Source organism: Tenrec ecaudatus, chromosome X (assembly GCF_050624435.1).
Source record: "Tenrec ecaudatus isolate mTenEca1 chromosome X, mTenEca1.hap1, whole genome shotgun sequence".
In the NCBI taxonomy this organism is placed as follows: domain Eukaryota; kingdom Metazoa; phylum Chordata; class Mammalia; order Afrosoricida; family Tenrecidae; genus Tenrec; species Tenrec ecaudatus.
The window spans coordinates 101,464,757-101,536,845 of NC_134548.1; the positions used below are offsets into that span (position 1 = coordinate 101,464,757).

The 72,089-nt window shown below is 36.5% G+C and overlaps 1 pseudogene; it reads left to right on the top strand.

Annotated features, from left to right (window-relative positions):
• Nucleotides 1–70,385: 70,385 nt before the first annotated feature.
• The window catches only part of LOC142433592 (ankyrin repeat and SOCS box protein 13-like), a 14,826-nt pseudogene continuing 13,122 nt past the window's right edge, over nucleotides 70,386–72,089 (top strand).

Genomic DNA, 72,089 nt, shown 5'->3' on the forward strand with positions numbered 1-72,089 from the left:
AGTGTTTAACAAAGCATAGCCCAACTGTCTATAGTTGTTTGTAAAAAACCAAGTTGAAATATAGAACAGACTCACATAAAATTCTATATTTATGTTCATTGCACATTTATTCAGAAAGCCACAAATGTAGAATAACCACGTTTTTCCCCCAAGGGTGAATGCATACAAATATGGTATATTCATATAATAGAATACTATTAAACAATATAAAATAACAAGGTACTAATAAACTCAAGAACATAGATTAATTTTACATGCATTTTTGTAGGTGTAAGAAGATAAAAAACTTAGACGTAATGTGATTCAATTCATTTTACTTTCTTAAAAGGCAAAATCATAACAATAGAAATTATCCAATTTCTATGAGTTGTTGAGAAAGGAGACCTTGAACATAAAGGACTTATTGGTATTTCTCAGTTGAGAAGAATTTTCTGTTTAAAACTCTGATGGAGAACATATGGCACTATGCATGTGGTTTCTAGATCGAATCCAAATCCAAAAAACTATGTCAACAAAATATGACCTTAATTTTTTAAAAGCATGTAGGTAAATGTTAGCATATATAAAAATGAAATGCAGATTGAAAAAAATAATATATCAACTTTATAATTGTATTAAATGAACTCACAAAGAATGGAAAGGAAAGGCATATCCCTAAATAATTGGAAAAATGATGTTTTCATATTAAAAAGCTGTCTTAGGCTATGCTTCTTAGAGAAGCAAATGCTTATATATGTGTGTAGCAAGTTCAAATCCAGGTATGTTCCAAGTTCATGGGACAGGTGTCAGATTGGAGGCTACTCCTGACTTGCATAGCTATTGGAGTTGGTGATTGGAAGACCACATATTGATGACTGTAGAGGTGAATGAATTCAAGTTCAGCAGGAAAGGCTTCTGACTGAAAAGGGAATGAATCCAAGGTCTGCAGGACAGATAGTAGATCCCTGATGACTCCTGGGATGGCAGACAATAGTAAGGTGAGGGGGATCGGACACAGTCTCAAGTCTAAAGAACCACAAGTCAATGAGCCAGATACAGGTTCCAGACCCAATCAAATCAAACAAGCTTTTCCAAAGCATTAATTATATAAGAAGCAGGCCACATTGCTAAGGGAAATTATTTTCAATTGATTGCATCAGGACTCTGACCTGAGTAAGGGTCTTTGCATCTCACTCTAATTTTATTGGAATGATTACATTGTGTCAGGTCACATCATACATAGGGTATTACTAGCTGTTAAGTGCCAAACCACTTAAAATACTTGCCCAGATAAGTTGACACAAAACCTGGCCATTTTAATGCCATTGAGTTTATTCCAATTTATAACGACCTTGTAGGATCGAGTAAAACTGTCTCTGTGCGTTTCTGAGACTGCAACTTTTTATAGGAGCAGAAAACCTCATTTTCCTCCTGGGGAGTGGCTGGGATCTCTAACTGCTGACCTTGCTGTTAGTAGCCCAGCAGGTAACTATTACGTCCACAGGGCTCAGGCTAAAAGCAAAAGAACTTACACAACACTGTCCTCAAATCAGCAATGCCTTCGCACAGCGTATAAGCTAACAACTCTGCAATTGATTCGCATGTATACTGCTGCTGGTAGGTGCCATTGAGTTGGTTTTGAGATTATGTGCCACAGAAGAAAACACTGCCTGATCCAGTAACATCCTCACGATTTTTACTGCTTGAACCCACTGTTGCAGCCACTGTATCAATCCATCTTGTTGAGTCACTTCCTCTTTTTTTCATGATCGTCTATCAAGCATGAAGTCATTTCCCAGGGACTAGTGTTTTCTGAAAATATGCCCAAATATCTGAAACCAAGTCTCACTCCCCTTGCTTCTAAGTAACCTATTAGTTGCACTTCCTCCAAGACAAATTTACTTGTTTGTTTTTTTTAGGCAGTCCATTTTACTTTCAATATTCCTCACCAACACAGCAATTCAAACGGATCAGTTCATGTTCAATCTTCAGTATTCATTGTCCAGCTTTCACATCCACATAAGGACATTTTAAACAGCGTAGCTTGGATCTGTTCCACGTTAGTCCTCAACAACTTTCCTATTAAATGCTTTAAAAAGGTCTTGTGCAGCAGATTTGTCCAATGCAATCCGCTTGATTTCTTGACGTCTGCTTCCATGAGTGCTGATTGTGGATCCAAGTATTCTCTTGATACTGGGGTTAAACAAATAAATGTGTTTTAGAGGAGGAAAACTTGCCTGCACTCTTTCAGAGATGAAAATTACAAATAAACACTGGAAAACTGTTAGAATGAGTCCTATTTTAGAGTTGAAGGTGTCAATATTAATACTTGTAGTCATGTTTACTTTATATATACAAAAATATATCCAGAAGTAAATATAGATACACGTATAAATATATTACTATATACACCATGTTATTATGCAAATAGAACACAATGTGTGCTTCATTACCAACCACACCCCAGGGCATTTTTGTAAGCATTCTATTCTGATTTTTGTACTGCAATGTGCTTTGAAAAATAACATGGCATGCTTACAAAAATATCTTTCAGAAGGGCAAAAATATCATTGTAATTTGCACAAAATAATGGCACATATATTTCTTAACACTGCTTTTTGATAGTTCCTATAAACAGTGGCACCCTAGTAGAAATCAGCACCCCTAGCATACAGAGCTTGGTTGCTAACACTATGATCAAATAAAACTAACCAAAGTGCCTTGGAGAAATGTCTGATTCCTGGCCTAAAATGGTGAAAAGGTTCCAAGATGAATACTAGTATCAGAAAGTAAACAATTATTTTAAAAACCTAAAAGATAGGACACAATAAATGGACAGATGAGCCAGCTTAAAGATTTACCAGTGGTCTAACTTAGAACAACTTGAACAACAACAAAAAAGTGATAGTCCTGTATTATAATCAAAAGAATGAAATGAATGACCATTATTTAATAATTATTAAATAAATGATAGAATAGATAATTAAGTGGAGAAAAGTGAGTCTTCCCTAGTGAATTTCTATTAGTACATGTGAACGGAGTGGGAGACATATGCCACACAATATGCCATTTTGTTTCTTGTTCTAGGCAGATCTGCCTAATGCAACATGACATTTGATTTCTTGACTGTTGCTTCCATAAGCATTGATTGTGGATTCAATAACAATGAAAGGTTTGACAAAATGTTCACCATTGGACCAATAGACAATATCATTAGAATTCCACAGGAATGATGCTGCAAGAATGAGCCATAGTTGTCCACTAAAAATAGTAGTTCAGAATTAAATGAGAACCTGCTACATTGCATAGCCTTAAGCAACTCCTCCAAAAACATTCTCGAATTGCTGTGGTAATTTCAAACAAGTATCCACAGGTTCTTTTATAGTTCTTATCCAGGGGGTAGAGCTTAATTCTCTTCTTAATTGTAGGCTGGATTTAATCACTTTCTTATGAAAAACAAAGCATGTGAACCATAGTAACTTTACAATGGAGAAACCTTGAATTCTGTCTTAAACAAGTGATTAAGATTAACATCACCAGTAAGAAGTCGTTTTTATAAGCTCTACCCTCGATATGATCCAATGAGGCAGATACAACACCTCTGTGGCATTATATGAAAAGCGATGTATCACCTGCTTAACCATGAGAAATCTTCAGACCAATATTGAGGGTTATACCTCAAAACACTTACTTGTACTCTTCAAAACTGAGGCGGCCATTAAAGACAAGGAAGGATCTAGAGACTGTCTTATATTAGAAGAGATGAAGAAGATGTATTGATTAATTACAATGTAACATCCTAGATTAGATCTTAGTGGAAAAACTAGGCAATTATGAAAAAAATCTGTAATGATGAGAATAGCTTTGTACAGTGTACCAAAGTTAATTTTATGAGTTTTGATAAATTTATCATTGCTATTTAAAATGTGAGTTTTAGGAGAAGTTGGGCAAATCATTTCCAAGAACTCTGCACTACTTTTGTGATACTTCTGTATATTTAAAATAATTTCAAAATGAAAAATTTATAACTGTTAAAATAACACTTTAAAAACAAACAATTTGTACCAGCATGAATAGATCTTTGGACTCTAGTACTGATTGAAAGAAAGTGAGGAACAATATTAATTATATAAAACACATTTTAATACACATATAATTATAAATTAGTGCAATCACTTTAGACAACAATTTAACAGTACCATGTTATGTTGAAAATTCATAAAGTCTATGATCCAGCACTCACACTCGAGTATACCTTATAAAAGTTCCTACATGTGTGTACTACAAGATATAAAAATATTCACAGTGGCATTGTAAATTATAAAGAAAAAGGTTAAATAACAGAAATAACAGCCAGAACTGTTCATTGATGGAAAAGTAGGTAAATAAAATATAAATATACCATGGTAAACTCAAACCATTTAATTATGTAGAGCAGCGAAAACATACTAAAACCATACAACCACACACATACACACAGCTTAATTTTTGAAATCTAATATTTGAAGCAAGGCAATTCCTAGAAGATTACGTATAGAATATAAGGTTTATGCTGCCCAAAACAAACATAGCTAGATGCTATATTATTTGCATATATAGACGCATGATAAAACTATCAAAAAGTCAAAAAATGAAAAAGAAATTTGAAAAGCATACAATGAAGACCAGTGTCTACCGCTGAGAGAAATGGGAAGAGAAGTGGTGATATAGTGAAGGTAAATAGAGGCAGCTATCCAGATATCAGGAGTCCTGGCGGCAGTTTTTATGCGTCGTGCTACCGCAACGTCCGCAGTTGGAAACTATTAGCAGCTCCATGGCAGAAAGATGGGCTTTGTACTCCCTTAAGGAGTTAGTCTCAGAAACTCACAGGGCAGTTCTATCCAGTTCTATAGGGTCACTATGAGTCGGCATCGATTCAATGGCAATGAATATCAAGATATTAGCCATGTCCTGGTTTTAAGCTTGGGGATCAATAAATATATGTTCATTCTCTAATTATGTTTTATAAATTATATATTATTTTGTATATACTTACATTTATTATCTACTATTATAGTTATTATTAACTCTGTACATATTAATATATTTGTATTATTATTTCTACATTGTTTAATAGGCATCAATGTAAAATTAAAAGAAAAATACATATACTCACAAAAAGTGACCATGTATTAAAGAACAAATGTATATTACATTATTATAGTCAAGTACTGGGGCAAATGGGAATATTTAAAAAGAATAGGATACATTCGTAGGTATGTATATGATTAGATATACATGATAGTTAGATATATAGATAGATGATAGATAGTTATAGATAGACAGAATGAGGCAGGAAGATAGATGTGTGGGTTAGCTAGTGCATTTTATATGAATGAGTACAAACATATAACATCACGTTTTATAGCGTGATCCACATTAAGTATGTCAAGACTGAGTTGTATGAATAATCAACAGTCTGACTCTGATATTTCATATTATAAAGTTATATTACTGATTTTTTTAATTAATATATTTCTGCCTTTCTTTCTTAAAGCAAAGTTACTATGTACAATATTCTGCTATATTTTCCTTTTGGGAATTCATGGAAGCTTTCTTTTTCTGGAAAGGCAAAATGACTGGAGACCAATTACCTTTTTTTCAATGAGGAAAACTACTTGAGAAAGCATGAGTGTTGAATAGTTCAAGATTGTGCTTTGGAAATTGTATTGTATTTACTTTGAAATTGTACTGAATAACAGCCATTGGAGATAGGGAAAGCAGACGAAGGAGCTGCATAGAAGTAACAGTACACTTCAAATTAAAACCACTTTAATGCCTACAAAATGCATGCGATGCTTCAATTAGGATTAATGGAAGAGGAAAGAATAATGTAATCTTGCTTCCCTTAGCCCTATTTTTTAAAGGGTTTTGGATACTTTCGCCAAAATTATATCCTTTACTTTAAGATGTTCTTCATAGTATATATTGTCACTGCATCATATCAAATTAAGAAGAAAACCCACTTTGCAAACATAGACTAATTCATTTTCTTACATGTATAATTTCTTTTCTTTCTCTTTCCTTCCTTTTCCGTCTCTCTATCCCTTCTACTTTCATTTTGTTATCCTTTGAGCTCTCGTAGAAATGCAAACATTGAGGTGAGGATTAATATAATTACATAGAACTGCATGTATCTATTTTTCAACAAAGGCTAGAGGTAGTTTCTCTGAGATTATAGATTTCAAGAATCACAGCAGTCCCTGAAAATGAGATGGCTTGGGTTCAGTCTAGCATGATTTGTATTTCTAGCTTCCACAACTGTGATCCAATAAATATACATTTTTTATAGTCACTTACCCTATGTTATTAGACACAAGTAACTTTTTAATGAATAAAAAATTCTTGCTGATTTTTGTGGAGGTTATATACTAATGGAAGAAACAGAACTGAAACCAGACAGGTATTTAAAGACGGAACTTTGAGAGTTGGGACTTCTCAGGTCTGGGAGCACGGATGGCCCTGTCAGGAAAGCACAGGATTGCTAAATACAAGACTGATGATTCAGAACCACCGCCACCCCCAGCCAGAAAGATGAGGCTGTTTGCTTTCCTAAAGATTTACAAAGCCTCATAAATACTATAAAGAGTTGCTATGAGTCAGAATCTACTCAGTGGCAGTCACTTGGATTTGGGTTTTAGAGTGTTGAGTAAGAATTGTCCGTGCAGAGGAAGGAACAACCATTAATACATAAGTAGATAACATGGGGGGGTCTAAATTACTGTCTGTGGCAATGAAAACATAGTATATGTGAGGAAAGATGAGGTATATATAGAAAGAGGCAAGCTAAATATCTAGGTTGGAGCTTGATAGATAACTTTTACAAGGTTTCTAAGACTATAATCTTTATGGATGTACACTGCACCATCTTGCTCCTGATGGGTGACTGATGAATTCCACGCCCTAAACTTTCACTCAGCAGCTGAGCAATTAACCATCACATCGCCGGGGCTCCTGTACAGTTGACAATAGATTAATCAATTCCAAAGAGGATATCCTAAAACCTTTATTGCATGCTTCTGTATTAACGTAAAGCACACAAAGTGCCACGATGCCCGGTTTAGCACCAGGAGAAGGTGTTCTGTATTCTGGCAAGTGAAAGATGGAATTAAATCCTTCATAATATGGAGTAGCCTCCTTCCCACTGTGATATCTCCCCAGCCACCAAGTCATAACATCTTTACTGACATCTGCATTTGTCCGTATTCTACTTAATCTCAGCTACCAAAAATGGCAATGCATATCCTGACAAGTGACAAAGTCACTTGCAACAAACTTTTGGCCACAATTTCATTTTAAAATCAATGTGGTGCTTTTGAAATTGCAGCACTTTAGTATTTTCTATTATACGATGACTTTATATGCATGAGTTTCAACGAAGCCATTTTAGAAATGTCACCGAATTGAATCTAGTGAAGGTTGAGAGGTAAAAAGAGTCATGAAGGATTCAAATGAATAGTAAAATTATAAGCACTTCTTTGTTTTACAATATTATCCCTAAAGAGTCACATTTTTCTCCTAGAATAAATTCAACTATAGTTTATTGACAGTTTTCCAAATGCCAATAACATTTATAATGAGTATCCTATTCCAAGGTGTCAGTGCATCCTTCCTGTTCCTATCCAGTGCCTCTCACCATGCACCTTGTAAAATAGGCAATGACTTCTTAACTCCATCTCTAATGCAACATCATTTGAAAATAGTGGGCGAAGTATAAGGTGAGAATCTCCCTCAATCATTCACTATTTATTCTAGAAATTACCAATAAAGTATGATAAATTGCCAGATTAACCTCATATCTGTATATGAGGGGGGTTTGAAAACTTTGTGAGAAAAATACATTTATCTTTTAATTCTATTTTTTACGAACTATTCAAAATGTTTTCATATGTGCATATATGTTTTCTCTAAGTTTACATTGTCAGTTTCATAATATTTACAAGTATTTTATTCACCTTTGTCTAGTGGATTTGCATATTCATCACTATTCACTACACTGAAAATAAATAATGTGGAAACAGGCATATTGTGCTAAGACTGTGGGAGAACTGGTCTTACATGGTTGCAGGAGCCTTGGTGGCATAGTGGGCTACCCATTGAGCTGCTAACCACAGCCAGAGATTGGAACCCACCAGCAGCTCTGCCGAAGAAAGGTGAGGCTGCCTACTATACCTGTAAAGGTTTAATGTCTCAGAAACCCACAGCGGCGGTTCTGAGCTATCCTACAAGGTCCCTATTGCTTGGAATCAACTTAGTGAAAGTGAGTTTGGTTGGTTGTTGGGTAATGGAATAGTTAAAGATTCAGAAAGGCAGCTTCAAAAAGTTTGTGTACAAATTCCATTACTTTTAAATTCAAATTTTCCACGGGCTTTTTGGAGTCTCCTCATTTGTGTGTTTCCTGGTAGCCCTTATTTTGAGTTTTTAACTGAAAATACAGTACAAATTAAACCCATCTTTTGCTTAATCAAAAACAGGTCTCATAATTTTATTACAAACTATCTTTGATACTTCATATTACAAAGCTTTTCTAGTTGTAAACTATTTTTATATAGCCATTTATAAGTATAAACTATTCTGATTGTATTAAAATATATAACTTGCTCATCAATCCTAACTAATCAAGCAGTGAACACATTTATTCAAAAAGGTGCTTGCTTTTCTCGTCATTAAAATTTTACCTCAACCTTTTTTACATGTAAAGAGAATGTAAAATTTTATAGTTCATTTTTTTGTTGTTGTTGTTGAGAATATATATAGCAGAGCATGTAACACTACAACAACTTCTACATTTATAATCCAGTGATATTTATCTCATTCTACTAGGCATGTAATCAATCCCCCCCTCCTTTTCTGACTTGTTCCTCCAACACAAACACAAATTCATTGCCCCTAAGTTATATATATATAATATTTGTTTTTATTAATTTGGTCTCATATATATAAATCTAAAAATAGCATAATGCCCAAGACAATGTTTACTAGTTATGCTAAAGTATTTTTTTTAGACCCCAGTCACTACTCACCCTAATAGTAAGTGCATTGCATCCAAAGCCCCAAGATCAGAAAATCCAAATGGGGCCGGATTACATTAAAAGGTCTTGGATAAATTGGGAGAAAATTTTAAAAAAATTAAAAAATTGGGAGAAAATCTGTAACAGAACTCAAACTCATAAAAGGAACCAGGATTACTGGTAGGAAAGAGACTGGTAGGACACAGTCTTCAGTTTTCACAAACAGTTTTCAGGTTGTATTTATAGTGATATTGCAGTCCTCCCTTAGAGAATATATTTTATTTATTAAATGTTTGTGCCACACTTGATTTGATCATTCCCCTTTGTACATATCACTATGTACATGTGCGAACATTACTGCAGAATAAGATCCTGGATGTCTAATTGCTAAACTATCAAGTATGCATATTTTAAATTTTAGTAGATTCTGAAAAAGTGTCTTACTAAAGAACTCTTTAACAATTTATATTCCCACTAAAGAACATACAGGTCTTGGTATGTGCCACACACTCAGTTTTTGAATCAAATGGAGGAGGAAAAACCTTCATTTCACTACTAGGCTATCATATTTTCAAATACTTTATGGCCTTTTATATTTATTCTATGAACGCCCTGTCCATATCCTATCCTTTTTCCGGCTTTTAACTGAGCTCTAAGTAGGTAAGAGATCTTTGCGTACTATGGCTATTCACCTTGTGGCATGTGCAGAATGACAAATTTCTTCCCAGTCTATCTCTTGTCTTTTGTTTTTAAACAGATTTATTGGCATGTAGTTTATATACCACATATTTCAATAGTCTAAATATATTAGAAAGAGTTGTGGAATCATCAACACAATAAATTTTAGAAAATTTTCTTCATTCTTGTACCTATTATTATCAGCCACTAACAACCCAGTTCACAATCTCTCCTGTCACAATCCTATGAAACTATTAATCTAGTCTCTACGGATTACTATCCTGGATTACATAGAAAAAAAATCATAAAAGAAATACCACCATTAACAACAAAATAAAACACAGAAAATACTCATTCCAAGAGATAACAGAAGATAATAGAAGCTAGAGCAAATTACAAATGTTATCAATTTATTCTAAATTTTAAAATTGGTTACTTTCTCCTAGAATGGTGTCTTTCACTGTTTTATACAGTAATAGTTGCTTGTCTCTTTGTCTCTCTCTCTATCTTTCTTATGTCATATGTTTTTTCAGTATAGAGAAGTCAGGATTTATGAAGACTGTAATTGAAATAATATATACCAAATTCCATGTGTTTCCCACGTGAAAAGCTCATTAATTAGCCCCATTCCTGAATCTCCAAAAGTTTCTGCCCATTCCAACATCAACCAAAAGTCCAAATGCCATCTTCTAAAATCATCTGAATCTGGTATGGGTGAGAACTGTAAAACTTACCACACAAGTTATTTCCAAAGTATGATGGTTGAGCAAGAACAAGATAGACATTTGCATTTTAAAAGGGAGACATTTGAGGGAAAGGGGAATTCACAATCTCAAGTATGTCCCAAAACTAACATGGCGAATTTCAATAGATTCTAAGGCTTAAAAATAGCCCTCTTTACCAGGATATATATAGTCATTCAGGACCACAGAGGGGTTGATAATGCACTCTAGGTGCTAAAAGCGTATGCTCCAACCCCTCTTACATCTTTGGAGTAGAGAAGTTGTGTCCCCTCCCACTACCCAGCCCAGTGAGTTGGCAAGCTCATCCCCCAAGCTAACCTGAGTGGATGCCCAGTCCCCTGCAACCAAGAAGTTGCCTCTTCCCTGAAAATCCATGGATACAGGCTGATTTTCAGTACTATGTCTGTGGCCCTGCCTCCAAGCACTGGAGGTGGTGCTACTTTGTGGACCCCAGGAAGCAGTGGACCAACCGTCCAGGCATGTGGCCATAATGACATTCTTGTTTCACCCTCCCCCCCATCTCTGTTCCCTGATAGCATTTCTGTGGAAATGACTCAAACTCAAAGCTGTCAAGTTGATGCTGATTCATGTTGTTGATAAGTGGCATTCAGTTGGTTCCGACTCGAAGCTCTGCTATGTACAGCAGAAAGAAACTCTGCCTGGACCTGCACCATTCTACAATGGTTCCTATACCTGAACACATTGTTGCAGCCACTGTGTCAATCTAGCTCACTGAGGGCCTTCCTCATTTTGGTTGCCCCTCCATTTTACCAAGCAGGGACTGGTCTCTCCTGACACTATGTACAAAGTATGTAAGATACAGTCTTGCCATCCTTGCCTCTAAGGAGTATTCTGGCCCATCTTCTTCCTAGACAGACCTGTTTGTCCCTTTAGCAATCCATGGTACTTCCTGTATTCTTCACCAGCACCACAATTCTGGATTCATAGGAACCCTCTGAGACAGGGTAGACTGCCTCTGTGAACTTCCAAGACTGTCAGTAACACTTTACAGGAAGTGAAGACTTAGAGTAGAAGCCCCATCTTTCTCCTGCAAATAGGCTTCCTTTCAAACTGCTGACTTTGCAGTTAGCAGGAAAATGCATAACCGCTACACCACCAGGGCTCCTATAAATGGCTGAAAGATTCATAAACCACATACATAATCTTTGTAGCGAATGACGGTGCAGTCAGACTATGGTGTTCTCTCCAAAGGAGGAAAGCTGTTTTCTCATTTTTCACTATATGACTAGCTGAGAAATTTCTCAATATTTAAATTCTGTCTCTATTGTGCTTATTAGGTGCCATTGAGTCCATTCTGATTCATAGTGATCTGATTACAATGGAGCACACCATTGCTCGGTCTTGTACCACCTTTCCACATGTGCAAGTGTTTGAGCACATTGTTGCAGGAACGGTGTCAATCAATCTCACCATTACAACATCATGCAGGCCTCCACAGTACAAAAGATGGAATGAAAAGATACTCGAAATTTTCCATTATATTTTGGAAGTCGCTTTGTGTGTGTACACACTTATATATATTATATATACACACATTATATATATGAAGGGGGTACCCCCAAAAAAACAGAAAAAATTTGAGAGCTGTGTATTTAAATTGTTTTATAAAACAACCTTATTACCTTCAAAGTGCTCCCCATTACACTTGATAAATTTGTCAAATATGCGATTCCATTCTTGGAAACATTTTTCAAATTTGTATGTTTGGATGGTTGACAGCACTTACCTTGATTTTTACTTCACCTCTTCTGCATCTCAAATCTCTGTCCTTCCATGTCCCTCTTCATTAAAAGAAACAAAGAGAAGTCTCATGGAGTGAGGTCAGGTGAGTAAGGTGAGTTAGCCAAGAGAGACAAACTATATTTTGTCAAAAATAAAAAGCCTCACTGAGATGGCTGTGTGAGCAAGTGCATTGTCATAGTAGCAAAAATCAGCTCCCTGTCTGCCACAAATCAGGCTTTTTGGGGGACACACTGTTACACTATTTTTTCAGAGTTTTTAAATAGAAAGCTTGATTAAGAGCCTGAGATGATGGCATAAACTCCAAATGTACTATGAATAAACATTTTCATCCATTTGGGAAGTTAATGGACGTCCAGAATGAGGTTTGTCATCAATTGACATTGGACCTTTTTTGAAATGAGAAAACCACTTCTACACTTGGGTTGTTCTGTAGCACTGTCACTGTAAGCTGTGTTCACCATTACAAAAGTTTCGGTACCATTTTACCCTGAGCAGGAAACAAAAGTTTACAACCCCATGCTGTTCTCTTAAATCGGCCATCACCCCCCCAAAAATTGGTTGAGTGAAATAGCTATTACAAAAAAAATTCACTGTGACCAGAGAGAACCTTCCTAGGTGACACCACAGGGTGCACTCACACAGAGGGAGATGCTGGATGCTCACCTAATAGGAAAAATGCATACGATGAAACCATTTTACTTTCTACATACTATGGAGATTTTTTCCATTTTTTTGGTATACCTCATATACACATTATATATATAATATATACATATATGTATCATATATGCCAATTCTTCAGTTATTGATTATCTTATCGATAACATTTCACATTTATGACAGTAGTAAAATAATGTACTATCCGACTAGCTTTGAACTAAATCTGTATGCCTGGCAGTCACACACACTGAGGTGCTCAGTGCGAATAAAGATTGCTTTGACGCTAAGTTCACAGGAATGGACCACAAGCCTCAGTGAGCTGACAGTTACATGATTAACTTTGCTAGATAAGTAACGATAAAATAATCCTTAACTTTGTGCTCTAATGTGGTTATCCTCAATTTTTATAGAACACTTATTGTCACTTAGCAACCTGGTCTTCATAACCTAATCAAGTTCATAAGTTTGAAGTGAATACTTTTAATCTCTTCAGCATCTGTATTGTATACGTTTTTTTTTCACATCGTTGGCTACATGTTTTTGTAAGTGTATTCATTTTCTTATATTTTATTGTGAATGGAATCATTGCGATAATTATCTTTTTGGAATTTTCATTGTTAGTTGTTTATGATATGGGATGCCATCCACAAGGGCCAAAGTATGAAACTACTAGCCACTCCGCAGGAAAAGACTGGCCTTTCAACTCCTGTAACCAGTTAAAGTCACAGAATCTCACAGGGACATTTGTACCCTGTCCTATAATGTCACTATGAATCTGAATCCACTAGATAGCAGTGAGATGGTCAGGGTTCAGTATATCAAAGACAGAACACACGAACCCCCTCTATTTCTTCAATATTTCTTTTCCCCTTCCCCAACTATCATGACCCCAATTCTTTCTTACAAATCTGGATAGACCAGAGCATGTTTATTGGTACAGATAAGAGTTCTCAACACAGGGGATCCAGGAGAGATAAACCCCTCAGGACCATAAGGGGTGCAGAGATACTAGGAGGGTAAGGAAAGTGCGGGGAGTAAGGGGGAACTGATCACAATAATTGATATATGCCCCCTTCCCACAGGGACTCATAGCAGAAAAATTGGTGAAGGGAGACAATGCTCAATGTAAGACATGGAAAAAATAATTTATAGATTATTGAGGGGACATGGTGAGGGAGGGTGGGGAGAGGAAGGAAAAAAAATAAGGAGTTGGTACCAAGGGCTCAAATAGAAAGAAAATGTTTTGAAAAAGAGGATGAGAACCTATGTACAGATGTGTTTGACACAATGGGTATATATATGGATTGTGATAAGAGCTGTAAGAGCCCCAAATAAAATATAATTAAAAAACAACCTTTTACTATAACCATCCCACCAAACTATAAACAATTATGTGCTCAATTAATCCTTATATAACTAAAAATGGGTATGAAGTATTATATCATTGTATCATTAATTTGTATTTTTACAATGGCTACTAATGTTGAGCACCATTTCATGTGCTTATTGGTTGTTTGTATATCTTTGGAGAACTGACTACTCTAAGTATTATAAAATAGGGTTCTTTGTCTTTATATTATTGAGTTGTCATGTTTCATCTTATATTAGAGTTACAATTCCATTATCAGATACAGTCAAAACTGTAAAACCCGTAACCTGTGTAAGATAGAAACCTATCAGAGAAAGAAAACTCAAATATTTCCCACTAAATAAAGAGAAAAATAAAAGTGGTGACTACACTGTGTCAAAGACACAAAATTTGTGATACCAGAAAAATAAGGCAGTTTCATTGAATTCAGATTCTCACGGTTTTTACTGTATGTTTTTAATTATAATATTCTCTCATGTGGTATGATAACTTTTTTAATTGTACCCTTGAAGCACATAAATATTTTTCTTTTTTCTGACATAATTCCCATATTGTAAAATTCAATATTTCAATCATATTAAGAAGAGTTGTGCAATCATCACCACAATCAATCATACTCATTCCTGTTAGCTCTTTATTTCTCCCACCCTCTTCTGACATGTCCCTAGGTAATTTCAATCCAGTTATTGTCTCCATAGATTTGCCTAAATTGGATTTCATATATAGGAAAACATTCAAAATAAAGAAAAAAATACAAAATGATGACAAATAGAATAGAGAAAAACCTCAATCAGAAAGAAACTAGCAAATATTAACAATTGCAACAAATTTTATATGGCTAAAATGGAGATGACAAGACAAGATGTTACTTTCTAATCTAGGTGCATCTTCCATGTTCGACTTTACTATGGTCTCTATTTGATAGCAAGGTTCCTGGTCCAAGGGGATTCACTGGAAGCTAAATCCACGTGGGAACCATGCAAAAGGATTTGATGCTTCAAGTATCACCCATAATCATCTGCAGGTGTTTAGAATTTAAGCTCCGATACCATTTCCTCCTTTGAATTTCGGTTTTATTATTTAAAATCTTAAAGGCTTGAAGGCAAATAAGCGGCCATCTAGCTCAGAAGCAACAAAGCCCACAGAGAAGAAGCACACGGCCTAAGCGAACACAAGGTGTTGAATGGACCATGTAGCAGATACAAAGGAACAAAAACAATCATTGTGTGATCACCTTCCTCACATAATGGCTGAAGATGAAAGTGTGCATAAGCAAGTGTGGTGAAGAAGGCGGATGGTGCCCGGCTACTGAGAGATATAGCGTCTGGGGACTTAAAGGCTTGAAAGCAAACAAGCGGCCATCTAGCCCAGAAGCAACCGAGCCCACACGGAAGCAGCACACCAACATAGGTGACCATGAAGGACAGAGGAGACCAGGTCTCCAACATCAAAGATGGGGTGGTGGTGCGAATCACATCACCGCGAAAGAGGGGGAGTGCATGATGGGGACCCAATGCCCACCTGTAGAGAGCTGAACACCCCTTCCAGAGGGGTAGTGAGGAGGAGATGGGCCACACAGGGTTCAGTGTAACAACAATGAAACTCAAAACCTTCCTCTAGTTCCTGAACGCTTCCTTCCCTCCCAACCATCATGACCCCAATCCTACCTTGCCTTGCGGACCTGGTTGCACCAGAGGATGTACAGCGGTGCAGTGGGGATCTGGAGGCACAGGGAATCTAGGACAGAGGAACCCTTCAACACCAGCGGTGGGAGTGGCGACACCAGGAGGGAAGGGCATGTAGAAAGGGAGAACCGATCTCGGAGATCTATGTGTAACCTCCTCTCTGGGAGATTGTCAAGGGGGACGTGGGTGAGGGGAGACGCCGGGGAGTGTAAGATAAGATATAATAATTATTTATAAACTATCAAGGGACCAGGGGTGGTATCGGGGAGGGAGGGGGATAGGGGGAAAAAAAAGGGAAACCGAGCTGATTCCAGGAACCCAAGTGGAAGGTGAATTATGAGAGTAACGAGTGCAACGAATGTATAAGGGTGCTTTGCTCATGTGATGTATGTACAGATTGTGATAAGAGCCTTATGAGCCCCAATAAAAAGATTTTAAAAAAAAGAAAGAAAATGATTAGGGCAAAGCAGGTATGGATGTGCTTTATACAATTGATGTATGTATATGTATATGTATGGATTGTGATAAGAGTTGTATGAACCCCTAATAAAATGTAAATTAAAAAAAAATCCCTGGATCACAAGCTAGTGCACTTCTTCCATGTGGACTCAGTTGATGCCTCACTTAGATGACTGCTTGTTTTAAGACAATCTTTTAATACCCTAGACACTATTTTTTCTGATAGCCAGGCACCACATTACTTTCTTCACTCCACTTCCCTATAGCACCCTTATATTCAATTATTTCTTAATGTTCATGAGTATCGAGTAAGGCCATGTCATAAGGACTTAGCTGAGGGCTAGAATTAAGTGCAAGTCCAAAACCCATTCATGTATTTGTAGTTCACATATGATCCTAGTTCACTTTAGAGACATCATTATCATGTTATTGGGGAACATTATGAATTATCCCCATGGGGCAAAAATTAATTTTATTGCTAGCATCATTAATTTAGCCAATGGTATAGAATTTAACACAGAATTGAGGAAAGGAAATTATACAAGTCAGATTTCTAGAATGTATTACATGAATTGTTAACTTGCACAGATTAAAAGCTTAAGTGATTGGACACTATTTACACAAACAGTATTGGGGGTAGGGCAAAACATTCAATAGCACTTCATTCACAAAAGCATAACCATGGCTACTGAACTAACACATGTCATACAAATGCAAAGAGAGCATGAAAATAGTAAATATATGTTCATCTCAAGCCACTGTACATTGGGCACCCTCAACGGAAGAGATAAAAACCAAAGTCCAATGACCACCAATTTCATAACCTGGTTTGGCTTCTAACACTAGAGTGTTTCAGCGTTAAGTTCAAATGAGTATTTCATCTCCTTAACTCTGCTACAGGTGACTTGATGGAAAAATCCAGTCACTTACTAGAATTTCTAATAATATCCTTCTGGTATGACCTGTGAAGAATGTTTTGTACCTCAAAAGGACACAGTCTAAAGTCCTAGTTGTCTACAGTACTCAGCCTAGGTCACCAAGATCTGGATAGAAACTGTGTGAAAATATCTAATTAAGAAAATGAAATCATGTGTATTCCTCCCTTTATATACATAAGTAAGGTTAAGGATTTTTCTAATGGCAGTTTTCCCCACCTGATTTGTTCACCTACAGAAGTGTAATCACCTTCTCTGACACAGCAATTTTCCCTCACCCATGACACTGCCTCTTGACTTGAATTTCTAGTAAGTTTCACCAATCACCCTTGTAGCAGTGGCTGTTGATTTATAAGAATGGCTGTTAGATAATTTATAAAAGTTACATTGTAATGAAAATATACACAAAATGTATACCATCTTGATAAATTTTACGTATTAAATTCAGCAAATTGTGCAATCATCTTCACAAAATTTTTCCAAATCATCTCACCACTGCAAACATAAACTCAATACTCTCTTAAGCAAAAATTTCGTTTCTCCCCTTTCTCTCTACTCTGGTAGTCACTCTGATAATATGTTTTCTTTATAATTGTTATGTCACATAAGTATGAAGATACAATAGTTATCCTTTTGTTATTGACTTATTTCATTCAATGTGATGTTTTCAAGGTTCACCAATTTGTGAAATACATTAAGATTTCATTTTTACTTAAATCAGCAATATTCCATTGTATGTAGTCAGATATGGCATATTTTGTCTATTATCTATTGATGGGCATTTCTGTTGTTTCCACATTTGGCTATTGTAAAATATGCTTAATGATCATTGATGTCAAGGTTTCTGTTCTCATCCCAACCTACGTTTCTTTGGGATTTATACCTGAGTAGATGCCTAAAAGGTGTATTGATTACAAGTTGGCTGTTTGAAACAACCAGCGTCTCTGCAGGAGAAAGATTGGGTTTTCTACTCATGTAGACAGTTCCAGTGTTAGAAACACACAGGAGTCTCAAAAACTTAAAGGGTTTGCTATGACGGAGCACGGACTCAAGGGCAGGGAGTTTCGGGTTATTTTTTGGCTTATACCTAGAACTAGGAATGGTGGGTCACTTCAGTAACAGACATGCCCAGATGAATAATCAGAGGCCAAGAGATTGGGGAAAAATTATTCCAAGGACACATCAGACAAGGGTTTTGCTACCAAAATATAAAAATGTCTACAACAGCTCAATAAGAAGAGAACAAGCAACCCCATTAAGAAGTGGGAAGTAGACATGAACCCATCACAAGGTTGGTTATAGAGTGCCCCCCCACCTCACCACCAAGGGGACGAATGACAGAAATGTGGGTGAAGGGCATAAGATACGAAATAATAATAACAACATGTAATTTATCAAGGATTCATAAGGGTGGGAGGGGAAAAAGAGGAGTTTATATCAAGGGCTCAAGTAGAAAATGTTTGGAAATGGTGATGGTAACATATGTACAAATATGATCGATACTATTGATGTACGGAATGTTATAAGAGCTGTAAGAGGCCCCAATAAAATGATTTTAAAAAAGAAAAGAATACATTTTCAATTCAAGAATAGAGATGTAAAAATGGCCAATAAACCTATGAAAAATGCTCACGACCACTAGCCATCAGGAAGATGCAAATTTAAAACATAATGAGATACCAATTTACACCCACAATGCTCACCCAATTCTACAGAACAGAAAACAGCAAATGCAGCAGATGCTGTGGCCAGATTGGAATTCATATGCTCTGTTGGTGTACGTAGATATAATAGAATACCACGTATATATCCCTAAAAACAGAGATGAAAGCATGAAAAACCACATGAGGGGTAGTGCAAATTGAGGAACCAAAGCCCATCTGTAGGCAACTGGACATCCCCTTACAGAAGGGTTGCGGGGAGAGACGAGCCTGTCAGGGTGCAGTGTAGCAACAATGAAACATACAAATTTCCTCGAATTCTTAAATTCTTCCTCTCCCAGCACCCTCCCTACTATCATGATCCCAATTCTACCTTACAAATCTGTATGGACTGGAGGATGTACACTGGACACAGATAGGAACTGGAAATACAGGGAATCCAGGACAGATGAACCTCTCAGGTCCAGTGGTGAGAGTGTGATACTCGGAGGGTGCAAGGAAGGTGGGGTAGAAAAGGGGAGCCGATTACAAGGATCAACATATAACCTCCTCTCTGGGGGACAGACAACTGAAAAGTGGGTAAAGGGAGATGTCAGACAGTGTAAGATATGACAAAATAATAATAATTTATAAATTATCAAGGGTTCATGAGGGAGGAGGGAGCGGGTAGAGAGGGAGAAAATGAGGAGCTGATACCAAGGGCTCAAACAAAAAACAAATGTTTTGTGAATGATAATGGCAACAAAGGTACAAATGTGCTTGACACAATGGCTGGATGTATGGATTGTGATGAGTTATATGAAACCCGAATAAAATGATTAAAATACAAACAAACAAAAAACCCCACATGAGGATGAATGCCAAACAAAAGTGTAGAAAGGCTACCTTCTAGCCATGAAGCATTCATCACTCCACTTATGTGTACTATATAAGAATCACCTTGAAAGAGGAAACCTCACATTGGTTGGGGTCACTCCATCAACAAGGGGGAAAAGGAGATTACCATCCACTTGATGCTCTACTACATTGAGCCAAGGTTGTGACAAATAAACAGACCTTCCAATGGAATGAGAGGAGAATCTTACTGGAAAATCCAGTTAAGACTAGGGGAGGGGAGCATCCACATTTTAGAGAAAGCATTGATATTTCGGTTGCTGGGTATGGTGGGAAAATGGGGATGAGCAACCTCACATCTGGAAGAGATGCTAAACAAAAATTGTAGGGAACCTCTTGTGTTCCTGGATAAACACTACAAATTTATTTCTACCCAATCGTTTGTGAACCAAATCATGAACCAAGCACCATGATGACCTTAGACACTGGACTTACAGGCAACATAGCACCCCCCAAGGGCTACACCAGAAGGATTCAACATTGAAGTTTAACTGAATGAAATGGACCCTAAGTCAAAACTATCTGTGTCCTTGGATTTAGGGCTGAAATATCTGGTGGGAGTGGAAGAAAAGGGTGGCCACCCTAAGACTGTGGGCATGGCTATCATTGGACCATGGATGGGACCCCTTAATTTTGTGGATGTCCAATGAAAGAGGATTGAGACCCATCATATATTTAATACCTCAGTGCTCCACTTGCATTAATATGACAGGTTTTAATCTGTTAGGCAAGGATCTGTGCCTGTAAGAATTGATACAGGAAAAATTCCCCTAGCATCAATCCTCATGTTCAGTGAAAGCAGATTTCAATCAATTAAGGAATCAAGCTTTACAAAGCAACAACTCATGAATTGCAGTTGAATTATACTCACGTAAACTCTTCAAGAGTATCTTAATATCTATGTTGTTGGAAAATTATTGATGTTATCAATTTAATTGATTTGTATCCCTGGGGTATGATTGACTATGTTTTCCTTTTAGTTTCTTTTGTTTTTCAATTTTTCTTCCTTTTGTTTTTTGCATTTTGTTGTTATTGTTGTGTGTTTCTGTTTTTGTCATAATACATCTGCCAAAGTAAACCAGAGTTGTTCATAACTACTGGACAAGCAGATGGATTATGGGGTTCCACTTAACCCTAGCCCCAACAGTTAGTTCTTATAACATGGCCCTGCAAGACAATCACCTTCATGAAATGATCACTGAAGATAACAGCAAAGTGTAGTGAAGAGACTAAGTGGTGCCCTACCATCACTCCGAATAGTGTCTGAAATCTTAAAGGCTTGCATTCAAACAAGTAGCCATCTAAGTGAAGAATCAGCAAATCAGCTAACTCCACATGGAAGAAGCACACCAGCTTGTGTGATCCAAAAATGACAATAGCAAAATCCAAATATGATGAAGGGAAAAGTATCAGAGCTTAAATTGTTAACACCCAATCTGTAGAAAGCTATGGAGGACAGTGGGAGTCCAAAATCCATCTCAGAATATCTAGTCAGATTAAGCCTCTTCCAGATCCTCTCTGGTCACAGACAAGGGACCTGAACAGTTTTATTATCAGAGATTATTGTAGACCTTATTATGGTGGATTGAACCAGGGTATAATATGATACTTTGTTGGTTGACCTTACTCTTGAACCAACCTGAAGTTTCTCTAAGTTAAGTATTTCTCACCCATTCCAGGAACAAAATTTCTTCTGTCTTTTAAATATTGATGGCTTTCTTTTCCTTAATACATTTTATTTGTATGTTTACCTTCTTCTTGTTATTATTATCATCCTTTTCTTCTTGCCATTTTGTTTTTGTTTCTTAAATTTTTGGTTTGGCTACCCAGTTTGTAAAACACAGAAGGTGTGTATACATAGACAATGATTGATGCAATTGTTTATCAGGGTTGTGGAAGGAGGGTGGGAGGTAAGTGAATTTGGGGAGGAAAGAATGAATGTAGGAGGGGGGAGTACTAGAACTGACTGTGATGATGTATATACAACTATTTTCAAAGCAATTTACCCATGGAAGTGTGTGATAAGTGAATATTATATCAAGAAAGGTAATAAAAGAAAGAAAGAAACCTAACTTGACCAATGGTTATTAAGGGTGAAGGAGAAAGAGTTGTTGCTTAGGAGATATTGAGTTCGTTAATGATGGTGGAATAATTTGGAAAAAATATAACAATAATGGTTGTACAACCATTATTGAAGACTTTAATTAATGGTACTGAGTTATACATGTAGAAGTTGCAGAATTGAAGAATTGTTTTGTTGTGTATATTTTTGCCACAAGTTGAAAAAAATAGAATGAGTACAGGGAAGAATATGTTGTAGAATTGAATGTGGTGATAACTGTATAATTCTTCTTTATGTGATGGAATTATTGAATTGTATGTCATGTGGATGAAGTATTTAGAAAACTAGTTAAAAAACCAAAACAATTATAGCCATGGTTAGCCACAAAGGCAGTTCTAATCCAGCCTACAGGATCACTATGAGTTAGAATAAACTTGATAGCTTTTACAAAATCCAAAATACATTCATAATTAACAAGAAATCAACAACATAGGAATAGAAGGGAAATTCCTCAACATAATAGGAGACACATATACAAAACAAATAGTCAATACTACTCACAATGGGTATGACCACTCTTTTTTTTAACATTTTGTTGGAATTCTTACTCAGAGACATAAGGTTAGAAAGGAAAATTTTAAGCCTTCAAAAGAATAAGGAAAGCATTCTCCGTAGGCAAATGATATTATCCTATACATAAAAAGTTTGGCAGGAAAATTGTTGGAACTAATTGAATGATTCAGAAAAGTAGAAGAGTATAAGGTCAACACACAAAAATCAGTTGGATTCATAAACACTAACAAAGCAACAATAGCCGCCCAAAAAATGAAATAAAACTCAAGCAAAAGTTCACTACTATTGAGTCCATGCCAACTCATCGTGATCCTATAGGACAGGATAAAACAGTCTCTCTGAGTTTCCAAGACTGCAATTCTTTACAGGAATAAAAAACTTCCCCTATCTCCTGCAGAGCGGCTAGTGGTTGCGAACTGCTGACCTTGAAGTAGCAGCCCAATATGTAACCATTACATCACCAGGGCTTCCAAATAAAATTCTTAGGAATTAGTATAACCAGAGAAACAAAAAATGTGTACAAATAAAACCATGATACATTACTGAAAAACAACAACCCAACAAGATAACCATTTAAATGGAAAAACATACCATACTCATGGATATAAAAACAACATTATGAACATGTTAATACTACTTGTGGTAGTTACATAATGTTGTGTCAAATTGTGACTTGAGAGGATTGAGAGTGAAAGGGTAGAGTCCAGTCTATCAAACGGGGCATAGCCAATGGGAACTGTTCTGGGAGCTCCTGTATTTCCTCCCTGGAGGCAGGAAATTCTTTCTCTCTCTCTCTCTCTCTCTCTCTCTCTCTCTCTCTCTCTCTCTCTCTCTCTCTCTCTCTCTCTCTCTCTCAGCTCACTCCCTTGGAGACTCTACTTACAATGCACATTCCCTGAGAGATGCTTTACTGGCAAGAAGCATGGCACTACACCCTGGGAACTGGAGAAACCACATGAACCTGTCCCGATGCAACTGGACCTCTGGAGCTGGAGAAGCCACATAGAGACCCCTGCCAGCTAAGATGCTTAGAACACCACTGCATCCACAAAACTTCCCACCCACTGACCTGTGATCGACCTGCATTCGGCATCATTGCATGTGTTTCATGAGTCTGAAGAGCACTTTGTAGATTGGTATCAGACATATGGGCTAATATCGGACTTAAAGACTTGATCTGGACTGGGTTGGGATGTTTTCTCAATATTCAATTCTTTCTTATACACATATGCATGTTTATGAATTTGTTTCTCTGGTCTACCCAGACTAACACACTACTCAAAATAATCTACATATATAATGCAATCCTGATCCACATTCCATCATCATTCTTTAAATGAAAAGGAAAAATTAACCACCAAATTAATGTGAAATATTAAGATATAAATATTTATATTTATATAAATAATGTGGAATAATAAGAAAATATTATTAAAGAAGAAGACAAAAGTAGATGTTCTCTTTCTTCCTAATCTCAAAACCTACTACACAGCTACAGGAGTCAAAACAAAATGGTACTGGTCCAGTAATAGATATCTAGGCCAATGGAACAGACAGATAGATATCTAGGCCTATGGAGAAGGCAGAAGTAAATCCTTTCATGTAAGGATATCTTGTTTTTGGCAAAGGACCAAAACACATTAAATGAAGAACAGATCGTCTCTTAAAAATTGTGCTGGAAAAGTTGGATATTTATTTTCAGAAAAATGTAACAGGACCCATGGCCTCGTGTCATATACCAAAACAAACTCAGGATGGATGAAAGACCTAAATGTAAATCGTACCTATAAAGAATATCAATAAAAATAGAGAAAAACGTAGGGGCCATAATACATGGCATAACTACACTATCAAACATAAGGATAATACACAAACAACAGAACATAAATGAGAAGTCAGGAAGTGAAATTATTTCATATGGATTTTTTATTACTATCTTTGCAACCTCACCAAAGGATTGGATAATACCATGAAATTAGAGTGAGTATATAAGAGAGCCATTTAAGAAGCCGGAAGAGAGCAAATCCTGTGACCACTGAGAAAGAAGAGCCAATAGTGGAGTACCTGCAAGATTCCAGTCCAAAGTGGAAGCAGCAGGCACCAGAAGAGCTGTGTTGAGACACTGAAACAGAGCACTGAAACAGAGCAGAGGAAAAACACTGAGACCATAAGTCAGAGTGGCAGATTTGCTGGCCCACATAAGAAGGCAAAAGCCAAGGGGCTGTGTGACTGAGAGGCTAAGACAAGAGAGAGATATGCCTGCCAGCAGGGCAAACTGGAGACATAGTAGACAAAATAACTGTATATTTAACATTTTGTAACATGCTAGCTTCCCTAATAAATTCCATAATTGTGATTATAGTCTGTGAGTCCTGTGGGGTCACTGCAAGAATTTAGGAAACACAGCAGAGAGATAGAGTGCTGTGGGAAAGTTGATTGGTGGAAGGTGGACAATTGGTATTGAGCTCATATGAATTTTGATTCTCCTTAGCTCCACTGAATTTGGCCACTGTCAGACATGGTCATATGCCAACAAATAAACAATTATGTGCATTGAAATGTTTCCCCCAAACAGTAAAAAGAGAACACACTGACTGGAGAAAATTTGGGGGCAATGATATATCAGGCAAAGGACTAATCTCTAACACTTATAGAAACTTCAATACTTCAATACATGAAAGACAAATGATACCATTAAAAATGAGTTGAGGACATGAACAGGTACTTTACTAAAAAAATTGTCAGGCAGCCAACAGACATAAGGAGCAATGCTTGTGTTCATTAGTTCATTAGACATTCCAGAGATGCAAATAAAAAATAACAAAGAGTTATCACCTCTTACCAGCATTAATGGAAAAGTTAAAAAAACAGCAACAACCACAAAACAATAAATCCTAGTGAAGGTTGAGACTAGAGTCCTCTTGAACTTCTAGTAGAACTGTAAAATGGTAAAACCACTGTCGAAAAAATACGGTGTATCCTTAAAGCTTTTAGAATAGAAATATCTTATGACTCAGCAACCATTCTACTTGGTGAATATCCTAAAGACATAGGAGCCATAGCATGCATAGTTATATGCACATTTATGTCCATCAGAGCACTATTGACAATAACAAAAAGATGGAAGTAACATGCATGCCCATTAATGGGAGAATGGATACATTTACTTGAGTACAAAAAATTTACTTTGGTACATGGAACAATAAGCAAACATAAGGAGTAATGATACATTTGTGAAATAATTCATAGCATGGATAAACATATAGGATATTTTACTGAATGGAAGTTAAACGCAAAAGGACAGATATTATATGCAGTCATTATCATAAAAGTCACATTTCATAATTGAATCTTTCTGTTAATTTTATTCAAATGGTTTATAATTGCTTGAAGCAATATAGGTTGACGACAATTTATTATCTTCTCTCCCCACTCCTACCCCTCCACTCCACTATTAAGACTATCGACCTTCTATTCTAATTAATAAATTTTAAAGCTATAGCCTGACAAGAATGGAAATATAGGTTCCTAGATTTGCATTTGCTAACATATGTAGGGGTTGGGGACACAATTTGATCTGTATTGCTTGTCTGGAGTAGTGGTTAGATAATATATGCATATATATTTTTTTATTTGTTTAATCACTTATTTCATCATGGGTTAAGGCAGTAATTACATCTATAGTGACATTTTTAATTTACATAGGTATAAATGATCCAATTTCAAGTGTTGAATTAGCTAAGGTTGAACAGTAGTTTACATCTGATTAAGTTATGTCAGGCAAACAAAGAATGTGTAAAGTATATTGAGGAATCAATAATATATTGTTCTCTATCATCAATTGGTTTTAAAAGGTGATTTATTTTGTCATTGGGAATATTTTTAAGATAAGAACTTATTTTTTCATTTGAATATCATATATCAGTAATATTGCTGTGTCCACCACTTCTCTGTCAGTTTGTTGTATGGTGGCAGCTTGCCATGTTGCTGCAATGCTGGAAAATATGTCACTGGTAATTCACATGCCAGCAGGATCACCCAAAGCAAACAGGTTTTAGTGGAGTTCCAAGACCAAGAACAGACTATGAAGGAGTAATTGCCTGTCCACTTTGGGGGAAATAACTGCTCAAAACCTTATGCATAGCATGAAAATATTGTCAGAAAGTGAATGCCTAGTAGATGGAAGCAGAATATCGTGGGAGATAGTGCCCAGGATGGGTCCCTCGGTTCAGAAGACACTCACAGTGTGACTGAGGGGGCAGACACTGCTTTCTCAAAGTAGAGTCGCCCAGGGTGACATAAATGGAATACCTGATGTGTGTCAGGGCTGTATCCTCTCACCATACTTATTCAATCTGTATGCTGAGCTCAACCCCTATGCTGAGCAAATAACCAGAGAAGCTTGATTATATGAAGAAGAATATGGCATCAGGATTGAAGGAAGTCTTATTGCTTTGGGTAAATCTGATTCACAAGACCTCCTCAGAGTCCTGAAGAGAAAGAATGCTATTTTGAGGTAAGGTGCACCTGACCCAAGCCGTGGTATTTTCAGTTGCCTCATATGCATGTGAAAGTTGGACTTTGTAAAAGAAAGACAGAAGAAGAGCGCATTCATTCTGATGAAGAATATTGAAAGTACCATGGTCCGCCAAAAATACAAATAAACTAGTCTTGAAGTATGGCCAGACAGCTCCTTAGAGACAAAGATCACGAGATTTGTTCTCACATACATTGAACATGTTGCCAGAAGAGACCAGTCCCTGGAAAAGGACATCATGCATGGTAAAGTGGAAGGGAAGTGAAAAAGAGGAAGGGCCTCCACGAGAAGGATTGACATAGTGGCTATAACAATGGGATTGAGCATACGAACAATTGTGAAGATGGAGCAGGACGTGGCAGTGTATCTTTCTATTGTGCATAAGGTAGCGATGGGTTGGAACTGCCTGGATGGCCCCTAACAAAAACAATATTATTGTATAATAGAATTACCATTTATGTTCAGTAGAAAATTTGCCTGGTTTCATTTTATGAGTTACAGGTAGAAAATTTGCTTATATTCTACCACATAAAAATATTAATATAATATGATGTGTTAATGGTCTATGGAGCATGGTTAGGTAGATTGTCATGCAGGTAGTATCAGTATGTAGGTAATTCCTATTATAATAATTATTAATATTATCTGTGGATTATGTTCAGAGTTATATTTGGCTTTACTTAAGAAATAATGATCTTTAAGTATATTTTTATTACATGTCCAGCTGATCTTTCCCAAAGTATACGTAATGTGTGAGCTTTACATATAAACATAACTGAGCATGTCTTCCATATATCACACAAACTGTTAAAAATAAAATCAATCTTTTGAGAAATAAAAAAGATATATGGGAAATATTAGTTTTAAAGTATGTTAATATAAATTTAGTTTCTCCTGGGTAGTTTGGCTTTTAATCGTTTTATTAGGGGGTCTTAAAAATCTTATCACAATCCATACATACATCAATTGTGTAAAGCACATTTGTACATTCATTGACCTCATTATTCTCAAAAAATTTGCTCTCCCCATAAGCCCCTGTCCTCAGGTCCTCATTTCCCCCCTCCCTCCCTGCTTCCCACTCTCTCATGAACTCTTGATAATTTATAAATTATTATTTTGTCATACCTTGTCCTGTCTGACGTCTCCCTTCACTCACTTTTCTGTTGTCCATCCCCCAGAGAGGAGGTCACACGTAGATCCTTGTAATCAGTTACCCCTTTCCGACCCACCCTCCTTCTATCCTCCCAGTATCGCCACTCACACCACTGGTCTTGAAGGGATCATCCACCCTGGATTCCCTATGTTTCCAGTTCCTATCTGAACCAGTGTACATCCTCTGGTCTAGCCTGACTTGCAAGGTAGAATTGGGATCATGATAGTGGTGAAGAAGGAAGCATTTCATAACTAGAGAAAAGTTATCATTTTCATTGTTGCTACACTTCACCCTGACTGGCTCATCTCCTACCCGAGACCCTTCTGTAAGGGGATATCGAGTGGCCTACAAATGGGCTTTGGGTCTCTACTCCACACTGACCCCCTCATTCACTATGGTAAGATTTTTGGTTCTGATGATGCCTGATACCTTATCCCTTCAACACCTCGTGATCGCACAGGCTGGTGTGCTCCTTCCATGTGGGCTTTGTTGTTTCTGAGCTAGATGATCACTTGTTTACCTTCAAGCCTTTAAGACCCTGGATGCTATATCTTTTCATAGCTGGGCACCATCAGCTTTCTTCACCACATTTGCTTATGCACCCATTTGTCTTCAGTGATCATATCATGGAGATGAGCACGCAATGATATGATTTTTAGTTCTTTGATGCCTGGTAACTGATCCCTTCAACACCTTGTGATCACACCGGCTGGTGTGCTTCCTCCATGTGCGCTCTGTTGCTTCTGAGCTACATGGCCACTTGTTTACCTTCAAGCCTCTAAGACTCAGACACTATATCTTTTAATAGCCAGGCACCATCAGCTTTCTTCACCACATTTGCTTATTCAACTGGTTTTTTCTTCAGCAGTTGTGTTGGGAAGGTAGTTTTTATATTATTTAATCAGTGTTCATTAGATCTTGTATTAGAAGCTCAGTCAAACTGACTAGTCTATCAGTTGTATGAAATTTGTATGGGAGGGGAAAACTCTCCCTTTATAAGATTGAGATACACCAGGAGATTGTGGGCTAAAATGGCCAACTTTCAGTGAACATAAGAAGGGGAATTTTTTATTGCCAATTTAATTCAACTGGTGCTAAGTAATTTCCCTGATTGTGAACACATTTTTCTATGATAATGCAATTATTAATATTTACAGTCATTATATCATGCCCTTTGACAATTTTCTTGGCATGGACAAGTGAAGTTGTTCTATGCTTTTTCATCCTGTCAAATCATTTCAATTGGCATTCTGTTAATTTCTGGAGCCTAGTTTTGGGCTGGAGCTCTGGTGTTCTAGTGATTACACGTTGGGCTTTGATCCACATGGTTGGCAATGCGAAACCATTAGCAATTATTCAAGAGGAAGACTGGAATTCTTATTTCAATGAACAGTTATAGTCTCAGAAACCCACAAGGGGTCACCATGAGTCAGTATTGACTCGATGACAGTGAATTTGGTTTTGATTTGGAGTTTTCTTCAAATGCTTTCAGGGAAACTTGGATTCCTTCCTCTAGTACCTTTGGCTCTTGCTCATATGATACCTTTTGAAATGGTTGAATGTTGACTAGTCCTTTGTTATATAGTGTCTCTGTGTAGTATTTCCATCTTTTTTGGTGCCGATTGCATTGTTGGATATTTTCCCCATATCATATTCCAATATTAGAGGCTTGGGATCTTCTTTGATTCTTTCAGCCTGATATGTGCTGATTTATCCTTTTCGTTTTATTTTTTTTTTTAACTGCAGGTCTCTGCACATTTCATTATATTTTACTTTGTCTTATGGAGAAACTCTTTGTCATTTTTTGTTTAGTTCTTTGACTTCATAATTTCTTCCATTTGCATTAGCTACACTACAATTATGAGGAAGTTTCAGAGTCTCTTCTGACATCCATTTTGATCTTCTCTTCCATTCCTGTCTTTTTAATAAACTTTTGCATTCTTTAGGAATGATGATCATGATGTCCTTCCACAGCTCATCAGGTCTTTTCTCATGAGAGTTAATGCAGCAAATCTGTTTTTGAGATGCTCTTGAAATTCAAGTGGCATAAAGGTTGTATGTTGGCTCTCTACTGGTTTTAAGTTTCTTTATTTCCCCCTGAACTTGCATATGAGCAAATAATTGTCTGTTCCACAATCAGCCCTTGGCCTTGTTTTAGGTGCTGATATTGAGCTGCCCTATTATCTCTTCCTCCCTTGTGTAGTCCGTTTGATTCCTGTAGATTCCACCTTGAGAAACAATATTGTATAGTTGCCATTTGTGTTGTTGAAAAAAGTATTTGCCATAAACCCTCTGGCTTTGTTCCTATCACCAAGCCCATATTTCCCAACTGGCTACTGTTCTTTTCCAACTTCTGCATGCCAATTCTTCACTTTCTTCATCACTAGCTTTAGTGATTGTTGCATAAAATCGAATAATGGTTGCATTGACTGTATTTTCTTGTGTGTAGATGGGTATCCTATCATAGCATTGTACTTCAAGGTAGATCTTGAAATGCTCTTTTTGATGAGGAATGCTATGACATTGCTCTTAAATGTGTCATTCCTAGAATAGGAAACCATGTGATTATCTAATTTTAAATTGCCAATACTAGTCCATTTCTGCTCATAAGTGCCTAGGGCAGCAGTTCTCAACCTGTGGGTCACGACCCACTTTGAGGGTTGAATGACTCTTTCACAGGGGTTGCCTGATTCATAGAGTAGCAATATTACAGTTATGAAATAGCAACATAATTTTTGGTGGTGGGTTCACCACAACATGAGGAACTGTATTAAAGGGTCTTTGCATTAGGAAAGTTGAGAACCAGTGGCATAGGGTATCAATATTTATGTATCCCATTTCATTTTGGACAACCTCCAATTTTACTAGATTTATAATTCAGACATTCCAAGTTCCCATTACTAATAGATGTTTAAAGTTATTTCTTCTCATTTTAATTAATGGCCCATCAGCAAATGAAGGTCTCAAAGACTTTACTCCATTCACATCCTCATGGCTGACTTTCCTTTGAGAAGGTAGCTTTTCTACAGTTAAGTAACTTGCAACCTGCAAGACTGATCTTCTGGCACTTTCTATGACAATGATCTGCGATTATTTGTAAAGTTTTTAGCGGCTAATTCCTCACAAGTAGTTGATCCTTAATTTAGAAACTCTGCTGAAGTCTGCTCACTTTGGGTGAACTTACTGGTATTTTAAATATCAATGACATAATTTCAACATCACAGAAGCACACAAACCTCAACAAACTGACGGGTGAATGTTGGGTTTACACTAGTGTAAGCATATTTATATGACTATTTTTTTGATTTATTGGTTCAATAGTCTATTTGTTTTAAAAGTTAAAGGTATTAGGTTTGAATATGTTATTTACAGGGTCACTATGAATTAGAAATGACTCGATGGCATCCAACAACAAGTTACTGATAAATTTAGATTATCTTGTGGAAGTCTTGTAAATTGACATAGTCAATTATGGCTTCAATATTAGACCACCTGGTAACTTGGCAAAAGATCATATATTTTCCTGTAATCCACATCGATCTATAAGACCCGTTGAATTTTAAGACAGTCCATATAGGACTATTATATTCATGTAATCCAGTTTACTCTATAATATCATCATTCAACATCTCTTTAATTTCATCATAGATTTCTTTATGAATCATCCTTTAGAATCTAAAGTTTAGAGTCTTGGTGAGTTAGAGTATTGTGTAGTAAAAGATGGTAACTTTATCTCAGGTAATATTATAGGATTCGTATTAATATTATTGAGGTTACAATGTTTTCCTTTTCTGCACATTACTCAAGCTAAATTTGATAAAATATAATGCACAAGAGATTCATACCAACAATATTTTCTTTAAAATGACCACTATAGATGGTATGTGTGACAGAAGTGTTAGAATAGTTTATTATTTGTAATTTTAGTGGAATAGCAAGTGAATGTGCTCTTTTTCTCCCTATTATATTAACATCATATCAAAAAGGTGAGATATGATCTTTTAAAACTGTTTTTGTCCAACTATATCAACCAAGAATATAAATATATTTATATTATTTTTATGTTAATAGCAATTTGAATGAATGGTCAGTTATCCTCAGGTAACAGGAAAAATTGTTGTAAAATTTCTGCTTCAGTTTGAAGCAATTTTTTAAAAAGAAATCCTTTGTGAAATTTTTGGTGTCTCTAACTTTGTTATGCATGGTCTGGGCTTCTTCTAAAAGTTTCGTTAGGGTCTGTCTACACATTCGATCAGGTTTTGTGCATAATTTGCAGTGGACTTTGGGTTATAATGCTGTTTATTCTTTTTATTAGATTGTTGGAACAGATTGTTTCTCCAATTTTGCTTCCATATCTTTCTATGATTATTATTTCCAGGAAGTTGAAGTTCATTGTGGAATCGCTTACATATTATTTTATTAAAAGTCTCAGGTGTGGTGTTAAAATTTTATTAGCCTTTTTGCTGGAAATGAGATTTTATTTGAATCATTTAGCTCTGCATTTAATCAGACTACATCTAAAATTTGTTGCATGTTTGTGCTGATACAGTGGCATTTTAAATGGCATTTTAAGTGCATTGGAAAGTGGATTATTGCAGATGCAGTTAGTTTAAAATTTAACATCATATCATTTGATCTCCCTTGTGATCCATTTAGAATTTGTTCTACTTTTAAATACCTTCTGCCTACTTTCAATTTAGGTTTTTATATGTTCTACTTGGTTATTGCTGATAGCTTTTAAAAAGTGTGTTTTTTGCATATAAAAGGCAGGATAGGTAAATCTATAGAGAGAGTAACTGGATTAAGGGTTCTGACCTTGGAAGGGAGGGAAGGCAGATTGAGGGAAAATGGGGAGCTAAAGCAACACCATGAGGGTAGGGGGAAGGGGAGGTGGGAGAAGGGGGGCAAAAAGGAAACCATCTACTCTGATCTATGAATAACTCCTTCCACAGGGGAATGAACAACAGAAATGTGAGTGGAGCGAGTAGATTGTGTAAAATATGAAAATAACAATAATTAATAATTTATTAGGAGTCCATGAGGGTGGAAAGAGGGAGGGAAAACAAGAGGAGCTAATTACCAAGGGCTCAAGCAGAAAGAAAATGGTTTTAAAATGATGATAGCACATATGTACAAATTCATTTGATACAATTGGTGTATCTATTGCTATGAGCTATAAGAACCCCGCAATAAAATGATTTATTAATTTAAAAAGAAGGAAAAAAGGCTGAAGAAAATGTTCTAAAAATGGTTGTGATGATGATTGTACAAGTCTTGATGTGATTAAAATATTGAATTGTATGATATGCAAATTATTTGCCAATAAACGGTTAAAATAATAATTTAATGGAATTCTAAGGTGTTCTGGTGCTTCTGCAAACATTGTTTTTTAAAATTCACTATCTGCTGGTTCTGCAAGCTATATTATAGCTATCATGTGTGTCATAGACTAATGCTAAAATAGCCAATGTTCTAGCAATTTCCAAGTTGGAAATTAGCTCAATGTATACAGCCACCAAATTTTATACAAATATATATATATGTTCACTCATATCCAGGCACTACATACCTAATTTTGCACTGTTTTAGCATCATTTCTATTTTGGAGAGTTATATAGGTTACTTTCTTATTAGGTTGAGGGTTTGCTGGTAATGAAAAGGTTTGATTCATTGCAATTCCTTTAAGATTTATTGTATGACTTCCTTTATCCCACATTTTCGGAGAACAATCTGCATCTGTTAAAATGTTCTGGATATATTAAATTCTTAAAGTTGGTTAAATTCTGCATTTTTAAAATAGCTTGTTTGGGTTGTAAGGGCCATGGCTACAGTCTACACAAGATTTTTGCAAGATAGGTGGTCTAGCTATAAACACAATTTTCCAGAATACAAGCTTGTCATGTTCTAGCTGGCTATCTGGAAGATTTGAATCAGTGGATTTGCTATATGTAATGATCTATAAAATTCTTTGTATTAAACATTTCCCTTTATGTCTATCCTCATATAATTGAGAGGTAGTTTTAAGCAATATTGTTGGAACTTGTTTTTTATGAACTCTTTCAATAGCCTGGTTTACATTATTTGAATTGTAAAATGCTACTGAGACATTATGCACTGCAGTAAGGTTACCTTTTTCTTAATTATATCTTTATTGGTCTCTAAGGATCTCCTTCAGTGAGATTTGTCTTGGATATACCTTGCCTTTTAAATAACTTAAACATTTTCATCTTATAATTATGCTAGCTCACTGACAAGCTTATAAAGAATTACAACATTAGACATTTGTAATTTCATGGAAATTACTAAAACATTAAATATCTTGCCTTAATTTTCCTCCATCCTTTCCAGCTTTGTCAATATATACTTTGCTAACATTCATAACAATTGTCTTAGTCTTAAATTTACCAAAACACTTCATTGTCTTTATCCAATATTTCAACTTAGAGAAATATGCGTTAGGGCTTTTTATTTCTGCCATTCTACATTAATAAATTTTGAGAATAAGTAATTTAGCAAATTCAGTTTGGGCCGGTGATGATGCCAGTTGATAATAATTAGGCTTCAGTAGATTTGGATCATCCTACCAGCCACACAAGTTGTTTTGAGCAAGGTGAAAAAATATGACTTATGCAAAATAGTTTCCTTCTACAGTGTCAGATTTATTTGTCCGATAGGATAACAAATCAATAAATTAATTCATAGAACCATGTAGTCTTGTGAGTTAGTTAAAGGGACAGAACCTGAAAAAGGGGCAGTCCCAAAACAGCAGTTCAAATTCACAGCACGCAAGTAGAAGCAAGCATCCTGAGGTTTGTGGGTTCTGGTTTGATGAGATAATCCTCAAAGTTTCTGCCCCTGCAACTCTTGAGGAGTTCAGCAGTATGCTAAGGAGAGAAGATCCCTCTCTTTAGCAGCCACAGTGGGTCCTTGGAGTATAGACGTGGAAATAGTGCCCAGATTTTCGTAGCTTGGTTACCAGAAGTGAGCAAGTTTTCCTTCTGACTATATATTTTTATGTGCAAAAGAGTTTTTCATGTATGCCATTATATTTGTCTGTTTTTTTCCTGCAATATGTCTGCACGCTTTATGTCAGGGAAATTTTTATTTTTACATAAGTTTCTTACCTATCTGATGCATATGTCCATTTCTGATGTGTTTTTTTTTTCTTTCTAAGATTGCTTATATTACACACACATGCACACACACAAATACACACTGTGTTGGGATTCAGCTAGCTTGCACCAGTTTGGGAAAAGGGATCTCTCTTTTATATTGTTGAGCTCAGCTGTCAAAATGGTACTTACAATCAAGGATCTCTCTAAGGTGGGTGGCTGGGCAGTCCCCAAATGTGAAAATCATAAGTCTACATTCCTTCTTTTATTTAATGTTCATCTGCACAACAGCAGATTCTAAGGTATAAAAGTTATATGGAACTATTCGTGTAATATTTATTAATTCATTTCATAAAACTCACTATGCTTTTGATGAAATACTACATTTCTATTCCCTTTCATTTGTTCCTTCAACAAACAAGTGTACAACATACAGAGTAAAAGTGCCAAACAGTCAGAAGGCCACACGTAGCATTTGCTTCAGCCTTGCGTTATGACACCAATTTCCATGAGACATGGAATGAATTATGCAATTCCTAAAAGAGGTAAAATATCTGAAAATATTGTCAGAATAATTGCTTCAATTTCATAAGATAGCTTTTTTAATGAGCATTGTATGTGCAGAGAAGAGAAGTTGCTTGCCTTTAATACATCAAATACAATAACGGTTGTCTAATTGGCCCACCTCTAAAGGAATGGGATCGTACGTCTACAGTGAAATGAAGATTAAGTATAAATTAAACAGTTGTTGATGATCAGAAAAATGCAAAGAATATTGCAAGTTAGGGTGCCCATCAAAAAGCAATATTAAAATATGTTAACTAACAGTTTTATTGTCAGATATAATTTAATATTTTCATTAATATATTAAAACTCTTTTAGAACATGATTGATTTTTATATATCTCTTATTAATATTTAAGTGTTAACTGAATGAAATAATAAATTATCTTTCAGTATATTGTTTTTATACTTTAAACCATTGTTAGGGCTGTGAATCAGTTGTTAAATTATTTAAATCCCATTACAGTATGTACATAGGTGTGTGTACACACACATGTGCATATATATTTTTAATTTTATAGTTAAAACTGATACTTTCAATATTCTTCACCTGCATCATAATTCAAATATATAATTTCTTCTTCAGTCTTCCTTATTTAATGAGCAACTCAGATGCGTATGAGGTGATTGAAAATACCAGAGCTTGATAAAAAAAAATAGCACACCGTAATCCTGAAAGCAACATTCTTGCTTTTCAATGCTGTAAAGAGGTCTCATGCAGATTTACCTAAGGAAACACGTCTTTTGATCTCTTGACTGATGGTTCCTTGAGCATTGATTGTGGATCCAATCCAGATGAAATGCTTGATAACTTCAGCCTTTTCTACATTTACCTTGTTACCTATTGGTCCAGTTGTTTGGATTTTGTCTTCTTTGCATTCCCTCATAATCCATACTGAAGCCTGCAATCATTGATCTTTATCAGCAAGAGCTTCAAGTCCTCACTTTCAGCAAGAAAGATTGTGTCAGCTACATTTCAAAGGCTGTTAAAACAGTCTTCCTCAAATCCTGATATAATGTTCTCCCTCATATAGTACAGTTTCTTAGATCATTGCATAGCAAACAGACTAATTACATATGGTGAGAGAATACAACCTTGACACATGCCTTTCCTGATTTCAAACCATGCAACATGTCTTCATCCTGTTCACACACCTGCCTCTTAGCCCATATGCTGTTTCTGCATGGGCGCAATTATTTGTTTCCATTCTCCTCAGAGTTATTCATTGTTTATAATGCACACAGTCGAATGCCTTGGCACAGTCAATAAAACTCAAGTAAATGTCTATCTGGTATTTTCTGTTTCAGCCAACATCCACCTGGTATCAACAGCGATATTCCTTCTTCCACTTCCTTTTCTGACTCTGTTGTTGGATTATCTTCAGCAAAACTTTAATTGGATATGATTTTAAGTGATTGTTAGACAATCTCTGCGTGCTGTTCGGTCATCTTTCATTGAAATGGGCACCAATATGGATCTCTTCTAGACAGGTGATCAGTTAGTCGTCTTCCAAATTCCTTGCATAGGTGATTGAATACTTCCATTGCATCTTCCAAATTTGTACCATCTCACTTGGCATATATATATTTGGATAAAAGAGAAAATGAAGGAGAAGAGATAGTAATACCTGAAATCGAATTGAAAATTCGGAATGATGGAAATCTAAAGCCACTATTCTTCTGGACAGCATCAGCGTTTTCTTGTTATAGGCATGAATCATGTGTGGGTGATACAATGAGCAGAACTTCTATTAAAAAACAAAACAAAAACCTCACTGCCCTCGAGTGGATGCTGATTCAGAGACCCTCTAGGTCAAAGTAGAACTTCCCAAGAGGAGTTTTAAGTTGTAAAATAATTACAGAAACAGAAGGCACATTAAAAAAAAGCATATTAGGAAAATCTATAAAGATCACAACTAGACTAATGGTTTCTTAGGGCATAATGGGGGCAGTTGAGTGGAAACAGGGAGCTAATAATGATATCATAATGAAGAATTCTTAAATCATGGCTCTGCTTTTCCTAAGGGAGGGAACATGGAAAATATAGGTGTTGTAGCAAAGTGTGGTGAAGAACTTAGACGGCACCTGGTTGTCAGATAAAATAGTGTTTGGAATTTTAAAGTCTTCTTTCCAAACAAGGAGCTATTTAAATGAGATGTCAACTAAATCCACATGGAAAAGGCGCACACAAACGTCAGTGCTTGAAGGGTATAAATCATAATCTGAAGTCATAGAAGGCAATAGTATCCGAGTCTAAATGATGAGATTCTTGTTTGCAGAAGGGTATGGAAGGCAGTGGAAGCCAAGATAAATTTGTGAGAACCACACAGGAAATAAGCCTCCAGTGATTTCCCTCTATACATAATAGAGGGCTGGGAAGAAAGGGTTACCAGAGTGCATTGGCGTGATGACTGTAGGAGATCATAATGACAAACCTTAGTTGAATGGTTAAAACCTTGTCAGTTGATCCCCTCTATGATGTGCATTGGGGCTGGAGCTAGTTTTCAACATTTTCTGTGATTTTGTTTGTAATGTTGGGGTTTTGTTTCAGCTGCATATTTTCACTAAGGGAAACACCTTTGAATATTTGTTATGGTTTTGTTTTTCTGGTTTTCGTTATAAGAAACCCAGGATTGATGAACCTTTGGAGACAGCAAGAAATATAAGGGTTTCTGGGAGGTATGGTGGGGGTGGGGTGGGTAAAGGGGAGCCAATGCCAAGGAGTTTAAGAAGGGAGAGAAGGTTTTGCAAGTGTGGTAACAGTTGTATAATACTACTTGATGCGATTGAACTGTGGGAATCGTATGATATCTCTATTAGCTCCCAATAACATATTTTAGAAATATAAATGTAAAAAAGTAATGAAGAAAATGTTCTGAAATTGATTGGGTGATGAATGTAAACTCTCCTAATATACTTAAACATTGAATTTTATGATACATGAATTATATGTCAATAGACTGTTAAAAACAAACAAAAATTTAAGCCACACACTACAAAATACCTAGACAGTAAAATCAAATAAAATATATGATCAGTTATTTTTAAAACTGTCAAGGTCTTGGAAAAATGAAAACAAATAAGGGTTTCTCACAGAGAAAAGAAAACTATAGATATGTAAACACTGATGCATTCCAAGATCTTGGATTGCATCCTAGTAAATAAGATAGATAGTAGGCAAAGTGGTGCTATATTAATATAATTTATAGATTAGGGAGCAGTAGCATACAAATGTCAATTTATTGATTTTAGTAATTGTATATGGGTATGTAAAGCTTCAAACATTTGAGGAAGCAAAGAGAAAGTTATACAGAAACCTCATGTACTAATTTTGTAGCTTTAAAATATCTATACTAACTTTAAAATAAATTTAAAGCAATGGATTTTCAGTTTTTCTAGAAATTGTTTCCTTACATTTCAGTATTCTTTTTTCCATATAGACTTCACCTTGCATTGTGTTTATACATACAGACATTTTTATTTAAAATCACTTTGTGCTCTAAGTTTTCAAGGACTTATTATTGAATTTTCTTTGAAAATTTACTTATTTACTATGGTGTAGTGCTTTATCCATTTTAGTGTTCATATAACAAATTTGAATTTAGAACCCATTCTAATTCCCAAAGAGCCAACAAGAAAATTAACTTCAACTTTCTTATCAATTTAGTTTAGCCTAATTAACAGAATTGGGGTAATTGATCTGATTATAAGAAGACAAAGCAAAGGAAGGTATGTGAAAAACAGACAAAAAACTTTGTAAAAGCCTTTAAAAGTATGTAGTATAAAAGTAACAGTCATTTGATCAGCATGAATTTGTGGTTGATAGGGGAAAAGAGCAGACTCATTTACTAAAGACAATTTGTTGCTTTTAGTTTTCACTTCTGCAACATAATTAGCATGGATCCTTTCTCTGTAATGACAAACTATAGCCGAAAAATCTTTTAAAATATTGGCTTAATGCTGAGAATTTATTTGTTCATTAGTTATTGCCTACTTAGCTTGTGTAGAAAATTATCAGGAAGATTAAAAAAATCATATATTATCCAGAAGAAACAAGAAACAGAAGTACCAAAGGAAAATAATATATTTTCTTAATTCTCTGAGTTGAATTTAGGGTAGTTGTATAAGAGATAGGATAAAGAGAAAATAGTTGAAAAAATTCCAGAGCCAATGATTTTAAATTTGCAAAAAATCAGCATATTGGCATGTGCTATAGATCTATTTTCAGAATAATTAATAAAAATATCTATATATGCAGGGTAGCTTGACTTTGAGGTATTCACCTATTAAAAGGCAACAGTCTTTGAAATTTACCATGAGAATGGTGGTGCTGGTGCTGTTGACTAAGTTCTGACTCACTGTAACCTTATATACAACAGAAGAAAACACTGCATCATACTCACAAATGCTGCGATGTTTGAACCCATCGATGAAGCCACTGTGCGATTGATCCTCTCATTGAGGGCTTTGCTTGCTTCACTGAATTTCTCTTTATCATACATGATATCCTTTTCCAGAAACTGATCTTTTCTGATAGCAAGTCAAAGTATGTGAATCACAGTCTCACCACCCTCACCTCTAAGAATAATACGGACTTATTCTTCCTCCAAGCCGGAGTTGTTCGTCCTTCTGGCAGTCCATGGTATAGTCAATATTCCTCAGTAAAACCATCATGCAAAAGCATCGGTCCTTATGTCTACCTTACTTATTGTCCAGCTCTTGTTTGCCTATGAGGTGACTAATCAAGAGTGCGGAATGTCTGAATTATGACTCGAGTAAGTTGTCAAAATCAAATGGGGCGCACCAAGAGATATATTGTAATCAATAATGAGCTGAAATGGACTGAGAGTGACCATTTAAAAATGCGCAGTTGTACAATTTATTATGTTGGGAATAAAGAAGAAAAATGTTTCACATTCATTGCCAAAAAAGACATTGCAAAATAGATTATAAATCTATACATCTACATGAATGATCAGTCAATATAATTATTCAAATTTACACACCATACATTAATGGCAAATATGAAAAAATTGACACAGCCAACTTCTGAAGCCTGAAATTGATCAAACATACCATCAGAATGCATTACTATTTACTAGCTATCGGACTGTGAAACAGAGAAGAGCGATTAGCTCTGGAATTTTCTATTCATTTTGGGTCATGCTACGTCAGAAAATGAAAAACCCTAAAACGAATACTGCCATCAGATTATTAAGATCCACGCGTTGAGGAGGCAGCTTTGCCCCAGTCTCATTATGGATGCCTTGCAACTCAAAGGGCTGAACTTCAGGCACTATATTAGCTAATATTTGCTGTTATATATAAAGTTTTCATAAGACAATTTTTCCAGAAGTCGAACACCATGTACTTCTGTTCAGTCTTTCTTAGTCTGGAAGTTAAATCACATCCTCTGTACCATCAGTGGGCCTGCTGACATTCGAATGCAGGTGGCGTAGCTTCCAGCATCAGAGCAAAGCACAAGCTACCACAGTAGGACAGACCAAAAGAGGAGAGGTGGGTCATGAGACCCATGTGTGTCCACTATTAATCTATTTGGGTGTACAATCATCTAAGCACCATGTGCTTTTGGAAATATCACACCCAAATAAATCATGCGTATACACACGTAACAGGAAAATATATAAAAATTCTTATATAGTACACCTATGCATATAGTGAGCATGTCTTGTGACAGTTACAGAAATGATTTTCAGCTTCAATACACCAAATCCAAGAATTCAAAATGTTACTTTTGCTCATATTTGTATAATAAAGGTATGAGTTAAGAAGTCAAGAATCTTTTTGGCATGACCTCAGGAGTCAAATTTGATGGTACCTCAGTAGTCAAAAAGTAAATAATTGAAAATGTGTATTTGCCCTAGGGCAGTTCAAAATCTGAGAGTAATGGCCAGAGTGTGACTGAGGTTTGTTGTTGTTTTTTGTCTACAAACAGGTAAACTGCACTGTCTATACCCTGGTCAATTGCACTGTAAACAAAGGGTTATATTCAGGGCTGCTACAGCCCAAGCACAGTTGGTTTTGTGACAAGCATAGGTCATTACTGGCATGCACCTGGGTTCCACAGTCCCGGTCTCTGGTGAAATTGTGAAGGAGGGTGTAATAGGTGCACATGTGCACTGCCCTAGCCTTGCAGGACTCCAGGAATTCCAACCAGAAGTGTCTTGTTTAAGTAAAGGACATGAAACTCCTCTGTGCCTGTGTCTCTCACCAATTCCCGGTAATGTCTTCATGGACAGATCTTACAGGCCTTCGCAGAACAGCTGTCTAGTCAAAGACAGGAAGGAATGGGGTCAGCATGCTTGCCTTGCCTGATTAGTGGCCTCTATAGCTTAAGGTGCACAAACCTGTACATCTCCTGGGTTGGGGCCAGCAACCTTGAAAAAAAAATCATCTCCAGAGCAGAAAAAAGTTCTTTCTTCCTGCATTGGAAAAAAGTGGTTTGTAGCGCCGGGAAGGAATCTTTCCCGGAGAGGCGTAGAACTTCAAGGGTAGTGGGCTGCTGAAAACCAAATTTCTAAGTCAACTGATAACCAAAATTAACAATAAATAAGTGCAACATTTAAAAAATTGAAATGGAAGCAACATGTGATAAATATTGGTAGAGACAGCTTGTGAAAAATAATTTGTGAGGGTTACATGTTATGAAAACATGTACAATGTATGCATTATTTACATAAAAATATGGTAAGTTATGAGGGACTGGTTCACTGACTTATATAATATGATCATTCAACTGCAGGAAAACATACCTGAACTAAAAATTTACTTTTAACAGAACGATGCTAACAAAGATATCTTTGTAAAACATCTAATTTGTAGTTACACTTATGACCAAAATATTTGGGATAATGCTATATAATTATATTCAGAGTGTAATAATACTTCATATTTGGAATGGTGGATACTGAAAACATTTGTTATCGACTATAAGAAGTACTCAAAATAACACATGTGTGTATATACAGAGAGAAAGAGAGAGAGAAAACAAAGAGAAAGAGAAAGTACAATACATGAAAGTTCAGGTATCTCTCAAAGAAAAAAGAACATTTCTACAAATGAAACTTAAAATATTCTAGTAATAATCTATTATGAAAGCATTTTAATAAGTCTCATAGTATCTTATCATTCAACATATGGAGATAACATGCAACACTATTAAAATAAGTAGGTATATAAATACCAGTACACAAAAAGCCATCCTCTTATTTTGTTGTATGATGAGGCATATTTTTCTAGTTCATCATAATTTGCAATATAGTTTACACTTTCCTTTCTAAATGAACGTGGTTGTTATAAGTTTACATTGTGTCAATTCTAATGGCAACACCATTTGTGAACAATAGAGTTTTCAAGTCTGTGAGCTTTGTGGAGTAGATTTCCAGGTTGTCTTTATGGGTTGTTTTGGGTGGGTTTGTAGCCAAGCACTTCATATTTTTATGTCACCGACAAACTCATTGTAAAGTACAAAAAAGTAAAATTGCAATGGTGGACCTTCTAGGCATTTTGGACCTACTAGGCATTTTGTACAGATGGTGTTAATTGTTTACTTTAAAAGGCTAGCGCAGTGGAGAAATGGGAGAAAGCATACTCCCTTTATTAAAAGCTAAAATTCCAATCTGATTTACCACTATTATTTAAAAAATATGAAAAACCTACAGTGGGGTTTCAAAAATTATCTGTAGTATGCTTCATATCAAAAAAATAAAACAGTAATAAAAAAGTGAATTTTCAAAGGAAATGTTTTACCAATATTAGTTGCCATATAAAGAATCCTGATTGTGCCATAGTTAAATGTACTATCAAGAAGGTTGGCAGTTCAAAGCCACCAGTAGCTTCTAGAGAGAAAGACGTGTGAATCTGGTTTGTAAAGATTATAGACTTTGAAACATTATGGAGCAGTTTGACTGTGTCCTGTTTGGTCACTATGAGTTGGAATTCATATGATGACAATGGGTAATGGAAATTTATTAAATTCAACTTCTCATTGGCTGGAAATGTCTTAATTTATACTATGCCTGTTACTCCCTGGACTTCACAGCTATATTAATCTTTGATTATCTCTATGTACTTAATAAAGGACCTTTTGCCAGTGCTGTCTTGTAAGCTTTGTCCTACTAACGGCAAGATGAGCAGTTCAAACCCCACCAGTCACTCTGAGAAAGCAAGATGAGGCTATCTGCTTCTATAAAGATTTACAGCCTTGGAACACTACCATCATTATGAATCAGAGTCAGCTCCATGGCAGTGACTTCATATACGTAATGATTAGTTATAACAGCATGTATTCAACCTAACTTTAAAAACGATTCAGACTAGAAAATGTTAATGTTTTATTATGTATTTAACATTGAAGCAATATTAAGTAGCATAAAAAGATAAAGGGCAATATATTTAGGTTCTCTTTACAGTTGTCAGTTCTTCATATGGTGGTGTCTTATGGGTTGTTGTGATGTGGAAGCTCTATCACTGGGATTTCAAAGACCATCAGAGTTACTCAAAGTGAACAGGTTTCGCGGAGCTTGCAGACTAAGAACAGACAACAAGGAAGGGATTTGCTGCACAATTTGGAGGAAATATCCACTAAAATATTATGCATACTTTTGAAACATTGTTAGATACTGATGTCTAACAAATGGAAGCATAAAATGGTCAGAGATACTACCAGAGAATGTACACTGGGCAGGAGGTCACATGAAATGGGAAGGCGGGAAGAGCTACGTTCCCCAAGTGGAGTCGACTTCAGTGATGTGAGGCGGGTAAAGCCTATGGAAGTGGAGATTTCAGGATCTTCGTCTGCAGATGCGGCATGACTCAAGGCAAGGAGACACAGTTGCAAAAATCTACTAATGATCAGAATTTGGAATGTTAGAAGTATGATCCTGGTATCATCAGAATTAAAAAATGAGATGGGATGCAGAAAGATCATCATCCTAGGCATCAGTGTACTGAAATGGTTTGGTATTGAACATTTTGAATCAGAACATTATATGATTTATTATTCCAGGAAGGACAAACCCAAAGGAATGGGATGGCATTCATTGTCCAAAATGACATATCAAAATCTGCTTGCCATAGAATTATATCCTTCTTGAATAATCAATACTATTATTCAAATATATATACCAAGCACAAAAGCTCGTGATTAAGGAAATGCAGAATTCTACCAATATCAGTCTGAAATTGACCAAATATGCAATCAAGATGCATTGATACATATTGGTGATTTGAATGTAAAAGTTTGAGACAAATAAGAAGGAACAGTAGTTGGAAGATAGAGGGTTGATGACACAAACAAAGGTGGAGATTGCACGATAGAATTTGGCAAGCCCAATGACTTTTTCATAACACATTCCTTTTTTCCACAATACAAAAGGCAACTATACACATGGACTTCTCCGGATGGAATACGCAGAAATCAAATTGACTACATCTGTAGGAAGAGAGGATGGAGAAGTTCATTATCAGCAGCCAAATCCAGGACAGGGATGACTTTGCAATAGTCCATATATTACTTCTATGTAAGTTCAAATTAAAGCTTAACAAAATTAAAACGAGTTCACCAAAGAAAAAGATGCGACTTTGGGTTTATCTCACTGCAATTTCAAGGATGTCTCAAGAACAGATTTGACTCATTGAACAATGATTACAGAAAAGCTGATGAACTGTGGCAGGACACTGAGAACATAATTAATGAAGAAACTAAAGGGTCATTAAAAACAGGAAGGAAAGAAAAGATCAAGGATGATGTCAGGTAGAGATTCTTAAACTTGCTCTTAATCGTAGTAGCAAAGATAAAGAAAAGGGAGGAAATGATGAGGTGGAAGATCTAAACAGACCCTTTCAAAGGGCATCTCAATAAGACAAAGTAAAATATTGAACTACATATACAAATATCCAGAGTTTAGAAATTCAAAGAACAAATTCAACATATTGTAAACAGAAAGAACTGAAAAAAAATCAAACCTCAAGACCCAATATTGAACGATTCTATGGGCAAAAGACTGAATGATGCAGGAAGCATCAAAAGAAGATACACAGAGGCAGTGTGCCAAAAAGAACAAGTCAACATCCCACCATTTCAGGAGGTAGCAAAGGAGCAAAAACCAATGATGCTGAAAGAAATTCAAGCTGCAGTGAAAGCACTAGCCAAAAACAGGGCTCCAGGATTTATTGGGCTCTCAACTGAAATGTTTCCACCAGCTGATGAAGCACTGAAATCACTTATTCGTCTACGCCAGGAATTTGGAAGACAGCTACCTAGCCAACTGACTGGAAGAGATCCATATTTGTTGTTATTCCAAAGAAAAATAATCCAACAGAATTCTGAAATTATAGAAAAATATCATTCATATAACGTGCAATTAAATTTTGCTGAAAATCATCCAGCAACAGTTGCAGCCAGGGGTTCACAGGGAGCTGCCAGAGGTTCAGGTCAGATTCAGAAGAGGCCAAGGAACAAAGGATGTCACTGTTGATGTCAAATGTCTTTTGGCTGAAAACCGAGAATACCAGGACACTATTTGCTTTTGTTGGATACCATCGAGTTGGCCTCAACACACAGCGACCCTATGCACAACAGAACGAAACAGTGCACAGTCCTATGACATCCTTACACTTGTTCCTATGCCTGAGTGCATTGAAACAACTACTGTGTCACTCCATCTTGTTTGGGGCCTTCTTCATTTTCACTGGTCCTCCACTTCGCCAAACATAATCTCTTCCCTTGACAAGATGTCCAAAGTTAGACGAAGTCTGGCTATCCTTGCCTCTCAGGATAGCTATTCTTGCCTCTGGCCTTGCTTCTTTCAATACAGATCTTTTTGTCCTTTATCAGTCCATGGTACTTATAATATTTTTTCTCCAGCACACAATTCAAATTCATCTATTCTTCTATGGTCTTATTTATTCAATGTTCACGTTTCACATGCATATGATGCAAGTGAGAATACCAGGGCTTCTATCTGGTGCAAAGAAACATCCTTGCTGTTCAGTACTCTAAAGAGGTCTTGTGTAGCAGATTTACCCAATGCAATGCATTTTTGATCTCTTGACTGCTAGTTCCATGAGTATTGGTTATGGGTCCCAGTGAACCAAAATTATTGACAACTTCAACCTTTTCTCCGTTTATCATGATGTTACCTACTGGTACAGTTGTGAGGATAATGGTCTTCCTAACATTGAGTTGTAATCCACAGTGAAGGTTGCAATCCTTGACCTTCATCAACAAGTGGTTCAAGTCCTCATCACTTTCAGCAGGCAAGGATGTGTCATCTGCATACCACAGGTAGTTAATTAGCCATCTTCAAATTCTGATGCTGCACACTTCTTCATATAATCCAGATGCTCTGATGATTTGCTCAGCTTAGAGATTGAACAAGTGTGGTGAGAAGATGCAACCCTGATGCCCACCTTTCCTGATCGTAGACCACGCAGTATTCCTTTTACTGTCCACACAATTGCCTCTTGCCGTATGTACAAGTTGCACAGGAGCACAATGAAGTGTTCTGGAATTTACATTTTGCTTTAGGTTATCCGCAATTTATTATGGTTTATGCAGTCCTATGTCTTTGCATAGACAATGAAGCACAAGTAAGCTTTTTTTCTGGTATTCTCTGAGCCAAGATCTATCTGACATCAGCAATGATATCCATTGTTCTATGTCCTTTTCAGAATCCAGCCTGAACATCTGGCAGTTTCCTGTCAGTGCACTGCTATAACTGTTGATGGATAATCTTAAGTAAAATATTTCTTGTGTGTGATATCATTCTATAATTTGTGCATTCTGTTGGGTCACTTTTCTCTGGAATGGACACAAATATGGGTCTCTTCCAGACAGTTGGCCAAGTAACGGTCCTCCAATTTTCCTGGCATAGATAAGTTAGTGTTTCCAGTGGTTTTCAGATTTCAGAAACATTTCCGTGTGTATTGTGTCAATTCCAGGGGCCATGCGTTTGGAAAATGCACTCAGAGCAGTTTGAACTTCTTCCCTCAGCACTCACTGTTGGTTTGGGCTCATGCGCTGCCTCCTGAAATGGTGGACTAAGGACTAGCTCTTTCTGGGACTGTGACTTGGTATCCTCTCCATCTTTTCTCGATCCTTCTTGCATCATTCAATATTTTCCGGTAGAATAGTTCAAAATTTCAAGTTGAGGCTTGAATATTTTCTGGAGTTCTATCAATTTCAAATATGCTGAACACATTCTTCCCTTTTGGTTTCTAATTCTAGATCCTTGTACATCTTGTCTTTTCCTTCTTGAGTTGCCCCTTGAAATTTTCTATGCAGCTCCATAACATCATCCTTTCCCCCCATTTTCTTTAGTTATTTATGAATAAAAGCAAGTTTCTGTGTCCCTTCTGAGATGCCCATTGATCTTCTATTTCCTGTTTTTTTTTTCCAATGACCTTTTGTTTCCTTCATGAATGATGGTTTTGATGTCGGTCAGTTTGTCAGTTTGTCTGCTAGCTTGTCTTATTGTGATGTATTGTTTGTTGCTGTGAACCCAGAAGTATTTCAAATGTCAGCCAAAGTGAACAAGTTTCTGTGAGAACTTCCAGTCTAAGAACAGACAATAAGAACCACTAGGCTCCCCATGTCAGAGGGCATAGCTTCCCTGCCTTTTCCAAGACCGAAAGCATAGACAAAGGAGAGAGAACACTGTTGCACATACTGCTGGCAGATGGACCCCTCAGGAGTGAGTGCACGTGAAATGTGCCTGACGAGGACATCGTTTCTGGGAGGGGAGTCAATCATAGTGATGCGAATACTGAAAAGCCTGATGAAACGAAGTCTTGGACATCTTTGTTTGCTGATGGGGCACTACTCACGTAAAGGGAAACAGCTGCACATTTTTTTCCTTATGATGAATGGAACTTTAAGGCGCAAAATACGAATTAGGAAAAATTAGAAGTGGTCAAACATGAAATAGACCATATGAAGATCAATATTGTAAGTATTAGTGTGCTGAAATGAACTGGTACTGTCCATTTTGAATCAAAAAATCATATGAACTACTAAGCCTAGAATAGCACCATCCAGAGGAATAGCATGGCATTCATTGCCAGAAAGGATCTTGCTCATACCATGATGATATGCAATGTTCTCTGTTATCAGATCATATCCATCCACCTTCAAGGAAATGTAGTCAATACAACTATTGTTCAAATTGACACACCAACCACACAAGCTAGTGATGGAGGAATTGAAAAATTCTACCCATGACGATAGTATGAAATCAGTCAAACATGCAATCAATAATCATTGATATTTATTGGTGATTGGAATAAAAAATTGGAAACAAAGAGGAAGGAATAGTAGTTGTAAAATATGGAATTGGTTATAGAAATGAAGCTGGAGATGGCATGATATAATTTTTTCAAAACCAATGACTTGTTCATAGAAAATATTTTTAAACAACACAAGAGGTGACTATACACATTAACTTGCTCAGATAGAATACAAAGAAATCAAATTGTCCACATCTGTGGGAAGACATGATGGAGATGATCAATGTCAGCAGCTAAAGCCAGACCAGCAGCCCACTGTGGAACAAAAAATCAAGTTGTGTACTCATATATAGGTTTAGGGGAAAGCTGAAGAAAAATAAAACAAGTCCACCGAAGCCAAAATATAACCTTGAGTCTATCCCACCTGAATTTGGAGAACATCTCAAGAACAGATTTGATGCTTTGAATGCTAATGACAGAAGAAGTGCTGAACTGTGGGAGCATATCAAGGAACATGTTTATGTTCGTTTTATTGACTATACCAAGGCATTCAATGTTGTGGATCATAAAAACCCTATGGACAGGCTTGAGAAAAATGGGAAATCCAGAACACTTCACTGTGTTCATGCAGACCTTGTATATGGATCAGCAGGGAGCGGAGGAAACAGAGCAAGGGGAATCTTCATGGATTAAACTCAGGAAAGGTGTGTTGACAGGGTTGTATACTCTCAGCAAACTGATTAATCTGTATGCTGAGGGAATAATCAGAGAAATTGCCTCACATGCAGGAGGATGAGGCATTAATTAGTGTAGCAGGGAGGTTCATTAACAACCAGTGATATGGAGATGACACAGCCTTGCGTTCTGCAAGTGAAAAGGACTCAAAGCGTTTGCTGCTGATGAGCAAGGATTGCAGCCTTCACTATAGATTACAACTCAATTTAGAAAAGCGCCAAATCCTCACGACTGGACCAATAGTTACCATCATAATAAATGGAGAATAGTTTGGAGTTATCAAGCATTTCATCTTGCTAGGATCCATAATTAATACTCATGGAAGCAGCAGTCAAGTGATCAAAGGACACATTGTATTAGACAAATCTGCTCTACAAGACCTCTTAAAGTTGTGAAAAACAAGGATGTTACTTTGTGGTGGAAGTATGCTTGCTCCAAGCCATGGTATTTTCTATTTCCTCATATGCATGTGAAAGTTGGACTTTGAATAAGAAAAACAAAAGAACTGGTGCATTTGAATTGTGGTGCTGGAGAAGGATATTTAAAGTACCATGGAAAGTTAAGAACCCTGGTGGGGTAGTGGTTCCACACTGGGCTGCTAACCATGCGGTTAGCAGATCAAAACCATCAGCCACTCCTTGGGAAATGATAAGACTTTCTACACTTCTAAAGAGTTACAGTCTTGGAAACCCATGGGGGCAGTTCTACCTATAGGCATACCACGAGTCAGAATTGACTCAATGGTAGTGACTTGTAGAGTTTATGAATTTTTAAAAGGTCAAACCAATCTCTCTTAGAGGTTTGGCTAGAGTGCTTCTTAGAGGCGAAGACGCTGAGACTACATCTTACATACTTTGAACATGTCAGGAGAGACCAGTCCAAGGAGAAGACTATAAAGGGGCAGTGAAGAGAGGAAGGCCCTCAACAAGAAGGATTGACTCGTTGGCTGTCCCAGTGCTCTCGGGCACAGGAATGATTGTGAAGCTGGTGCAAGGCAGGACAGTGTTTTGTTCTGCTGGGCATAGAGCCACTTTGGGTCAGAACAGACTGGATGGCACAGAACTACAACAACAGGTACAGTTATGCTGATACCATGTCACCCAGGACAAGTCACTTAGCTTCTGTAGGGTTCACTTTCCATACCAAATAAAGGAACTCGTCAAATTAGCCTTTTAATTAGGTTCCACTTGGCTTCACTTTCTACTATGAATCACTAAGGTATACTCAAAAGCAGTGTCCTAAACCAAAACCAAACCCACTGCCATGAATTTGACTCCAATTCCATGTGACTCTATACAGGGTTTCAGAGACTATTCATTTGTCTTGGAGCATAAAGATTCTTCTTTTCTCCGGCAGAGTGACCGATGGGTTTGAACCTCTTGCTTTGTGTTTAGCAGCCCAATACTTATCGGACAGTTAATTTGGCTAGTCTCACTTTAAGGGAAAAAAAGAGTATTCTTGGTTTATCAGGGTTGGTTTTTATTTTGTTTTTGCAAAGGCCCAATGAGCTCTTAGAGCAGAAATATAGTGTGCAGGGGGTGGGAGGAGGTTGTGTTCAAATAATTATGACTCACTGATTGCTTTTTTGATATTTTCGTAACCACAAATACATGATTATAGCTAAATCAGGACATTACACAATATCTTGAGGTGTCAATAGAACTTAAAACACAAGTAAACAATTTTCCCAAATTAAGGCTCAAAATTATTATTTGCTACACATATCTGTCAAGTTTTCAGTCTTCAGATAGAAAATTTGCCTATAAGTAAACTTTCTTTCCATTAGCAAAGAATAATAACAACAACTAAATCTCACTTTTATCGAGTCCTCTTCTGATTCACAGCGATTCTATAAGATGGGGTATAACTGGCCCTGTGGGTTTCAGCAACTGTAAATATGTTTTCAATAGTTATATTGGCACATCATTTACATATCATACAATTAAGTACTTCCATCTTCAATCATATCATGGGGAATCACACAATCACCACCACATCTATCTTAAAGCACTACTGCCCCCGCCCCCGTGGTTAAATCCCCTTTAAAATGAGTTGTGCATTCACAATCAATTCTAGTGTTCCCTCCCACCTCCTGACTTCATTATTTACTGCCGAAATCCCCTCTCCCTCCCTATCACCCACCACCTTACCCTTGATGGTAACAATATGGCATATTATTTCTTAGAAATTGGTACAAGACTAAGGAAGTTTAAAAAGAAAGTGTTGAGCTTACCTAAAATCTCCAGCTTCATTAGTATGGGAAATGCTAGACTATTTCTTATTAGCATTCATTCTAACTTTTCTTTCAGATAGAAGACAGATCTAGAAAATATGAAGCCCATCTGGAATTATGTTAACTACCCTAAGAATAGATTGGTAGATGAGAACGTAAGGATTAGAGTAGATCATGAGAATCAAATGTGTGCTTAGAACGTTATTAGTTCACCAAGACAGTGGAAACAAAATATATTTTATGACATCAATTGTTACTAATTAGAGAATACTGAGGACAATTTTTATTGCTTCGCACTTCTTCCTAAATTATGTTTTGCTTATTGGTCACATATCCTTGCAGAGAAGAAAGTGTTCCCAGTGCACTACACATATATTTGCATATTTGTAATCACACACACACTCACACAAAACTGTTTTATCGTTTGCTGCATAATGAGAAGGATAATTTGAAATAATAATTAAAATTTCTACTTACAAATGTAAAGTGTGAGGATTCCAGAAATTGAATAAGCTAAAAAGTTAACAAGTAAAACTATATTTTAAAAGTACGACATTTTAAAAATCTGAGGCCTGTTAAATTACAACTATAAAAATTTTCACACATCGTTTAACATACTCTAACAGCTTTGTTCTACACTTATGAAGATAGAACATACTTCAATAATAAATGTATATAAAATTTTAAGGATTAATTATGATTTAATATTGTCTTTTATCTTTTGCAAAAACAAGTTGGGTCTCATCTGAACAGTATAGTGAAATATACATAGGCAAATCTGATAATAATTTTTAGTTATCAACTCTCAGGAGTTTATAAATCATCTTTTCTTTTTCCTTTACTCATTCTAATGCTGGTCAATTGCCTGTGATGCTGTAAATGAGCAAACCAGAACTCACTGAATACTAATCTGTCCTTTACAGTAATAAGTCAAAACCCAAATTCACAGTCATCTAGTTGATTCTGATTCCTGGAAACCCTATAGGACAGAGTTTGAAGTGCCTTTGTGTGTTTCCATGACTGTACCTCTTACAGATGTAATAAACCTTGTCTTTCTCCTGTGGAACAACTGGTGTTTTCTAACAGCGGGCCATGCGGTTACGCAGCCCATGAGTAACGACTATGCAACCAGAGCTACTTTTTCAGTAATGTCGTTGTTTTAGATGCCATCGAGTTGGTTCTGACTCACAGGGATCCCAAGTACAACAGAATAAAACACTACCCAGTCCTGTGCCTCCAAATTAGAAAAGCCTGGCATGTATGGTAAATTACAGGAAGGTCGGTGTTGTTAAGTACTCTCAAGTTGGTTTTGACTCACAGAGACGCTAAAGACAACAGACTGAAAAACTGCCCCGTCTTTCACCATTTTCACATGGTTGCTATATTTGAGCCCATGGTTGCCACTACCATGTCAGGCCATCTTGTTGAGGACCTTCCCTTTTGCTGGTGTACGTCTACAGGGCCTGTGAGCATGTCAAAAGTACGTGAGCGAAGTTCCTCAAACCTGACTTCGAAGGACCATTCTGACTGTACTGCTTCCTAGACAGCGTCTTGCTTCCTTCTAGCAATCAATGGTGTTTTCAATGTTCTTGGGAAACACTGTAGTTCAAATGCCCGGTTTCTTCTTGGGTATTTCTGCTTTGTTGCCTAGGTTTTGTGTACATATGAGGAGATAGGCGATACTATATCTTGGGTAAGGCAAACCTTAGTTCTCAACATGACATTTTTGCTCTTTAACATTTTAAAGAAGTCTTGTACAGCAGATTTGCCATATGTCCTATGGTTTTCAATTCATTGACTACTGCTTTGATGAGCACTGATTGTGAATCCAAGTAAAATTAGATCCTATTAGACATATATGTTATCAATTTTACATATGGTGGTGGCTTACTTGTTGCTGTGATGATATCTGCTCTGCTATCCAAATTTCAAAATAACAGCCATATTGGACAGGTTTCCATCATAAAACAGAGTAGGAAGAAACAAGAGACAGCTCACTTCTGAAAAATTTGCCATATTATACCCTTATAAAAAGGTTACAATTATCATGTGCAATTTAATAGATTCAAATTATAACTGAATCTCAAACATTCCATGTATCATTACTAAACTCCAGAAACAACTTCTCTTGCCTTGAAATAGAATAATTACTTAAAGAAATGTTTGATTAACCACAGAGGTTTGCAAACTCATAAAAATTTGTCTTCTGGCATTTCCCACTATATATATTTACTTTCCATATTCTAGATTTAAATGTAATTTCTCATAGTACCTAATTAACTTTGTATTTTTTACATTAGAAGACCATTGATTTAAAAAATAAGTAATTACCCATATAACTAAGGAAAAACAAAACATTCACTGTTGACTGCTCTGTAAGGATGCGGAAAAGAGAAAATTTAACTCTTTGACATGGTAATATATAGGGAATATGTTTATAAGTGTAACACATTTGAAAAATTACTACACACAAATAAATGAAGAATTATTTGAATTAAAGTTTAAATCAAGTGTCAAAACAGACATAAACCTCAAATCAATTAGACTCATAGAGATGTCCTAAAATATTAGTAAATAGAAATTTATTTAAGTAGTCTTGAGGTTACCACTTTGATAAAATGAAAATAATGGGACTAGTGTGTGTGTTAGGCTGGGTTTTCTAGAGAACCCAAACCAGTGATGTTTATGTATGTATATATAGGAAGAAATGTGTCTCATGCAGTTGTATTAGCAGGTAAGCCGAGTCTGGTTTCAAGTAGATGGGCAAGATGCTAAATGGTAGGCTTCTGATCTGATAGGCTTCAGGGCTAATGAACCCAGGATCAGCAGGAGCGCCACATGCTGTAGAGATGGATGAATCCAAGATCAGTCCTGTGACTGTGGAGAAAAAGAACCCAAGGTCAAGAGGTCAGAAGACAGGTCAGTTTGAGGGATACTGCTGGCTCCCAGAATCAGAAGGCAGTATTGCAGGTTGTTAGCTCATATCCCCAGAACCAGAAGTCGATGAGCCAAATGCAATCCTGCAATTTATAGCCAACTGGCTAGCACCATAATTATGCCTTTAGAAAATCATTTCATTGTTCTATCGTGGAAGTTGTTTCAACACAATGGATTGCATTATTATTGCTACATTTCCTTTGCTGTGAAGTGAGACCTTGACCTGAGGCAATGCCGGTTAGGGTGGCATTATTGTGGATAAAGTATTCTGTAAGTCCATAGATGGCAGTTTTGCAGGGAAGGTAAATCCATATCAAGAGTAAGTGGCTATTCTAGTAAAAGACGAAACACTGCTCTTTCCATGGTGGACATGGTCCTATGTATTCAAGCAGCCACCAGGTTACTCATTGATATCCCAGAGGGATGATTCCATACTGGCAGATTGGGCACTCCGCAGTGGCAATAGCCAAGTTGGGTTTGGTGAGTGGAAGTTTGTGTTGCTGAGCCCACATATCACCTCAATGCCTGCCACCATAGCCACTCTGCTCAGTCCATTGGCCAATGACAGAAATGACTGAGGAGAGAGGATGACTGGTATCCACAGATCATGTCATCCTATCCATCTGATTGTTGAAATTCTTCTCTTCAGAGATAATTCTTTGGTAAACTTTCACATGTTGCACAAATGTCTTCACTTTTTTGGCCCATTCAGAGAGGTATCATCATATATCTTCTCCCCACACCTCCTTGTACAAAAACTTCCACTCATGCTCCTTTCAAGTTCCTGAATACCCAGGCAACCACTGGTTACAGCCCATGAATCAATATACAGTTGCACATGTGGCCATTTCCCATCCAGGAAAAATTATCAGGTGTATCACTCAAGTTCTGGAGAGTGTCTCTTCCCCTTTGTCCTTCAAGGAGGCCCAGGAAGGGGATTATCATGTTGTTGCTGCCATTTAGAGTGGTCCTTACATGTTTTGCAGAGCCATTTGTACAGGATCCAAGTACAAGTTCCCTGTACCGCATACTACTAACCATATGGAGATCCCATGAGGCCAGAGGTGCAGACTAGAAGAAGATATTTTAGCAGAAGGGGAGACCATAGGCATTTGGGCCACTTCTTCATGTAGCTTACATGTACCTTTAGATCTTACTCAAGCCCAATCTCATATATAGTATTTCCATTTAATGATGTAGTGCTGCCATGCACGTCCAAATTAATTATTCTGTGGGTTATACAACACAGAGGTCATGATGAGAAGATCAGGCTGTATCATGACTTGGTTATTCATGCCAAGGGTTACATCTCTACTAAGGTTCTGTAAAAGACCAAAGGTTGTTTCTCCAAAGGAGAATAGTTGTCTGCAAATGATGGCAGAGTTTTGCTCCAAAATCCTAAGGGTCTGTACTGTGATTAACAAATACAGGCCTGCCCAACACCCCAAACTATATCTTTAACAGCTACTGACTGACACTTCAAGTGCTTCATTGGATCATCTGTATCAATATGGCTCAAGTGTAGAGCTCCTTGGGAAGCATCCTGTATCCTTTGTAGAGTCTTTGCTTGTTTGGGGTCTCACTGAAAGTTAGCAGTTTTTCAATTTAAATGGCTGGAGTAACACACCGAAATGAGGGATATGTTGCTTCCAAAATCCAAGCGGGCCCGGCAGGTATTTTGCCTCATTTTTCAATTGTGGGAGGGGACAGATGCAATAACGTATCCTTCATTTTAGTGGAAATATCTCGCCATTAAATCCCTAGAGCTTTCAACGAGGTGGAAGGCAGCTGAATTTTGTTGTTCCTATCCTCTAGTACAGGGGTGGGGAAAGGTTTTTTGTTTGTCAAGGGCCATTTGGATGTGTATAACATTTTTCACAGGATATACTTGCCAAACATTTATTAACTCTCCCCTAATATGATGTCTGGAGCTACTTCTCTGTGAGGAAATGTATGATGTTAGCTGGCATTGATTTCAAAGACCGTATATCCCCATGGGCCAGATGTCCCCTACCCTTGCTCTAGTATGTAGATGCTTTAAAAATTAGCCTAGAGTAATTTGTACTTCTTGCTTACACAATTCAGTCAGAAAAAATGCCATCAGTGTAACGGGCCAGTGTTACGTTTTGTGGAAAGAATGACGATCAGTGTCCCTTCCACTCTCTACTCAGGGAATTTGATTAAATTGCCATTCCCTTGATCTTTAATTCTTTCACTTGTACAGATCAAATAAATATTTAGTAGATTTACATTCTATCCCACTCCTAGGGATACTGCTTCAGGAGTCATTGTCATAAGCCCATTCAAGCTGACCATGCTGTTTGCTACACTGACTGTGCTGTCTACGATAGTAACCATGCCCCTTGTCTTTTTTATTAAGTGCACCCAGTTGGCCCCTATTACCACAGCCCAATCAACCCATTGCAGTTAGGTGTCGGAATTCAATAAGACAATTCCTACAGTCAGATCTGGCTGGCATAAATTATTAATCATAGAAATCTTTAGAGATTCTGGGAGTACTGTCACAAATTTGTTTCTCATTATTTTGGTAAAATATGTGTCCTCTGTACACTCTGTGTGGGTCTCTTGGTATCTCCTGACAAATACATTCTAACATCCTAGTTTACTTAAGCTTTTAGACGCCATCTGCAACAGTACTCCAAAGTGCTTCAGATTGACGCCTTGTGGGCCATCCCTCAATCCGTGCTGCAGTGAACTGACCACATAAATGACTAGATATTCTCCGAAACTCTTGAGTTACACACTGAACGAAGAATCTGTGTTTAGTGGGGCCATATCAACAAACTCAGAGTATTCCAACTATGTTCTTTGTACCACTATCCCACACATTTAATAACCATTTCCACAAATATTCTCTGAATTTATCACTGTATATTTTAGAAAAGTATCTGGTTTCTAGCAGTTTTTAATCAAACCTCTTCCTGAGTCAACATTTATAATTCTCCTTTGAGACTCATTTGTATTTAAGTCTAATGTGGGTCTAAAAGCTATAATGCATCCTGAGTGTGTTGCCTGAGAACATTTGGTAATATCTTGTAAGGCACCTGCTTTAATCCAGACACAGTGCAAGTTGCAAATTCAACATACTCAGTTGGACTAAACTCTTCAAATGTGGATAAGGGAAAATGGTTTTACTAATAATGGATTACCAGACAAAGAGGTGGTAATCTCTTAAAATGGGAGTAGTGGTGCTAATATCACAGTTTGTCTAATCTCCTCAAGTTGGGTTGGAGGAGACAATTTTACTCATAATGGGTTAATCTTCTTAAATGGTAGGGGATTGGTGTACTGTTGGCTGAAGTGTATCAATGGAATTTAAAGCTCAATGTCTCAAATTTCCTGATGAGTCTCGTTCCCATTCCAAGTTTCAAAGCCCTGTTCTTTCACAGTCAATGTATCCACTTTAATATCAGCCACCAATCTAGGTTAACAACAGTGTTCGATCTTAAATTCTGAGTTCCCCATTTGTGGGCGGCTATGGATGACAGTGAAATCTGAGATGTATTAGCAGAATACCTATGTGTGAGCCTCCTTTGAATTCCTTTGGACCATTGGCTAGTCTTGTGATTAATCTTTCCACTTTCTAACGCAAAGTGTGTTAGGAAGCAGATTATCTCCATCCCCTTAACTAACACTGATTGGGGAAGTCTCCCTTGGGGCCTTGATGGGGATCACTGGTACTGGATGTTCCATATTTATGAGTCATGCCTGATTGCCTTGGTCAGAAGGCCCTGGACCAATCTTGTAAGTTTACCTGCCTAATATAATGTACTTGTCCCAATCATGGTTCTATTCTCATTTTGGAAGTTACACCTATAACTATGTTTTATTGATTTACCGTGAATCATGACTTTGTAAGTTTCTTATCAATGTCCTATTTCAGTAGTTGTGGGGATATGGTTCTTGGATGCCATTATAACCTTGTGCTAACGGTCACCCTCCTACAGAGGTTGTGTTTTTGCTTTTGTCTTGTTTAGGACTTAATAAATGTTCTCCTTAAATTTTATTTGAGATTTTGGTGCCTCTTATATACCCTAAAGCAGAATTCAGAAGGCCTTTTAATTTAGTGACTCTTATGATAAGAGTCTGAGTTTGGTTTTTGGCAAATCAGTTCTGTAACTGGAAAAAATAGGGCTTTCTTTTATGATACAAGGTAAACTTTGAGACCTTTCATGCAGCATTTGAGTTGTGTTTTAGAAGTCCTGAGTTCATAACCAGCTTCTCTATACATCTCACCCTGATAAAATTATTAAAATGTATCAAACACATTATAACTCAGAACCTCACTTCTTAGTAACTTTTCATGTACCGGTGGTGCTAACAGCGCCCTGTTTACTAGAAGAGGAAGACTTATCCACGGTGTTGTCTCTGCTTTAAGGGCTAATCAGACTTGAGAAACTATTTTAAATACTCATCATTAAGATTTTGTTTATCCAGAACCATTCATTTCCTGGTACCGAATATGTTAGACTGGATTTTCCAGAGTAGAAAAAAACGGTAGTGCTTATATGTGTATATAAAAAAGAAATTATATCAAGATAGCGGTTCATACAACCCTAGAAGTTGATAAATTCAGTCTGGTTCAAATCTGTGTGCCAGATGTTCAGGTGGAAGCTTTACCTGACTTACATATGTGCTATGGCTGACCAGCCAGGAAGTCAAAAGATGAATTAGAAAGAATGCAGACTGGTTAATGCTGGTAAATCCAAGGTCAGTAGGTCAGACTCCTGGCTTCAGAGCTGAATGACTCCAAGGTTACCAGGCAATATAGCAGGTCACTGATAGTTCCCAACAGGCCATATGACAAGTTATTGACTCAAGTCTAAGAATTATACTCAGTGAAACAGATGCACAATCCACACTAGCAAAACTTCCTACATAATCCCATAATCCACTTAAATAGGAATAGGTCACACAGCAAGGAATAGTCCCTTCAATTGTATCAGGGCTATGACTGGAGTAAGGAGGTGGCGCTACTCCCTAATCTTCCTACAATTTCCTCGTCACTCACAGAAGATCCCATCATGGATTTGATTAAACTGTTTGATAATATCATGAAGGAGGCCTTAACTGTCAAGCTGCTGAGAACCCTGGCCTATCTATGTTGACACAAAACCTAACTATGATAAGTATCCTCTTTTTCTGTTCGAATAGGTATCTCTGGATCTATGCACAGGTTCTGCATAAGCAAATAAAATGTTCTAGAATTTTCATTCTTCTCAATGTTATGATTAATATAGTCAAATGCCTTTGTATATTCAATCAAACACAGGTAACCATCTTTCTGGTATTATCTGCTATCAAGCAAATTCCACCACATATCAACAATGATATCTCTCATACCATATCCTTTTCTGAATCTGGCATGATTTTGCTATAGTTCCTTATTGTCAGCAATATTTTACTTGTGTATGATAAAAGTGAGACTATTCAATATTTTATATATTATTGTAGATTGCCTTCAATTGGAATGGACATGGATATCTCCAGTAGATTGGCCAGATTTCCTTCTAAATTTCTTGGCATAGATGAGTGAGCACCTCCAGCACTATATCTGCCTGTGGAAATATTTCAATAGTTAATATGTTCACTCCTGGAGTCTAGCTTTTTGCCAATGCCTTCAGGGCAGTTTGGAATTCTTCCTTCAATACGATTGATTCTTTTTAATACAAAACTAAAAACGTTTACTGTGAATTGAGTGAAAGTTCACAGAGAAGATCATTTTCCCACTCAGAAATCCATGACCAATTTGTTTCATATCACCTATTTTAATCCGTACAATGTAATATCACTTATTCTTTGTTATTTTGTTTCCTCTTTCATTCATTTTTCCTTAAGCAAATACTGCCTTTTTGATCTCAAAGGGTTGATTTTTCCACAGTTTTTGTACTACATCAGTGTTATTATTCCTTTTATAGATCTATTATTTAGCTGATAATTATGCATTGGAGTGAGTTCATATCCAAATTGGAAGTATATCCAATGACTATAGTATCTGACAGTCTACCAGTTTCTAAAAGCCTCATACTGCAGAATGAATTTTAAGGATACATAGAAATAATTAGTCCAATAGAGAAATGCACTATGAGAACATCAGTCTTCATGATCCTGAGACCAGAAGAACTAGATGGTGCCCTACTATCATTACCACAGCTCTGAAAGAGATCACATTAAAAAGGCTTCTAGAGTCAACAAGTAATATGGCAGCCTAGTGACTTAAATCCAAGAACCAGAGGTGGGCCTGACAAATGCAGCATGCAGGCCAGAGATAAACCTTCTTACAGATCCTGCTTGAAGAGGAGTAGGCCAAACTCCAGAGGAAAATTCCTTCCAATTGCATCAGAGCTGTAACCTGAGAAGGAGGACTACAGTCCTAATTCTCTTAGAGCTGCCTTACTGCCCACAGTAAATGCTATCATGGAGTTTCCTACATTCTAATACATCTCATCATGAGGGAGGCCTCAGATTCCAGAAGAATGATGATCCTAGCCTAGTCAAGTTTGCACAAAACCTAACTATCACAAACACCAAGAATGCTTAGTCAATTTGCTGCCTCATGAAATGGTTGAAAGTCAAACACTCATTTTTAGTAAGTATCTCTGAATTCTTTCTTTCTTTTTTTGATATTTCCTATATCATCCATAGAATCCTTCAATATTATACCTTGAGACTTGCACTTTTTCCTTCAGTTCCTTCAGCTTAAGAAATGCGAACTAAATGTTTCCCATTTGACTCACTAACCCTAGGTCTTTGTATATTTCATTATGATACTTGACTTTGTCTTACGGAGTTGCCCTTTGAAATTCTCTATTCATTTTTTTTTACTTTATCATTTCTTCCTTTTGTTTTATCTTCTCTACATTGTAGAGCAAGTTTTGGAGTTTCTCCTAACATCCATTTTGATTTTTTTCTTTCTTTCTTATATTTTGATTTCTTTGGGATAATGCCCTTAATACTATCCAATTGCCCATCTGGTCTCATTAGTGTTTCATATGTCTAATTTATCCTTAATATTATTTCTAAATTCAGGTGGTATTTTGGATCTCATGGATTTGTAGGAATACATAGACAGTATTCTATAATTGACAGTATTGTGTTTCAGGAAATATTTTGAAATGTTCTTTTTGACAATGAATGCAATGTCATTCCTCTCAAATTTGTCATTCCTTGAATAGTAAATCATATGATTGTCAGATTCAATATGGCTACAACTGGCCCATTTCAACTCACTAATGCCTAGGATAGTGATTCTAATGAGATCTGTTTAATTCTGATTATTAATAGAAGTTTGTAGCTATTCGTTCTCATTTTGACTTATATCACTTTAGTGAATGAAAGTACTGAAAACTTTAGACCATTCACATAATCAAAGTCAACTGTATTTTGAGTTATCCTCAAACTGTATTTTTAGTTCCTTCCACCTGAAAGGCTCATTTTCTGATACTATCTCAGACAATGTTGTTCTGCTATTCATAAATTTTTCAGTGGCCTATTTCTTAAATGTCACCAGGTTCTTCTTTCTAGTTTATCTTAGTCTGTAAGCTCCACTGGAACCTCCCCAAAATGAATGACTCTGCTGGTTGAAATACTAGTGGTATAGCTTCCAGCCACAGAGAAACTTGCAAGCTATCATAGTATCATAAACTGAAAGGTAGGTGATTGGATTCACATAATTCATACTAACTAAATCATCATTAATATAATTTTTATTTTAGTGTTGATCTAGTTATGTGTTATCTCTACCCCTTTCAGATAAAAAGATTTATTTATTGTATGAATTGAAAATGTAACATTTGGACAATACTCTATACCAAGTCTCTTACACAATGCATCCACAAATCTTTCCACAGTAATCAAGCTCATGCAAATGTTTTTAGGATACCTTTATTAATAATGGTTGTTGACATGGTCTTTCCTCGGGAATATAGGTCTCCTTTAGGTCTCCAGAGAAATACTATTCTAAGGGGATGTTTATTTATATTGGTGGCTTTTTATCAACCTACTTTGCCACCTGGAATAGGAAGACTAACACTTTTTGGCCTATCAGACTAGGGAGTTCTGTAGTTTTATAAAAATTGAGTTATGACCTAAACTATGGTTTTAGGATGATAATCCCTGGAGAATACACTGTTCTACTGCCTTTTTAATAACTCATTGTCTACATCCGAAAGAGGACAAAACTAAACCCACAACACATGCACACAAGACAAAAATGAAAAAAAAATCAGAATTCCCATTTTTTGACTCAGACTTATGGCATTATTTAAAATACATTACAAAATTATGACATTATATCAGGGAAGCTCTCAACACTTAAGGATGATTTCCTGAAAATCAGTGCCTAAGGATAGCACTGGCCATATGTTTTCATAAACAACATATAGAGTATATTATAGTTACACTGAAATTTAATTTTTAAATGTTTTTAGTCTTTAGCAATGAATTTATATGAAAGAGAAAAAATTGTTCAGTTTCATATATTTGAAAAATTGTCTAATCATCATACTTTTTCTGGCAATCCACTTAGTTGAAAGTGGAGCCTCTGTCACATCTTCCTCAGAGTGACCTTAATTTTGTTCATCAAAAGATGAGGTATTTTTTTATAGTCTCTGTGCACTTCGTTCTTATCTTCTCCTCTGAGACTTGCTATAGTGAGACCAATTCGTACGGTTTGGTGTTTTTATTCATTTATTCCTGACACCCATTTTCCGGGATAAAAAATACACTTAACATTCTTCATTGATACTCAAAGGCTGATCACTGAAGCAAAGGATTTTGCATCTTATAATGAGCTGTGTATTACAAAGTTAATGTCTGAAATGGACTTTGGGACTTGGGAGATGAAGTTCAGTATCAAGAAAATGAGAGCATCATAGACATGGAACATTTTAAAAATTAGATTTGCACTCACCATTCAGTTTGAGCTGCTTGCTGGTGTGTAAACCTTTGCCTTCAAGTGAACCAAGTTGCAAAATATCAATTTAGCTCTCTGACCATGGGATATGATTGAGATCTTACACATAGGTGAGTGTTCTTTACCCCAAAGGATGGTACAGAACGTTATATTTAGGAAGTTGCCACTGAGTGTCTCAGATATGTAACCTCATCAACTGAGACAAAATAGTGATATATAGATAACACTTAATGTTACTTAATCAAAATGTTAAGCAAAACAACGTTTATTTTCAAAATTGCAGGGGATTGTCAGGCTACATAAAACAAATTTCCTAGATTAAAAGCCTCTATTTCCTTAAGTATTTAAATGTAAATCTAAACTGAGGCAATGATCCCTTTTAGGAGGTAATGGAAATTTGCATTTTGCTTAAGCATGTTGTCTTTCAAAATGGGGCCTGAAAATCAATGTCCTTAAAGATAAAGGGTGAATATTCCAGAAGAAATAATCTACAAGAGTAATTATTAAGGTGAAAATGCCACCAAGATTCAAGTACAATATTAAGGTAAGCCAATGTTCACAAAGGCAGGGAGAAAGCAAAATCTCAGAATGTGTTCATGACTTTCATAATTTATTGCCTCGTATAGCATCTTGACTCACCATCTATGAAAATACACACACACAGAGCAAGAGTTCTACCCATGTCCCTGAAAGAAAAAGACTGTGGTGACACACTACCACCATCCGATTGGTCTTTAACTTTTATGAGGTGGGAACACTGATACTGAAACCTTTGCTTGCAGTGCATGGCTCATAGTGGGTGTTCAATAAATACTTTAATTATAGAAAATTACCAAACACATAAAAATGTATTCTCAGTGATTTTCTATAGTTGCCCTAACTTCTTCAAGATACTTTCCTTCAGTTTCAGCACTCAACTCCCTCACTGTCATCAAGTCAGTTCTGACACATAGCAACCTTATAGGTCAGGGAAGAACTGCCTGTGTGGGTTTATGATACTGTAAATCTTTACAGGGGGGAGAAAGCCCCTTCTAAGGCATGGGTTGTGGTTTCAAACTGCTGACCTTGAAGTTAGCAACAAAACACATTACTCACTACACCACCAGGACTCCCGCATCGATCTGTTGATTAGTAGTTTTCTACTTGACTAGTATCAGCAGGGTATTAGATTTACTTCACAAGTACTAATGATAATAAAATGAAATTTAAATTATTCTTATATTAAAACATCGATGAACTATGTATACATGTAAATAAAACAAATTGTAATACATCATATAAAAGTGTATTATACAAAATATAACATATAAAGCTATTGTTTTTTGACATATTCTTCATATATGTCTATACATGTTGGAAAGAAGTCTTCCCATCTCTGTCCAGCAGTTCTTAACTTTTGGGGCTCGAACGACCCTTTCACAGGGTTCGCCTGATTCATAACAGTAGCAAAATTACAGTTCTGAAGTAGCAATGAAAATAATGTTATGGTTGGGGGTCACCACCACATGAGGAACTGTATGAAAGGGTCGTGGCATGAGGAAGGTTGAGAACCACTGTCTGTGCCCATTATCTGAAGAATTCTCTGCTCTTTCATCACAAAGGGAGATTTGGTATCTTCAAGGACTCAACTGGTGTTCCTTTTCAATATTTTTTGAGTGTAGGGGACAAAAGTAAGTTTGAAGGAGCAATACCAGGATGGTCAGGTAGATAGAGTAAGGTTTTCCAAAGAAATTCTCATATGAAAATCTTTGCTACTCTCTAAGAATGAGCAGGTACATTGTTGTGATAGGAAATACTTCCTAGAAGCAACTTTCTTGGCATTTTCATAATCAATACAGTTTTCATATTTCTTAAAATGTCTTACTATAAGCACCTATGATCATCCTATGTCTTTCCAGAAAATCTATCAAAACAGTACCATTGGAATTCCCGAACAGTCATGGACATCTTCTGAGTTTACCTCTTTGGTTTACTCATCTCTAATAACTTCCTGCCTTATCTCGATACACTTGATACATATAAAACCTGTTATTTTATGTAGGGCAGCATTCCTGCGACATTCTTGCAAACCTTCAATGATGGGGAAGGGGAAGTTTTCCCAATGATTTTTGTTTAAAAGTTTATATAAGTCCTAACCTAAGAATAATTTTCCCATTTTATGAAAGGAATCATTTTTCACAGGCATCTTACTGAGACTAGTCGCCACTTTTCTGTCAGTTTGTCATACTGTAAGGGTTTGCATGTTGCTATGATGCTGGCAGCTATGTCACTTGTATTTCAAATATCAGCAGGCTCACTCAGAGAGAAGAGGTTTCAGCAGAGCTGCCAGAATAAGAACAGACTATGAAGACAGAACTAGCTGTCCACTTCAGATTAAATGGCCACTGAAAATGTTATGAATAGCAAGATATTTGATACTGTCAGATACTAGGAGCCTAATAAATAGAAGCAGAACATTGTCAGAGATATTACCAGAGGGTAAGTCCCTCAGGTCAGAAGGCATGCAAAATATGACTAAAGAAGAGCGGTCTTCGCAAAGTAAAATAGACCATAATGACATGGATGCAATAAAGCTTGTGGGAGTAAAGCTTTTTGGACCTTCATTTGCTGATGGGACAATGAAATAGCTACAAGCGTCAATTAATTACTAGAACTTAGAATGTACAAAGTACGAATCTAGGAAATCTATAAGTCATCAATAATGAAATTGAAGGCATGAAGTTTGATCTTCTAAGTGCTAGTGAGCTGAAATGGGCTGGTATTGGCCATTTTGAATAAAAAAATCAAGCTGTTTATTCTGCTGTCAATGACACAGTATAGAGGAATGGTGTGGAATTCTTGTTCAAAAGGGACATTTCAAGACCTACCTTGAAGTACAATGCTGTCTGTGACAGGATTGTATCTATCCATCTTCAAGGAAATCCAATCAATAAAATGATTATTCCTATTTAGGCAACAACCGTGAAAGCTAGTGATGAAGAAATTGAAGAACTTTACCTATGTTTTTTATCTGAAATTGATTTCACAGGGTATCAACATGCATTGCTAATTACTGGCAATTGGAATGCAAAAGTTGAAAACAGAGAGGAAGGAACAGTATATGGAAAATATGGTCTTGGTGACAGAAACAAAGCTGGAGATCACATGATAGAATTTTATAAGACCATTGACTTGTTCATAGCAACTGGATTCTGACTCACAGTGACTCCCTAAGACAAGCAGTCACTGGAACCGTTTGCCACATTTGTCTCTCACATAGCTACTGGTGAGATGGTACCGCTGAGTTATCAGTTAGCAGCAGAGTTCTTAACCATTGCTCTACTAGGGTTTCTTTGTCTTCATTAAGTACTAGCATATATCACCACTTATGCTCAGTCTTCTCAAGGCCATTTCTCTGCCTCTGACTGACCCTTAAAGTTTTGTTCTGATGGTTAAAGCATATATTATAATTAACTCATTATCATATATGTCCCACTTACTCTGAGTCCTAAGACTCAAAATTTTCACACAGCATAATTTTATGTTCTACTGCTTTCGAATTTCAAAGCTTCAACAGCATTTGGCTTTCTTCATTCTTTAATTAGGAAGACCCACTGGGAAAGCATCATCCCGACAGTACCTAATTTAATTTACACTTTTATGGTTACTCTGCCTTTATTAGATAGCAATCCTCTTTTTAAAGGGAAAAGTCTGTTACCCTGCATTCAAATATAAACAAAACAAAATATTTTGAAATGGATCATTAGTCTTATTCACAGTTTACAAGAACTATAGCCTTCTTTGTAAACAGCAAAGTGTCTGAAAGTCTCAAATTGTTCTGGTGCTTCAAGTGATAACCTAAAAAATGCTAGCTAAATAACAATAAGAATTAACGTGCCACATATAAGCATTAGTTATTTTGATGGTATGGCACTTTCTGTCTCATAAGAAGTTTTTCCCATTGTGTTGTACTTAAAATCTGAAATTTCTAAAAGCAGTCTCTGAATTCCGTAATTCAAAAATGGATATTGAAGATATTGATAGAAATGAAATTTTGCACAAAATTATTTTTAAGGACTCCTCTTAACCTAACCACAGAACAGATGGGGGTGGGCGGGAGTTTGCAATAGTGAGGAAAATAAGAGAAATGAGTACAGAAAATAAATTGCAGGTTATTTATGAGAAGCTCATAAAACATTGTTAGGTTTTTCAAAGCAAAAACTAAAAGGAAGAATCCTAAAGTTCTGAAAGGTTTCAGATGATTATAAAGTAATAATTATTTAAAAATAACACAATAGGTGATGGCTTGGAGGCCATCTGATCTTCTCTGGTTACTAAGGGAAAAGGATAATCTAACTTCTCACTAGCCCAAGGCTGATTGCTATGAGTCAGGGTTCAGACCTGCCTCAAAGCTCAATTCTTCTGTCCCTTTTTCTGACACCAATCAGTCTTCCCAGGACACCCCATTTTTCTGCTAATTTTGATGATCTCAAGCAATGGTCTCTGTTTACTGACAATATACAGTTAAAAGTACTTATGAGGAATTTACACGACTTGTGTGATAGGTTGTTGTACTGTGGTGACTTGTGTGTTGCTGTGATGCTGAAAGCTTTGTTTGGGTATTTCAAACACTAGCAGGGCCATCTGAAGTGAACAGGCTTCAGCAGAACTTCTAGACATAGAGCAAACTCCCAAGAAGGAATAGGCTGCGAACCTCGTGAATAGAAGCAGAAGACTGTCAGAGTTAGTGCCAGAAGATGAGCCCCTCACATCAGAAGGCACTGAAAATATAACTAAGGAAGAGTTGTCATCTCAACTCTAAATGTCATAATGATGTTAAAGCCTGTGGGAGTAAAGTTTCAGGGGCCTTCATTGGTTAATTGGGCTTGACTCAAAATGAGAAGAAAAAACTGCAAACATCAATTAATAATTTAAATTTGGAAGGTATGAAGTATGAATCTAGGAAAGTTGGGAGTAGGCAGAAACATAATGGAATGCATAAACACCGATATTCTAGGTGTCATTAAGTTAAAATAGACAGGTATTTACTATTCTGAATCAGAAAATCACATGGTTTACTCTACTGGAAATGAAAGATTCAAGAGGGATCACATTGCATTCACCATCAAAAAGGACAATTCAAGATCAATGTGAAATACAATGCTGTCAACGATAGTATAATATCTTACTTCCAAGGAAATCCAAACAATACAACTATTATTCAAATTTATGTACCAAATACTAAAGCTAGTGATGAAGAAATTTAAGAATTCTACCTATGTCTTCAGAATGAAATTCATTAACGTGCTATCAAGGTGTATTGCTAATTCTTGGGGATTGGAATGCAAAGGTGGAACCATAGCTGAAAAATACGGTCTTTATGAAGAAAATGAAGCTGGAGATCACATGATAGAAGTTTACAAGACCCATGACTGGTTCTTAGCAAACACCTTTTCCCAACATGTAGCTGTCTCCAGATGGGATACACAGAAATTAAATTGACTACATCTATGGGAAGTTTAATGGGATTTTAGATTTTTTTGAAGCACATGACATCCTACATAGGCCACACCAGAAAGATTTGATGTGGAAGCCCCATTAAATGAAGTGTGCTTTACCTTGAGCTCACATGTAACCCTTGAGTGTAGGCTGAAAATCCTGCGTGAGAAGCAGATGAAAGCTATCCCTATGTTGTGAAATTGGGGCTTGTTGGGTTTTGCTTCAGATCTCTTGACTTGAGGATGCCCAATGAAAGGTGGCTCAGGGCGACCATATGTTTACTATTTCCAGGCCCTCCTCACATTATTTTTTGAAAATCATTTTATTGAGGCTCATACAACTCATCACAATCCATACATACATCAATTGTGTAAAGCACAATTATACAGTCGTTGCCCTCATCATTCTCAAGCCCTCTTCACTTTATTACATGTATTACTCTGGGAGGAATAGTTCTGTCTTTGTAAATGAATGTTATTGATAGCTTTGCCCTATCACTGACTCCCAATTGTTTGTGTAAATGGTTCCTGTACAAGTCAGCGATTCATTTATTGAAAGTCATAGCCAACACTTGTATATTTTCCTTTTCTCAACAGTATTTTAAATTCAATACCATAAAATGATAATGCTGTTCCTAAAGTGAATCACAGGTAGGGCTTTGGTGGTATAGTGGTTATGGATTTGCTTGATAAATGCAAGGTCCTCAGTTGGAAACCACCAGCTTCTCCTTAGAAGAAACCCAGGGCTTTCTTCTCCCAAGAAGAGTTAAAGTCTTGGAAACTCATACGGTCAATTCTAACCTCTCCTACTGGGTCAATATGAATTGTTCGTTTGTTTTTTCAGAAAGTGCATCAGAGATAGATTTAAACCACAGCTATATGAATGTATTTTGGGATTTCACTTAATTCTAGTCACAGTCTAAGAAAAATAAGTTCTTAAGACATGGACCTGCTTGATTCTTGCCCCACTGAAGATATGGGTGCTATAGCAAAATGTGGTGAGAAAACAAGATGATGCCTGCCTGTCAAAAAGACTACCATCTGGGACCTTTAAAAAGAGGTGTCATCAAACAAGCAGTCATATAAATTAATTGTCAACTAAATCCAAATGAAAGAAGCACACCAGAATGTGTGATGCAAGAAATGTAAATAACAACAACCAAATCTTAAGAAAGGAATGGTATCAGCTTAAATTGTAAACATCCAGTTTGCAGAACGTTGTGGATGATAGTGGTAGCCCCCAAATCCATATCCTTGATCCACACATGGACACACATGGATGTTCAATAAAGAATATCCAATAAGAATCCATGCCTTTGAATTGTGGTGCTAGAAAATAATATTGATAGTAACATGGACTGCTAAAAGGATGAACAGATCTGTCTTGAATGAAATAGGGTCAGAGTGCTCCTTGGAGGCAAGGATGATGAGACCTCTTCTTACATACTGTGGACATATTGTCATGGGAGACCACTCCCTGGAGAAAGACATGTGGTTTAATAGAGAGGGAGTGAAAAAGAGTATGGAACTCAAGGGGATGGATTAGCACAGTGGCTGCCACAATGAGCTGATGCATAGGGGGGAAAATGAGGATGGTTCAGGACCAGGCAATGCTTCATTGTGTTGTGCATAAGGTCACTATGGGATGGAATGGACTCTGTGGAACTAGCAACGACACATTAATTAAGCCTATGGGGAATTCCCTCTGATCATAGGGATGGGAACTGCCTTACTATCAGACAGAGCGAATTGTAAAGTAGATCATGGCAGATGTAGTTAGGTTAAACTGTAACATCTTATCATGTGATTTCTGTTTTCATCCATTTTAAAGTTGTTTCAGGTAAGGAAAAAAGTGAAGTGGAAATACATGTGGCTTAAGTGTCCAGTCAAGTCCTTGAACACAGATCAGGGATGCAAATAGCCTTGCTATCATGCAGAATGCATGAAAGGTGTATTATTGCAGAAGCAGTTAAGTTAAAATGTAACAACTTATCATTTTTTGCTCTCAATTTTTGACCCATTTTACATTTATTTTAGTTTCTAATATTTTCTGCTTTTATCTTTCAAATGAGGTTTGGGTTTCATTCATATTGCTAGTTTTTTATAAAAGTTTTTCTGAATATCCTGAAATCCAGGATAGATAATAAATCTATAAAAACAATAACTGGATTAATGGTGTCTTGTGAGTATCGCAAAGGAGATTGGGTGGAAATGGGAAACTAATAGTAAAGAGTGCCAGAAAGAATAAAATCTTCTAAAATCAATTGCAGTGATAATTAAAAACTCTTTTTAATATGGTTGAACTATTGAAATGTATGATATGTGCATTATATCACAATAAAACTTTTTAAAAGAAGATGAAAGAATACACAGAATTACTGTACCAAAAAGAAGTAGTCAGTATTCAGTCTATCTTCAATGTTTCAGGAGTTTGTATATGAGCAAGATACTGAAGGAAAAATTTCAAGCTGAACTGAAAGTATTAGTCAAAAATGAGGCCCTGGGAATTGATGGAATATTAATTGAAATGCTTCAACGAGATGATGAAGCACTGGAAGCATTCACTTGTCCATTTCAGGAAATTTGGAAGACAGCTACTTGGCCAACTTTCTAGAATAGATTCATATTTGTTATCTATTCCAAAAAA